Source organism: Neofelis nebulosa, chromosome 9, assembly GCF_028018385.1.
Source record: "Neofelis nebulosa isolate mNeoNeb1 chromosome 9, mNeoNeb1.pri, whole genome shotgun sequence".
Classification (NCBI taxonomy): Eukaryota; Metazoa; Chordata; class Mammalia; order Carnivora; family Felidae; genus Neofelis; species Neofelis nebulosa.
The window spans coordinates 25,734,905-25,805,921 of NC_080790.1; the positions used below are offsets into that span (position 1 = coordinate 25,734,905).

At 48.1% G+C, this 71,017-nt stretch overlaps 1 protein-coding gene and 1 long non-coding RNA gene across 3 annotated transcripts; one reads left to right on the top strand and one right to left on the bottom strand.

The window, feature by feature from the left end:
- Positions 1–1,355: 1,355 nt before the first annotated feature.
- LOC131484588 (xanthine dehydrogenase/oxidase) lies at positions 1,356–59,856 on the bottom strand. Of its 2 annotated transcripts, none has more exons than XM_058682968.1 (36): positions 59,728–59,856; positions 53,039–53,096; positions 51,121–51,217; positions 49,615–49,723; positions 46,272–46,398; positions 45,265–45,326; positions 42,100–42,168; positions 41,686–41,772; positions 40,412–40,553; positions 37,937–38,029; positions 37,180–37,331; positions 36,045–36,138; positions 34,578–34,687; positions 32,071–32,255; positions 30,075–30,249; positions 28,033–28,116; positions 26,405–26,574; positions 24,190–24,313; positions 22,451–22,570; positions 21,886–21,982; positions 20,806–20,930; positions 19,889–20,022; positions 19,383–19,470; positions 18,191–18,277; positions 14,019–14,210; positions 13,704–13,849; positions 12,841–12,922; positions 12,193–12,288; positions 10,779–10,907; positions 10,035–10,109; positions 8,485–8,537; positions 6,421–6,535; positions 5,328–5,393; positions 4,876–5,064; positions 3,405–3,581; positions 1,356–1,776 (listed from the first exon to the last, which is right to left on the bottom strand). In XM_058682968.1, exons 1-36 carry the CDS (start codon positions 59,767–59,769, stop codon positions 1,726–1,728), a joined length of 4,002 nt encoding a protein of 1,333 aa, XP_058538951.1. In that variant the 5' UTR covers positions 59,770–59,856; the 3' UTR covers positions 1,356–1,725. The 2 variants fall into 2 exon arrangements, with proteins under 2 accessions (XP_058538951.1, XP_058538950.1); XM_058682967.1 differs by having other exon boundaries at positions 41,686–41,775.
- LOC131484589 (uncharacterized) lies at positions 32,236–33,322 on the top strand. The gene is made up of 2 exons (XR_009248323.1): positions 32,236–32,312; positions 32,955–33,322. It is a non-coding gene; the product is annotated as an uncharacterized LOC131484589 (long non-coding RNA).
- Positions 59,857–71,017: the final 11,161 nt, after the last annotated feature.

The window sequence follows — 71,017 nt, forward strand, 5'->3', positions numbered from 1 at the left end:
ACATATAAAATAAAATAAAATAAAATGTTCCTCCCTTTTAACTGTGCTGTAACATGGCTGGCATATCTAGACTATTCTGAGGAAAGGAATTTTGTAAGAAAGTGTGTGTGTGTCGTGTGAGTGCATGTGTGTGAGTGTTTTGTGTGCCTGTGTTCTCTAGAAATGAAGCAAAGATATGGCAGATATTCCCATTTGGTGAGATCATGATGGTTAATAAGCATTTCTCACATGCCAACCAGTTGACCGTTTCATTTCTTAGTGGCATCAAGCGCTGGGCTCAACTGTATGGTTTCCCCTCTTCTCCTTCCATGGCCAGAGCCATGGCCCCATCTGGGACAATGTTGGGTGTTTGGAGCAGTGAAGGCGCAGGACGATGTCACATCGTTCACCCAGCACCATACAGCGATGAAATCACCTGTTGGAACAGCTAGAGGGATGCTTGCTCCTCTCCTGTGCTCTTCACCAACTTCAAGAACTTGGGAGAATCGAAGCAGAGTTCAATAAGCCCAGATGTCACATCACAGTAAGGGAGCCACGTCTCTGATAGCTGCAGAGCCCTTATGTAACTGGAGTTTTTGGGTCGTATATTTATAGACTTTCAGAGCCAGGGAAGGCCTTAGGGATTAGTCCAGTCCAGTTCTTTCCTTCTAGAGTAAGGAAAAGCACAGAAAAGAGAAGTGACAGACTGAGGTCACACAGATAGAGACGCAGCTGGGATGAGAACCCAGGCTTCTTGACTGTGATTCTTCGGGCTGATCTTGCTTTTGGTTGCATGATTTCTAAATGGAAATTACTCTGGCAATGAATGAAGATTTTTAATTTTTTATAAAGTTTATTGGTTTCGAGAGACAGAGAGAACATGCACATGGGAGAGGCAGAGACAGAGGAAGAGAGAGAGAGAGAGAGATCCCAATCAGGCTCTGTGCACTGTCAGCACAGAGCCTGGCACGGGGCTCGATCTCACATCATGACCTGAGCCGAAGTCAAGAATCAGATGTTTAACCAACTGAGCCACCCAGGAGCCCCTCGAGTGAAACATTTTAAGCCTGATTTCTTTTACTGTACAAAGGGGAAGAGAAAGAAACCTAGCACATTGTAGGTGCTCAGTAAATGGGTTGGTTGGCTTTGGATGCTATAGAATAATTTCCTTGCTGCCACTTAACAAGGTTAGATTAACCTTGAATTCGTTTCAGTGTCTATTCTCTTCAATGATCAAAGGTGGTTAGGGATTTGAATCTCACCCCACTGTCCCATTGCAAAGTTGACTATGGGTCAGCGGTTATAATGTGATGTTCATTGGTTTGAAGGGAAGACTCTGGTTTAGGATGGAAACTTCCGGAGGCTGGGGGGGCATCTTCTTTGAAGGACAGACACTGTCAGCACCTGAGGCTATACAGCCTTGCCTGTGAGCTGGGACAGAGCACATACACCTATTTGACATACATGATTAAAGCAGACATACAAAGACTCTCATTGCATATTAGCCACGTGGCCTCAGAGTTCTGAATTTGCTTATCATTATGTTTGCAAACCATATTTTTGATCAAAATCTTCAGCGAAAACAAAACAAAATCTTCCAATGCATTCCGTGTGCTTCCAGACATCATCCTGATGACTCACAGCACTGTCACCCCATGACATGTATAGATCATGTTCTGCAGGCATGTCTCATGCTCCATGGAAACTCCCGCGCAGCATAAGCAGACTGTGCTGGGGGCTTTCTCGTCAGACCCTCACAGACCAGGGCTTACAGCTTTCTGCAGTGCCAGTGACACACTAGGAAGGAATGATAGAAAACTCATCACCGGGGTCTTCCCATAGCACAGGACACGTTGCCCACTCAGATGCCCATGCCACCTCCCACCACTGCCAGCCACCATTCCAAGGCGAGCCATCCCTCTGCAGTCTCAGCTGTTGGGAGTGCCCCCAGGGCAGGGCCCCCTAACTGCCTAGTCATTCCTTTAGTTTTGCCAAGCACTTCCCATGTGGGAGGCACTCTAGTAGGCCCCGAAGCCACAGGAATGACCAAATATGGAAGTGATCCCTTCACATGTGCTACACACAGTCCCTGAAATCATGATTGGGTCATAGAATCAGTTACTCATGCAAACCTGCTGCAGGGATTTAACTCACTGGTGTGTTATAACAGAGCAAAGGGGCTTGGGTCAGAATCTGTGCTTTAGGTCCGAGGACCTGGAGGGCTTCATTAAATCAATGAGTTCTGCATCAGATTCTTTTCAAGGAGCTAACTTGGCCACCTGGGTAAGCTTATCGGGAGCCAGGCAGCACCTCGTCTCCCGGGGAAGGGGTTTGGGAAACTGTCAGCATGTGGCCATGGTGAGAAGGTTCTGGGCTGTGGGAAGGTTGCTGCAGAGTTGTGGGCATCCTCGCTGCCTGGAAACTCAACACGTGGTCTGGTGGTCTTACCCCATAGCTAAAGCTATTGGCAGATGACAGTGGCCTACCTGGGGACCCCTCGGTCTCCCTCACCCTTGGTGCTGAGGCCTGAAAAGGCAGATTGGCCTGCTTTCAAGACTCTCCCACAACCTCCCATCCCTGGAACCCTTTCGGTCCATGAGTACCCATTTCACCTCTAAACCAAAAAGGCCCAACAAATCTTCTATCAAATACCCAGGAGGAAATCCAACTTGGGTTATCAGGAAGAATCTGCCTCTGCTAACTCAACAGAGGCTGCTGTTGCAAAGGCAGTTGGAGGGTCCTGTGTGGGCGGAGCCCGCTTCAGCACAACTCAGAGGCAATGGGGAAGAATCTGTCCCTGCATGGTCCTCTGTGGCCAGGCGTTGCGCACTACAAGTATCATGGAAGTGCTTCCCATGGTCCAAAGACCACAGAATTCCTGCTACATGCTGCTACGTACACTAAGGTCATAACCAGCCACCACATAATATAATTAGCTGGTTTCCTAAAATACCACAAAGTCTCTGTGGGCTCCGTGTGTGCCAGCATCGGTATGGCACGTGGTCATCTCAGAACGAACGCGGTGCATCTAATCAATTCCTTAACTCCCCTTTTCGTCTCTGTCTCCACAGCACTCACACGGTGGCTTTCGCAAAGAAGGGTCCCCAAAGTGCTAGTGATGGACGCTAAAGACTAGGCTCTTCTGGACGTTTACCCATCACCCTCATCTTCAAGGGAAAAAATTAAATCTGTGGCTGACAGCTGTGCACCAAAGAGCCCTCTTTCCTCTAAGGAAGGCCAGCTACAAACTTCATTTCTTGCTCTTTTCCAGCAAGTTCAAGGGCGTGCCTCAACGGCACAAGGAAGGCAGCGAGGACCCAAGGCTGCCCAGTGGACAGACAGCCTGGCATCCCGCTCTCCTCTCTGCATGGGCCGCCTCTGCCCGGCCTCCCCCCAACGGAGTGGGTGCTCGAGGGGCCTCATACCAGCCTGGTGAACTGGTCCACGCAGGCGTTGCGGATCTTCTCCGGGGTGGCGGGGCTGTTTAGCTGGAAAAGCTTCTTTGTCTTACAATCCGGGTTCCCAGCTCGAGCTGCACGGATGGCATCCTTGATGGCGAAGAAGATGGAGGCTGCCAGGAAGAGGGGCGGTTCGCCGACAGCCTGGGCGGACAGAGCGCAGGACAGGGAGTCAGGCAACAGGACCCCAGCCTCTGTGCCAGGAGGGCTGGAGATGCCAGGAACCCCAGCCAGCCCCAGCGGGCCACGGCCAGCAAGGCAGGAAGGCTGCTCATAATTCTTCAGGGCTGAGAACAATCAATCTGGTAAATGACTCAACCTCCATGGCGTTCTCAACTCTTACTGTGTCACTTTTCTCTGATGACACCATGCAAAGAAAATGCACCATTCAAAGCTGTTTTAAATAATTACATTTTATGGACAAAGTGTCTGACCTGAATTTGGACCCTTTCCTCGCAGTTATAAGGCTGGGGGAATCCTCTACCTGCAACTCTGACACCCACATTTACAGGCACCTTAATTATACTTGTAGGCACCCTAATTATACTTACAATGTCATCTGGAATCTAGACATCACGACCAATAGGAATTAAACATTTACTAGCAGAGTTGGTTTTGTTCCCCCAAAGCACTGACCAGAAATTCCATGTATCAAAAGCACTAGAGATGCTTATTAAAAATGCATGTTGCAGGGTCCTACTCCAGCCCTCCTGAATCAAATTTCTAGGGACAGGTCTCACCAAAATGTATTTTTTTCATGAGCCTGCAGTGATCCCAAGGCATACTAAAGCGTGAGAGTCGATGGCGAGATCAAAAAGTGTCCCAGACCCAACCACGGTGAAGTAAATCATGAAAGGAACAAATGGGTATGTTTCACTGGTTACAAGTGATTATGTGTTTTCCTTCTTTGATTAGGACTGTATCAATCAGCTTATGGGATTTTCAACCATTTTTCATAATTACTGGGGACCGGGAGGAAATAAGGGATGACTCTAATCCTTGAGACGTGCAGATCAAGTTTCAAGTCAGGTGCCAGCCACTGAAGGAGGCACAAGGGATTGCACAGAAGTATTGCCCCATCTGCAGTGAATGTGCTATTTTTAAGGGATAACAGGGAGGGGTGTGTACCTGTGGGGTCCTCTTTAGGACCAAGCTCAAGATGCACACCTGAGACATAGATGTCGGTCAGGACTTGACCTACAGGACTGGATTAAAGGAATCTCTCCGAGTGCACCCAAAGGAGCTGGCTTTGACCACACAGAGCTGGTGTCATCCCAGTTTTCTTTTTCCCAGGCAGGGACTGCCCATCGCTCCACCATCCTCGCCAAAACTCGTGTCAAGCACCCTGGCCTCTTCCAGACAAGCCCCCTGCAGACCCACGCGGTAGGTGGGTCTTACCCCCATGTCCTCCCACAGTGCAGACCCAGGGCAACAGTACCTTGGACGCATAGATGGCCTTCTTGTTGGGACAGTCACGGAGCAGCGACACCCTGAACTCACTGGGGATGCTGCCAAACGCAGGGATCTTGTAGGTGCTGGGGCCACGGGTGTGCAGGCTCCCCTCCGGGGAGTAGTGCAGCTCCTCCAGGGTGAACAGGCCAAGGCCCTGGACAAACGCCCCTTCTACCTGCAGGCCAGACAGAGACCATGGCCACTCTGCCTACCACTCCCCAAGGACAGATACCGCTTCCCACAATAGGCGCCAAGCCCCACGGGGAGTGGGCGTGGAAAGAAGCTGAAAACAGCCCTCTGCAGACAGCCCAGCTGGCTCCTGCCCGGCCTGGGATCAGCTATCTGGGCCTTCGCCAGGCAGTGGTGTAGGCAGAGCGAAGGCATTAGCACTGAAGGTTGGCCAAGTCCATGACCACCCTGGTCACCCATGTGCCTTACCTGTCCAATATCAATGGCAGGGTTCAGACTGGTGCCGACATCCATGACAATGTCTGTGCGGAGGTTCTAAAGTGGATGGCAAAATACAAATAGTGTGAGAAGAAAGGAATGTGCAGAATGATAGATGGGGCGCAGTGACCCTTAAATTATTGTGTCAACCCAGATAGGACTTTCAGAAGCAGCGTGCCCCGGGCATGCTCAGGCAGGGTGATCCTATCCCTGTCAGTCTGCACTGGCATGGTCAATGCTGAAGTTTGAGTCTGTGGCCACTAGGCAGGGGAAGGGAGTGGCCACACTCTCTGGGCGATCAGAAGGAACTGTGCACACACACACAGGCACACACACCCATGAGCAGGAAGGCTGGTTCCCAGGCTCCTGGGACTCGGAACCTGAGTCTGGATAGATAGTGTAAGGAAGGGGACACCAAACTACATTCCACGGGCTGATTCTAGTCTGTGCCCTGTTTTTGTAGGACCTGTGAGCTAATTATGGTGTTTACATTTTCTTAAGATTTTGGAATGTTTTATTTATTTCTGAGAGAGAGAGAGACAGAGTACGATCAGGGCAGGGGTAGAGAGAGAGAGAGACACAGAGTCTGAAGCAGGCTCCAGGCTCTGAGCTATTAGCACAGAGCCGAATGTGGGGTCCAAATCCATCAACCATGACATCATGACCTCAGCCGAAGCCTGACGCTTAACCCACTGAGCCACCCAGGTGCCCCAATGGTGTTTATGGTATTAGATAACTGACAAAATTAAGAATATGTCGCGGCATGTGAAACCTATGTGAAATTCACATTCAGTGTGCACAAATTACATTGTATTGGAACACAGCCATGCCCATTTGTTTGCATACATCTCTGGCTGTTCTTGTGCTACAGTTATGGAATTGAGTAGTTGAGGCAGAGTCTTAGTGGCCCAGAAAGCCTCAAATATTTACTCTCTGGTCCTTCATCGGAAGTTTGCCAGGCTGTGACATCACACATTATTCTCCCAGCCAGAAAGTGTGTCTCTATTGGTTCTTGATGTTTGCAACTCACTTGTTTCTCTTCTCTTTCCCCTAACTTAGTACTAAGATTTTACAAACTTCTTACTTTATGATCCCCTGTTAAGCAGTCGATTTCCACTTCAGAGCAAGCCACCCCATAGCTGAAGTAGTGGAAGGGATTCCCAGAGTTTGTCTCAAAGCTGTAGCCAAGGTTGGGTGTTCTGGAGGAGAAAACAGAAAACACTGCATATGTATTAAGATTAACATGCCCCCCCCACCTACACACACACACACACACACACACACACACACACACATTGTCCCACAAAATCCTAAGACTCCACAGGTTTTACTTATTCATTCAGCTGCCCTTCAAATGAGTCCACATGTTTTTAATATTTTGGACCTGTTAATGAAACCCAGGTATTCCAGAGTTTCTTGCCTCATGTCTGCTAGGATCTGCCAATGGCCCTTATGTGACGCCTTCTGTACAGCCCAGGGGTGTATAGTATCCGTGTGCCCGCCTCTATGTGGTAGAAGCAGGTGACACATTTGCCCAAGTTCACGAAGGACACGAAAACCACACCCAAAGGAAGTGTTGGATTAGAGTTCAAGCTCTCAGAACCAAAGCCCCTGCCTGTGCCACCTCCTGGGCTGCTCACCTTTCTCCAGGGGAGAGTTAAGGTCAGCATCTCATGTCAGCCTGGGTGTACCTTTAACCCCTTGCCTGCATTTCTCCTTGGCTACTGGCCCCTTCTCGGTGTCAACAAATGATTCGGGGAAAGTGCTATTCATAAAAGCAGATGCTCTCTTCTACGTTTTTCTTCTTTGATCCTGAGTATCTTATACAATTCCAAGTTCACACGAGCCACACGTGTGTACGTGCATATTCTCCCACCTGGAATTCACAGTACTCTGCCTCTCCGTTTTTCTACGCATGACACAGAAATAACCTGAGCTGAAGGGATCGGAATCTGCATGAAAACAAAACCAACTCGGAGCTGAGGGAAAAGGCTTCTCCCAGGAGAACCCACCACCTCCTTTGACCTCTGAGGTCATCATCTTCACCTGGGTGTTCCTGTATCCTACCCAGTCTTACCAACTCTGACAACGGAACGAGAACATCCGAGAACATCTGCTCTAATCTCTGCCTATGCAGGTCAAATGTCACATAACCCAAGGAGCACTGGCAAAACGTGACTTTGCCTAAAATGCATACTGAACTATTTTTCCAAACCCACTGATCTGTGAAAGAAAGGTCCTAATTAAATTCTCCAGAGAAGGGGCGCCTGGGTGGCTTGGTCGGTTAAGCGTCTGACTTCGGCTCAGGTCATGATCTCACGGTCCGTGAGTTCAAGCCCCGCGTCAGGGTCTGTGCTGACAGCTCAGAGCCTGGAGCCTGTTTCAGATTCTGTGTCTCCCTCTCTCTCTGCCCCTCCCCTGTTCATGCTCTGTCTCTCTCTGTCTCAAAAATAAACGTTAAAAAAAAAAAATTTAAATAAATAAATAAATAAATAAATTCTCCAGAGAAAACTAGAACATTATGGGAGATAGCAAATTGGATCGCATCTTCTTCCAGCCTTTACATCAGCTGGGCGGGGTCTCTAGCTCTTCGTACTGCTACTGGAGTTCAAAGTAGCAGAAGGCGTGGGCTCTTTTCCAAGTCCCACGTCAAGTTCCCCTGAACTCTGCACTTTGTAACGAGACCACGTGTTCTAAATCTTCCTCTCTTTCTGTCCCAGGAAGGCCTCTGTAAAGAAAGCCAACGCACACAGCAGAGTAACTAACACACAAGGGTAACGCCACACAGCAGACAGCCCTGGGTCTAGGGGAATGCCGAGGAAGGGATGGTCCCACCACGTCGTAAATGAGGAAAAGGGCTCAGAGAGAATCCCTCATTTCTCCAAATGGAATGGTACACTTTAAGACCAGAACTAGAACACAGGTCTTCTCTTAATGGCAGCTCATGCTTTTGCCTCCTTGGCCCATAGGTTGGCAATGCCAGGTATTTCAGAGCATCTTTCAATTGAAATTGGCACAAGTCCACTGAAGCGTCTCGGTGGGACTGCTCTCTCCTGACCAAAGGCTGAGAGCATTTGGTGCGGGAGGGGACTTCAGAGGCTAGGATGACCACAGTTTGTGAGGTGGGTGACAGCAGCACTGTCCTTACTTATAAAACCCAGTAGCAGACAAGCTCACTGCGTCCAGGTAGGCAGCTGTGACCTGAAGAGAGGAAAGAGACAACAGGAAGGGCTTAGCATGGGTGCCAGAATCCCTGACCCAGCACTAAGATTTCATGAGCTTCCCCTCCTCCTCCGGAAGCTGACCAACTATTTGTACCGGTGGTCCTCGCTTCCACACCCTGCCTCACATTCTCACTGCACTGGGTGACCGCACTGTGCTCTCACCTGCACTAGGTCCCTGCCATTGGAAGCCTCGGGGGCTACAGTAGTCTCTTAACTGGTCTTCCCCCATCACGTAGCCTCCCCATGCTGCCAGGTAGCCCAACCCAACCACAGTGAGCATCTTAACATACCATACTGCCTACATCACTCCCCTACTCGACAACTTTGGCTGACTCCCCATTGTCCATAGAGCAAATGCTTCACATTAAGGACCCCAATCCTCTCTCTGGCTTTATGTTGTCCACGTGTCATCGCCATGCCAGCCAAACTCATGTATTTTAGTCCCTCCATGTTCCCACACCTCTGCACCTCCATTCGTGTGGTTCCTGCATTGTATCTGTCCCGATCCTTTTCTCCCCTCAATGACCAGCTCAAGTTTGCCTCTCCGGGTCTCCACGCTAAAATCCAAACTACCAAAATCAACCTACATTCATGGGGTATATGTGTGCGGTATCTGTGAGTGTGGAAGGGAAGTAGAGGTCACGTGCGGCACAATAAGGCGAGTGGGTCTGAGAAAAATAGCTATTTTCTTTGAGTCTATGGAGGGAGACTAGTACAATCTGAGGTGGGTCAGGTGTGGGCTCATTTTCTATGTTCCCACTGTGCTCACTTTCCCACCCCAACTCTACTCTGGGAGATAGTAAAGCAGGGCTGCCACTGAGATGTCTGCTTGTTGGAAGAGATGAAGCCCCCGCCTGACCCCAGAGAGAGACTTCCTTACCGCTTCCCTCTGAGGGTTCCCGACACACAGGCACCAAACCAGAAACCAGAGAACTGGACTCATTCTTGTGATGAGAAGAGTGGCTTGCCTGCCACTTGTAAAAAACCACAGGAAGGATATAAACTCTTGGGAAACGTCTTTTTCCCCACTCCTTCACAGATGGAGCCTCAGTGGACCCAGACTCCAGAGCTGAGGAAGGGGAAGTGCTGCGAAGCAGCCCTCAGAGAGCAGGTTTGAAGAAAACCAGACTCCTCAAGCCTCAGGACAAGCGGGGTATGGAACCAGGCCCGAGTCAGGCACCTTCAGCGGTCACCCTACCTTCTCAGGCTCAGGGCAGCCAAACCCCCAGTCGCCATGGGGTTGTCAAGATCCTGGCTCAGAAGTTTTCCTCCAGTGCCTTCCCTCCACTATGAAAACCCTAGAGAAAGGGGCCCAGCAAGGTGGAGCATTTACTTGTGCTGTGGAACCCTATGGAACACTCACCTTCTGTGCCTCTGGGACTAGATCGTGACCTATTCCTGCTGCGGCAGGGACAGAGAACCTGCCTTTAATTTCTCTCCTCTTCAAAAGCACGTTGGATCAGCTCAGACTTACCCAGTCTTCCCAGGAGCCACTGGGATTCTTTTTCTTGAAGGGTTCCAGCCTTTTCAGAATGGTCTGACAAGCTTCCTAAGAACACATGCCCACACACCAGACATATCAGTCTTCCGTATTTCCTGGCCCAGGCAAAACCCCAAGGGCTTCAGCAAGGCTACCTCCAAGTAATGCTGTGCCCAAGGTGCCACTCAAATAGTCTTGCCACCCTCTTAAGAATGACTGTGTGGCTTCCACTCCCAGGACCCTGCCACAGGAACTGGCATTGGCCCTTGCTGGGAGCACACCCGGTTCTTAGGCTACAGAAGATGAAATATTTGAGGGAACCCAAAGGAAGTGACTTCTCCCATCAAACTCCTCTGTTAATTACAGCCTCTATGTGGAAAGAGAAGTGAGTTGGTCCGACCCGGCCAGCTGCAAAATCGAATTCCAATTTCAGTCCATGGTCTTGTGGCCAGTTCTAACACTGGGGAGTATGTCTTTCCAGAACGCCCCCTGGGACCCTCCAAGTCTCCTCCCCATCCTACACTCATCCTTCTTGACTTTGACAGAAGTGATTGTGGCTTTTAGGTCTCTCTTTCAACATGGTGTTGGGAGGAACAGCATTCTCTTGGATAAGACAGCCAAAGGCATGGCCACAGCCAAAGAGCCTATAAGGACCATTCCAGCTTCCACCCCAGGGAGCGCTCTGGGCCCAAAGCCCTTGACTGGCCCTCAGCTCTGCTGGCTCCCCAGGCTCCTTACATAGACGGCCTGTCCGTTGAGGTCAGTGCTGACGGAGGCTGCTGTGGGAGACGTGTTAGGCACGGTGTTCGTGCTTGTCTCACTGATGTAAATCTTAGAGGTGGGGATTTTCAGTGCTCTGCTGGCCACCTGAGAAAAGAGACAACATCACTTTCTCAGGGAGGGCTTGGCATGGGGCTTGGCTGCCTTCTCCCCAAGACCGTTTAAGGTTCACCATTACAGGCAATATAATAATTTTATAAGCCATAAGCCCACTGAGACTGGGATGTTCTTATATCTGTCTCAATTGGAAGCAAAACTTTATGGAGTGATTTTGCTACAAAAAAAAAATTCATAAACCTAATGGTGAGTAGTTAATCTTTCTAAAGCTAACCTTGGCTTTTTAAAAAATCTACTCTGGCCAGTCCATGAGCTAAGCAGGTGTTCCAACTCTACTCCAGTTCCAATGTCCTAGCTCCTCTGTGTGGGGGAAGCCTTTATACACATAGCACAGCCTCTTACACAGTGTTAGGGAAGGTCACCAAAAATATGTGACCAACCAGGGGGCTCCTCGGGGCTCAGTTGGTTAAGCGTCTGACTCCTGGTTTCAGCACAGGTCATGATCTCACAGTTCATGAGTTCAAGCCCCGAGTCAGGCTCTGCACACTGACAGTGCAGAACTCTCTCTCCCTCTCTCTTAGTCCCTCCCCTGCTCATGCTCTATCTCTCTCAAAATAAATAAATAACCTTTTTTTTTTTAATGTGACCACCAGTTGACCCATGAGCTGGACTCAAAGGATCAGAGGCTCCTCACCACTTCCCCTGTCCTTGGAATGTGGGTTCTGCTTGCCTTTCTGGCTCTTGGATGCTGCTTCTAGGACACAGCCTGGAGATGATGATGTGGGATTGAGAACACCTGCACAGTACCTTGGCTAAACCCAGTTGAGGCCTCTCTCCCTACAAACTTTTAAGATTTGGTGGGCGGGGGTAGGGATCCTTTGTCTTGCTGCCACCCAAGGCAAGCCTCTCATGTAAGTTCCCTTTGCATCTTAGAACTGTGACCTGCCAACCTGGGCCTCTTTTTTCTGTCTGCCTCTGCCCTATGAGTCCAGGTGCCAGTTTCAGATTACTCCCAAGAAGCTCCCGAGCAACTTGTAAACCAACACAACCCCACGGCCCTAGAATGTGGGTAATGAAAGTGACCTGAGTGGTCACCCGGCCAACTGCATTGCACAGAGGAAGACACAGAGGCCGAGAGGGGAGAAGACTTGCCTGAGGTCACACGAAAATGGGCAGCAGAGCCGGGACTGACCACAGCTGAGGCCGGCTTCTGCTTCTCAGGTGTGCCGCCGCTCACTTGCTTATAGCATCCTCCTTCACATGGACGCCATGATGTCGGAGAGGACCCCCCCCCCCCCACTTGCAGGCTGCTCACCTGGACCATCTTGGTGTGAAGGCCTTGGCCCATCTCAGTGCCTCCATGGGTCAGCAGCACAGAGCCATCTGTATACACGTGAACCAGGGCTCCTCCCTACAGGAAGAGAAGGATTCCAAACACAAAATTGGGTCAATCCTAACTGAGCCAGATGCTTGGGGCCAATATTTCTGGAGCCCAGGAGAAAGAAAACCAGAAGCAGCATTTTGGATTACAGCCTCAGACTCAAATTAAAGCACCGTGAATCTTGTGATTTAATCATGTAGCCCTTCAACAGTTCCCGAAAAATTTCCACTCTCTCTCTTTCTGTGTGTCTTCCACAGAGGGAAGGAGGTTAAATGTCTTTGTGCTCATTCTTAGATGAAGCCATAGGATCAGAAAGGCAGAGTGGCTGTCTGTAGCCCTTCAGTCAGGAAGAAGGAGACCTGAGAGTTGACCCCAGATCTCTGAGTCCTGTGCTGCCCTCACTGACCTGTGACGTCCTGGACAAATAGGGATATGCAAGTTCAAGTCCATTTAAACAGCAGAGAGCCCCTTCACTCTGCTCTGGCACCAGCCACAACGGCCTTTCCCATGTGATAGTGCAGACAGGGAGGGAAATGGGGCCCCAGCCCAGTGGAGAGGCACAAAATTATACAAGGCAATTACCTGATTCAGAAAAGGAACAGAGAAGCTTATTCCAAACTTGGTAGGAATTATGGACAACCCTCTCTTCTTCCAACAATTCTCCCTGGAGAAAAAAAGGAAGATTCTCATAGAACATTTTCTATCATGGTTGTGTCAGCTCAGATGTAGTTTCATTCAACATCTTTGTAAAGTTGGAATAAGGCATCCTTGGAGCAGCCCACATGGTACTTATCATAACTGAGTTGTGCTCCAGTTGGGTAAACCAAATGAAAAAGGGGTGGGATTGTGTTCTTCAGCTGCGCTGAAGGAGGACCCATCCCTGAGGGTCTGCACTTGAAAGTATCAAAACTTCCTCCCAGAGTGGAGCTCAAACAGAGTCAGGGTGCTGTGACTGTACCAGGGAAGACAGTCACTTATGACACTCACTGATGATAGTGGTTAACACCTTCTCTGTGCTTTCTGTTTGGTTTTCTGGGTAACTTAGTGAGGAAAGAGGGCCGGTGTAATTACCCCCATTTTACAGATGTTGAAAATGGGGCCTAAGAAAATGGAGTGACTGTAAGGTCACAGTGATAGATTCATGTTAGAGGCCGCTGCATCACTGTGGTGTTCTTAGTCCTTGGCTGGTGTGCCCCAACAGCAGATGAGTGTAAAGGTGAACCATATCGATGGGCTATGATAGTGAGTGAACGCTGTATATGCCCATCTGACCCCAGGCTGAACAAATCATTTGAGTATCTTAAAGAGATGGCTGGGAGTGGGTCAGCAAACTTAGCACCCTCAAGCACCTTACTAGCTTGGTATTATGAGTATCGCAAATGTGCTGTAGAATATGAAACCCAAGAGAATGCCAGATATCAGACTCCTCCCCTCCCCGTGCTTACTCGTTGAACTTGTCAACCTCCCTCTTCCGGGCATGATACTGAGAGCTTGCTAGGCATTCCTCCCAGCACCTGGGCAAGGTGAACCCCTCAAGCTTCTGGTTGAAGTGGGTCAGGTCCCCTTCCTTATACATGTTTTTCCTTCGCACCTTTGCAAGGAGAGAGACACTGAGGCCTTGTTGGTGGCAAGAGATGAACGGATACAACCTAAAGTTAAGGTTCCAACCCCTCTCCTCTGCCCCCATGGGAGATGCCCAAGACACAAAGCCACTGTCCCCTCAAAGTAGGTTAACCTGTGCCACCAAATTCCCAGCTTACTTCCTCTGCCGGCAGCCCACAGGTCACTGCGACTTCACTCATCCAATGCTCGGCAATGAGCATTCCCTGGGGCCCCCCAAAGCCCCTGAAGGCTGTGTTGGAGGGCAGGTTGGTCTTGCACATCCGCCCAGTGCCCCGGATGTTGGGGATGTTATAACAGTTGTCCATGTGGAATAGAGCTCGTTCCATTATCTGCAGCAGAGGAAACCAAAATGGGAGAGAGCAGTGCACCGATTTCATTGGCTCCTCAAGAAAGGGATGTTGAGGGCTACACCCATCCTTGCCTTTCCAGCCCCACTGGTCACTGCTCCTATTCAGGCCCAAATTATTTCTTCTCTGGTACTGCAACAGACTCCTTACTGGGCTCCTGGCCTCTGTGTCTCTCCCTCCTCTAATCTCTGCCTCAAACTACAACATAAGGTCATTTTGTGTCAACTTCTTGCTTAAAAATGGCACTTAATCTCTTCAGAGTAAAGTTCATACATCTTTCAGCATGGAACACAAGACTCTTTATGACTTTTCCCCAATATATTTTTTTCCTCTCTTCTGACTACATGTTACTCTCACCTGACATGCCCGCCCTCCCCTGCACGTTTCCCATCTACTAACATCCTCATTCAGTTCCTCCCTGGGGAGGCCCTTCCCAGACTCCCCAGTTAGGACTGGTCATTTGCCTCTATAAAAAAAGGAAGATAGAAAAGAAGAAGAGAAAAGAAAAGAAAAGAAAAGAAAAGAAAAGAAAAGAAAAGAAAAGAAAAAAAGCGATTTTATGAATTATTTTTAATTTTTTTAATGTTTATTTTCTTGAGTGATAGAGAGACAGAGCACAAGTGGGGGAGGAGAAGAGAGAGGGAGACAGAATCTGAAGCAGGCTCCAGGCTCAGAGCTGTCAGCACAGAGCCTGATGCAGGGCTCGAACTCACGGACCACGAGATCATGTCCTGAGCCAAAGTCAGACGCTTAACCGACTGAGCCACCCAGGCACCCTTGAATTCTTTTTAAAGAAGTTTCTTTTCCCATTGAAGTTGTATGGCAAGTAGTTTAAAGAGTCAAATACTTCATGGGGTACATTTTTGAAACTTGCATGTCTGAAATGTCTTTCTTCTACTCTTACCCTTAACTAATGATTTGGATATATATAGGATTCTTGGTTGGAATTAGGTTTTCCAGTTTCCCTCAACATTCTGAAGGCATTTTGGTAGTGCATTCGAGCTCTCCAGTATTGACAAATCCAATCGATGTCTTTCCAGTTCTTGGAAATAGTTGTGTTTTTCTCCTCCCTGCAAGTTGTAAAATCTTTATCTCCAGGTTTCTCCAAGTTCACAGTGATATAACTTAGCATAGTTCTATTTTCCTTCATTGTGCTTGTTACTGGATGGGCTCTTTTAACCTTAAAGTGTATGCCCATTAGTTTGAGGAGATTTCTTTTTTTTTCTTCAATATATGAAGTTTATTGTCAAATTGGTTTCCATACAACACCCAGTGCTCATCCCAAAAGGTGCCCTCCTCAATACCCATCACCCATCCTCCCCTCCCTCCCACCCTCCATCAACCCTCAGTTTGTTCTCAGTTTTTAAGAGTCTCTTATGCTTTGGCTCTCTTCCACTCTAACCTCTTTTTTTTTTTTCCTTCCCCTCCCCCATGGGTTTCTGTTAAGTTTCTAAGGATCCACATAAGAATGAAACCATATGGTATCCGTCTTTCTCTGCATGGCTCATTTCACTTAGCATAACACTCTCCAGTTCCATAGTTTGGGGAGATTTCTTGAGTTACTTCTTGATAGTTGCCTCCTCTCTCTTGTTTCCATTCTTTCTCTCTGAAACTTCTATCGTTTGGGTCTCCTGGACTAGTCCTCGAATTTCATTGTATTTTCTTTCCAATTTTTCTGTATTTTTTTTCTTCTGTTTGGAGAGATTTGCTGAAGTGTCTTTCAACCCTTTTGCTTTCAGAGTTTTATCTCACCAGAGTTAGTTTTTATTCTCCAAATGCTTCATGTTTATGGCTTCCTATTCTTTCTTGAAGGTGTAATAACTCATCTTCCTGATGCGATCAATGGCAGCTTTTATTTGTTCGTTTCATTTTGGGTTTGGTTTACTTCCCCATGTATATTCTCTCTCTCAGACAGGCTGCTTTTCGTGCCCTTGATTATTTTAGTCTTAGTCATCCTAGATGTTTTGAGTATGTCTCAATTAATTCCGTTTTTGCTTTCCCTTAGCACTCTAACTTGTACTTCTATTTCATTTTGTGTTTTTTTTTAATTTTTTTTAAATGTTTATTGATTTTTGAGACAGAGAGAGACAGAGCATGAACAGGGGTGGGTCAGAGAGAGGGAGGAAGACACAGAATATGAGACAGGCTCCAGGCTCTGAGCTGTCAGCACAGAGCCTGATGCGGGGCTCGAACTCACAAACTGCGAGATCATGACCTGAGCCAAAGTCAGACGCTTAACCGACTGAGCCACCCACGCACCCCTCATTTTGTCTTTTGTTATCTGTCTCCCCACTGTACTGTGAACTTCCCGGGGCAGAAACAATGCCATCTATTCTTTATGTTGCCACCCTAGGCGCTCAATAAATGTTCGCTTGATTGGATTTAAAAGCTTCTAAGATCTTTGGGGACAAGCACTGTATCTTTTTCAATCTGATTTTTCCAAAACACCAAGAGGCCCAGGTTGCAAATGGTGAGAAGACTAAATGTGTTGCTTATTTTGAGCAGTTTTTACACTGCATCTGAAGTGTGAAGTTTTATAATGGAACCAGTTAGCCCCTAGCAAAGAGGAGTGGCATGGGGAGTGGGGGCTAACAGGAACTTCTGTTTGCCCTGAAATGTCTGACTGACTTTTATAAGAAAAGTCTACACGTTTGTACCTAGTATGGTTATAAAATTTGGATTTAAAAAAATTATAAAAAGTAATACCACAAAGGTAACTGCTAATTTCAAAATTAATAAAATTAACACAAAATTAACACAGATTAACAAAATTTCATGTCTACACACGACTAGTATGAGAACGTTCAAAGTAGCCTTACCCATAAAAGCTGAAAACAGGGAACAACTCAAAAGTCTCTTCAGTGGTGAGTAGAAAACAAAAAATGGCCTATCCATATAATGAAATATTATCAAGAGAAAAGAATGAAGGACTAAGGAATCTTAAAACATTATCCTGAGGGGCACCTGGCTGGCTCAGTCAGAGGAGCGTGCAACTCTTGATCCCGGGCTTGTGAGTTTGAGCCCCATGTTGGGTGCAGAGATCACTTAAATAAATAAAACTATAAATAAATAATCAATCCTGAGAAAAAAGCCTAACACAAAAGATTACACAGTGTAGAGTCTATTTATATGAATGGACTACAAGAGGAGAATCTATAAAGACAGAAAGTAGATTGGTGGATGTCGGGGCTGGGTAGGGGGTGAGACCGGGAGTGATGGAAAGAGATCACGTTCAGGGGATGGAAGTGTTCAAAAACTAAAGTATGATAATGGTTACATAATTCTTAAAATTTACTAAAAACCCTTAAATTGTATATTTCAGTGAAACTGTTACCAAAAAAAAAGAAGAAATTCATTACTTAAAATTCAAACATCACAAAAATATGTTACAAAGAAAATGACAGTGAGTGCCCCTCCCTTCATCCCATCCAATCACTGTTTAGTATGTGTTCTTTTGGAATTTTCCAGGCACATGATTATATCTATAATAGAGGTATATTCATCTTACAGACACATACATACAATGTCACCATAGTCTGCATAAAGTTTTGTAACTGACTTGGCTGGCTTGGCAAAATATCTGAAAAATAAGGAAGGATTTCCTTTTCTTTTTATTATTACTAGGATTTTTATTTATTTATTTATTTATTTATTTATTTTTTTGGATGCAGAACTCGATCTCAGACCGTGAGATCATGACCTGAGCTGAAATCCGATGATGCTTAACTGACTGAACTACCCCGGCACCCCAAAGGAAGAATTTCCGATCAGAAAAGTAATAGGATTATCTCTGTGCTTTAGAGCTTAACCAGGGGTGGAGAGCCTCAAGGTGGGGACCAACAGGGAGGCTACTGCAATAATCCCAGGTAGGAAGTGAGGAGGCCTATGCCTGTGGGGCTGTGGGGCCTGCCCGTGACCTCCCAGTCACCCCCCACCCAGAGGCATGGGCGCACCCTACTTACACTCTGGGAGAGATCCAGGGTGTTCCCCGCATTGCTGTAATGCTCCACCTTCAGAGCCACAACCCTCCCAGTCTTCATGAAGCCAACCTGATGAAAAGGAGAGAGTTCTCGATAGTCCCTTTCCTCTGCCTAACCTGAGTCATCCCCTCCCACTCATGCTACCCAGAGGAAGCAGAAAGAACAAGACATCATACCATGAAAACAAGGTCACCGGAGCTAACAGGTGAAGCAGAGAGGACCTGACATCTCTCCAGTGACGCTCCATGGGTCCTCAACCCTGGACACACCCTCTCCCCACGCTCCCCCTTCCTTCTACCTACACTGGCTCTGAATTTACGAGAGGGAGTGAGGAGGCAGAGAAGGGAGAGCCGGGAAGAGAAACAGAGAGATACTGGAGATATGCCTCACACATTTTGGCCAGCAAGCCACAGCAAGCAGGAATGTGCACAACAAGCAGGAATATGCTTTCACATCCCTGACCTTAGGTAGCCATCAGAACAAATTTTATAGGCCGTTTCATAAGTAAGGACCTGGGACTTTCTTCAGGCCTGCAAGAATTTGGGAAGAAGGGAAATATAATCCCTTCGGGGGAGTTCAATCAGGAAACAAAACGAGAAGAGGTCACAGGGGGAATGTTCAAAGCCACCTAATGGAGAGAAAGGGCTCCCAGACTGGGATCTGTCAGGTTGTACTAGTGTTTAGAGGGACAGGATGCTGGTCATCCACACAGACTCAGCAAAGGGACCGCCACCCCTGGTCTGGTGGAGCAGGTGCCCACCCTAACAACCTGGAAGCTTTATTTCTCACTGTAAATTATAAAGTAGTCATTCTGATCTTTGCATCTGGCTATGAACACATTAGGTCATTCTGCAGGAGGGATTTACCCCAGGGCTACTGAAAACTCATGCTTCCGAGCCTGAGAGGAGAAAGACTAGGTATGGGGCAGAGAAAATTCACAAAAGGTGTAAACACCATGCTGCGACCTCACTCGGGAAGTGGCCGGCCAGCATCGCCCTTCTATGTTGCTGTTGGCAGATTTAAATTTTTCTCATTGCTATTTCTTCTTTGAACTTCTACAGGTATTCGTGAAAAACATAAGAGAACATCCCAGGATCCCTGGATCTTCATCTCCAGGTTTCCCAGTGAGATGGCATTCCCCTTCCGCCCCGACATAGCTCCTGACAACTAGAACCTTGTATCTGGCCAAGAAGGGATGTCTGCCACCAGTTATCAGCATGTCCTCGTCACGATCCAGCATGCAGCGCACGGGGCGGCCCGTCCTAAGGGAGGCATCAGAGGGTTAGCACCCTGGGAGCTTCTGCAACAGCCTAGTCCTTGGGTCTCAGGAAGGAAGCAAGGGAGACTTCTTTTTCCACCTGGCACACAAGCAGACTGGAGCTGGGTTGCTTCACTGTCTAGAAATAAAGCTGCTGGACACATGGGGAATGTAAGGATATGATGTGTGCCCTTGCCTTGAGGGCCCTCACAGCCAGGCAGGGGAGGCTAAACATGGATCCATGCATCGAACACAAAGAAACACGTGGTGTTACCCTCACCCCAATGCCCAAGAGTTCTAAAAGCAGAAGGCTGTGAAAATTCAAAGCAAGAGAAATCTACTTCTAAAAGGGAGAAATCCGGAAAGCCTTCTTGGCAGAGGCAGCCTTATTCTCCTTCTCTGAGCTGGCTAGGGGGACTCACTTGTATGCAGCCAGAGCCACTGCCGTGGATACCACAGTGCTCCGGGTCTCTTTCCCTCCAAAGCCTCCTCCCATTCTCTTCACCCGGACCAAAATCCGGTTTGCCGGAACCCCCAACATGTTTGCAACAAAGCTCTGTGGACAAAAGAAAAATTACTTGCACTGAACACATCATCTGGACTTACCTCACCCTGACCTAGAGCCGCCCGCCATCCGCAAGCCTAATTAGTGCCGTCAATTCTGAAATTCCTTGATTCCGGAATCCCCCTTACCTCCCCAGGCAGCCCTTGACTCGAGGTGCTGGAGTCTAACACTCATTAGTCAGAGCAGACTGAATTCAGACACTTGTTTCTAGCAAGGGGGGTCAGCGGCTGGCCACAGCAGACTTTCAGAGCCAAAGTTCATTTCATCCAGCCAAGAACTGGTGAGTTGCGGGGGTAGGACCAGCTGCCCACAATGCTGGCCAGTACTGTCGCCTTACCAGCAATAGAGAAATGGGGAGCCGCCATATTTGAGCTGCCACAGATAATTTAGTGGTCTCTGTGGCTATCACTAAACCCATCACCCACGTTTTACAGGTGAGGAGCCTGAGATCGGATATGATTTGACCAAGGCCATATCTCACTGGAAAAATGAAAGCCAACTCTTATTAGGTGCTATCCAAGTAGTAAACATCTAGTCATTACAACACCCTACCAGGCCCATTTTATGGAAGAGGAAACCAAGAAAGGTTATGTCACAACTCAGTGACACAAGCTTGTTGGTTGATAGGGTCTGGCTCCAGGACCACTACCCTCAGATCCCCTTCTGGACCAGCCCAGATCTCCCTTTTCCCATGTCCTACCTCGCCAACTCCTAGTCAGCCAGAAGTTCCCCAGTGCCGTGCCCAGGCCCTGGAGCTGACCCACAGGACGGTACCTGGGTCTTCATGGTGTTCTGTGTAGACACAAAGAGCTCCATCTCCCCTGCCTCGCCTTTGGGGACAGCGATGGTGCAGTGAGTCTCCAGGTAGAAGTGCTCTTGGCCACCAATGTACAACTCGCCTGGGGAGGCAATGTGACCCTCATGGTGATCCGGAGTTTGCTGAAGGAGAGTGCACTCCCCTAGGGCCCTGGGCAGCAACCAGCTGCTCACACACAGGTACCCTCTAGGTTCCCAGCAGGGGTGAAAAGGGTCTCAAAGCCTTAGCCACCTGTGGGAGCCAAATCCCCCACCCCAACAAAGAAACCAGAATGATACCAAAATGCATCAGGCATGAAGCTATCTTTCACTGCAGATTTTCAAATTATTTTGTAAAATTTAGGGAATGGTAAGGAAGGAATTAACAGATTAACAGATGTGACTGAAAAGCTAAAAATGAGACCATCTTCTGGAACGGAAGGTATCGGGCCAGTTGGAGAGATGACTCACCAGTGGCTTAGGAATACACTATGGACAATGTAGGAAACAATACCCAAAGGGATGTCACCAGCAGACGGGTGCCCCGCTGCCCACAGGGAGGGCCAGGACCTGTAGCCACTAATTCCCCAGACAGCCTTCCCAGCTACCCAGAACCACATACACATATGTAACCTGGAGACAGGAGGTGGACATTAAGATGGCAGAGGGTCTAGGGGCACCTGGGTGGCTCAGTCAATGAAGCGTTACTTCAGCTCAAGTCACGATATCCTGGTTGGTGAGTTTGAGCTCCTCGTAGGGCTCTGTGCAGACAGCTCAGAGCCTGGAGGCCGCTTTCGAATCTGTGTCTCCCTCTCTCTCTACCCCTCCCCAGCCTATGCTCTGTCTCTCTCTCTCTCTCAAAAATAAATAAACATTTAAATTTAAAAAAAATGAGAGAGGGTCTTTCCCTGCCAATTGTCCACTATTTTGCTACAAACATCAGGAGGACTCTTCTGTTAAAAATTCACTCCCCTGCTCCAGGACTCAAGGTCCAGCTCTTGAATTTAATTCATAAACCAGGTCCAGCCCATACCCCAGGACTATATGGCATGGCCATACCTGAAACAATGTTGTCTGCTTCCGAAAACCCCTTCGTGAGGTTTCCTTTCTCTATCTTCAGCTCAGGCTCATAAAAGGAGTCTTTTGCTATAGCATCCTGAGGACCACAAAGACGATTCAGTGACCAGACTTTCAGGAGAAGGAAGGTCATTCCCACCAGAGGAAAGAGAGGTTATTGCAACCACCCTCCCTCTTCTCACACAGGCATCTGTACAAGGGTCCTACACAGACTTCAAGTAAGCTTGCATGTAGCCTGGGGCCATGTGCCTCCATTTCCTCAGAGATAGTTGGACACGCTTGGATCTTGAGGAAAAGTAGAGTCGCTCAAGGAACCAACAGGAGATGGCTTTGGAAACGAGGGACCTAGTCTGGCCTCTGGCAGACTGAGTCTGGGATCATGATGGGGAAGTTTTCCAAAGAACACACAATCCTGGGGCTGAAGGGTTTACCTCTCCCTGTCTAATCGAATCCCACCTGCTGCTGGAGCCCCCTCCAAAGTATCCCAGTAAAGGTGCCTCCAGGGACAGGGGGCTCACCCCTCCCCATGCAGTCCTTTCTCAGTTACCTCTATTGTGATAATGGCTGGAAGATCTTCATAGGTGATTCTCACCGCTTGAGCGGCTCTCTGGGCATGTTCTCGGGTGTCGGTGACCACAGCACCAATGATGTGCCCAATGCAAGTCACCTGGGAACCGAGCCAAACTGTTAAAGCATATAATGCACTCCTCATGAAGCAAATGATTTTGGATTGCCCAAAAGGTGAAGGAAGTCCTTGCCCCCACAGTTTCCTTAAGGGACAACCAGGAATGCCTCTGGGATCTTGGCATGTCTTTGTCCTACTGTTTGGGATTATGTGCTTCTTCACTGAGGATTTAGAAGTAGTGGAACTGGACTAGGACTTGGAGATCACGAGTATCAAGATGGCAAACTCGCTTTATCTCAGGGACCAATTTCATGATTTACCGCTGGCAGCTTGTTGAGAAGTTGCCCAGGATAGAAAGTGGTGATTGATTAGTCATGTCGCCGTGAGCAGAATGGATGGTATGGAAGCATGAAGTCTATTTGTTGACTCAGATGCACTCCAACACCCTTGTTCTTCAGCTGAAGAGACGCAGACCCAGAAGGCAAGATCATGGTCTTGCCTTGGCTCATTAATAGACCATGACTAAATCTCAGGCCCTGGCTTCCAGTTCCATTTTCTTTCTAGCACCCCTCTCCCTTTGAATTTCTGTTTCCAGATTTACACCAAAAGTTTCTCAAAGGCAGCAATCATGTCTTACACTTCATCCAAATGCCCAGAAGCAGTAGTTCCCAAATTCTGGTTCTCAGACTTGATAAATAAACCAGTTTTTGTTAGATTTTCAGAACAATGATTGTCATTTTCTCACCACTTAATGATTCCATTCCTTCAGAGGCATTTTTCTTCCAAAAATCCCCAAACATGAACCAAAAAAAAATTGTCCAACTCATCACTTTGCAATATGAGTTTCTGACAGTAGAAAGCCATACTGTCTCTGATAGTTGTCTCTTGAGGACCCAGTTGAGTTGTTAACTTAATTGATTGGGCTGTGGTGGTTTATCCGAGCTAATTCTCACTAACCATCATGTTAGCAGTAGTCTTAGAGGTTCTCAAAATTTGCAAAAGCAATTTGTTCTCTTGTTAAATGGAGTCCTTGTGTCTCATAGTTGTAGTTTTTTATTCTCTCTTTCTCTTGTACATTAATAATAAAGTGAATAAGCCCTGAGGCAACGCCAACTCATCTCCAATTTGCATTTGAACTGTATTAAAATTGTCAAGTGACTTCCACCCTGAAAGTTTCAAAACGTGTATGTGTGCGTGTGTGTGTATGTGTCAAAACTCCATATATGCTTGACAGCAATAGATGAATTTTCATATAAGTGAATTTTCAATACACATAGTGACAGTATTGTGATTTTTATTCTGGTAGTTTGTTTACCATATTTTTATTTTCTTTTCACAAAGAAGCTATTTATCCCCTGAAGAACCTAACTGGCAGTTTAAAAAACAATCACCAGTCTTGTTTTAATACCAGTTTGGCCTGGAGTCATCCTAACATGTGCAACTAGCCACCAACAATGAAATAAACAAGTAAACATAAGTGAAAGTTAAAAGTGCCACCAGACTGATTCCATCCCTGTACTGATCGCCCTGCACGATGAAGGCCACAGTATGTACCAATGTGTACTCTTTTTAAGATTAAGGATTTGGAGGAATGAGCGCAAACTAAAACTCAAGTGCCCATTCCGCTAACTTCATATCTAAAAACAAAATCCAACACATACCTTATCCTTTGCAAACACCATTTCATCATTACCAATTCCAGTTATATTACTCCCGGGAACATCATCAGCAGAGATAAAGCAGACAAACCCTGGCACCTTCTGAGCTTCTGAAGTATCTATGGACCTGCAAGAATGAGCACAGTGAGGGGCCCAGGTGGGAAACTGAAGCAGAAGACCCACCACCAACTGGATACCACTGTCCTCATGTTGATTTTTCCTCCACTCAAATTCCTTCCTTCTCCATCCTCTAGTCTATGCTATCTTTTCCAGATTCTATATTCTATCCTAGCCTACAGTCCATAGGCTATCCTACCCTATCCTATTCTGCAAATGCTCATGAAATACGTACCCTGTGAAGGCCACCATGCTGAGTGCTGTGGAGAACAGAAAATGAACAGGACAGGCCCACCCCCATGGACCTTCTACTATGGAACCACTTCGCAGTGAGTAGCATTTACTCTTGAGAGCTCCAGCTCACACCCACATCACAGCTAATACCCACACAGAATCAGCACTTTTGGGCCCTTGCTGCACCACTGATCGAATGTCCCTGAACATCGTCACACAGCCAAATTTGTCTCCCCACCTTCATGAAGCTACCCCAGAAGAGCAGGGCAGCCCGGCCATCATCAGGCCTGAGAGGGAGAACACCTGGAGACTGTTTCACTAATAACAGTCTCTACTATGTTCTGCTCACTCTGGCCCGGGCCCCCAAGGGGAGATAGAGCAGAGGCACCTCACAGAAAGGTATGGAAACCACTCTGAAGGGCCAAGCAACTTCCAACAGGCAAACCTCACCAGAGCCCAGAACGTCATCATCATTATCCTCCTTCTACATTTGGGGCAACTCAAGCTCAGGAAAATTGAGCAGCTTTTCCAAAGTCACCCAGCAGAGAGCAACGTAGGTGGGATTAGGACTGAGGTTAGGTTATGAAGAGCCAAAGCCAGGTCCTCGCTTCTTTCCAAGTGCACGCAGCCGGGAAAGTCCAGGTCACTGCCGTTACTACAGAGCCCCCCACCCTCCTCCATCCATTCACACATCGCTCAGGTGGAGCAAAGAACGTAGACAATGTGGATCATGGCCAGTGTGGTCAGTGTGGGCTCAAGACAAGGATAAAGCAAATGAATTTACCCCAGAGATGGCAACCACATCGTCTGAAACAGTTTTTTTCAGAGAGCTGGAAGACTTTACTTACCTGTTAAGTTTTCTCGGTGTCCAGGTTACCATTCCTGCAGCCTGTCTCCAGGCAGCTAGGAGCGGCAGAGGGAAAAACCAATGATGGGGAGACGGGATCCCTAATCCAAGCAGTGGCAGCGCCCAAGGGAGGGTTTCTCCTAGCTGCTCTGTTCAACAGGATATGTGTCTGATGCCCACCAGGAGATCAATGCAGTCTCTGGCCTGAACATCAAGAGGCAGCACAGCTCGGCTGCTAATGCTGCCTGGCTTCAAACTCCCGCTTCGCTGCTTACCAACTCTGTGACCTCGGGCAGGTAACTTACCACCCTTGTGCCTCAGCTTCCTCATCTGGAACATGGGGATCATAACAGGACCCGCCTGTAGGCTTGTTGTGAGAAGTAAAGCTGCCAATGTATGTAAAATGCTTTAAAGGCCGCAGCAAATATTAAGTGCCACATGAGTGTTGGGTATTAGTATTATTATAGAGGTGGCGATGCTTGTCATTTGGGCTCTCCAAATTCAACAGACGGGCACAGGTGGCTCTTCTCTGCTAGGTCCTTGCAGACTCTGTCACTGATCATCATGAAAACACCCGGCTATGAATAGAGAAACTGTGAGCTTAGGCATCCCAGGCCAAGGTCATAGCTGGTAAACACTGGAACAGAGACTCAATCCCGGGTCGGTCTGACTCTAAGGCCACGCTCTTCCCCTTAGTGCTGACTCAAGTTCTCCTGAAATACTGCATTGAAGTTTAGCCCAATATCAAAGTGCAGAGCTGACCTGCTCCTGTTAAAAGCTCCTCACTGCTTTTTGGCTCAAGTGCAATGTCCCGGTTCAGCATTCCGAGGCTCTCCTGTTCTGGCCCCTGCCTATGCCTCCAACAGCATCCCCTCACCCTGCCAGGCACCACTGAGTCCCTAACCTCTCCCGCTCCTCTCCAGGCTGGTTTTCAGGTGAGTTCCCAGTCCCTCTCTAGACTGGAAGGCCCTGGAGGAGCCTCCCAGCACCCTCCTCCCTCAGGATATTTACTCCACTCACTTGATCTTGGCGTGGGCCCGGGTGCTGGTGACCAACCGGAGGGACAGCTCATTCTCGTAGCGAGGGATGTCGTCACAGTACACAGCCTCCCCAGACGCTTGCATGGCCGCGGCCAGGTGGGGCAGGGGCCGACCCACCATGTCCTCCTTGCACTGACCCTTGGGCACCTCCTGGAACAACATGGTCATCAGTCAAGCTGAGCTGCATAAGACACTGTTTCCCTACAGGCCTGGGGAAACTGCAGGGAGCTTCAGGCCAAAGCAAACCTGAGTGAAGACGGAGGAGGCAGGAGGGACACAGGGCAAAGGAACAGACCGGCAGAGCAGAGGTGGTCACAGTGTCCCCATACGGGGGGAAAAATAAATAACTAAAGAAGAACCTCAATGCGCACTCATGGGGGGTGGAGTAAAAAGCTGGTGCTACGTGCATCCAATCAAACAGTATGCAACTATTAAGACATACTTTTGAAGACTTTAAATTAGAAGGCAAGAATGTTCACATTACATGTAAACACAGGACATAAACCATTGTGTGTGCGTATGATGATTTGAATTCTGTAGGAAAAATATGTATGTTATAAACATAGCATGTCAATGTCCATATATGCAAAGGAAAAAAAGGAAAGAAGTCAACAAAAATATCATGATTTTCTCTTGGAGGTGGGATCTTGGGTCATTTTTGTTTCTTCTTTATATCTTTCTGTACTTGCCAAAGTGTTCCAAAATGGATTTGTAACAAAATTCTGTTGTATGTGGTTTTTCAAAGACATAATAATAATGGCTAACATGTCACTGAGTATTTAATATATCCCAGGAGCTAATCTAAGCTATTTACTTTTACTAACACATTTAATCCTCAGAACCATCCTAGGAAACAGGTGCCATCATAGGGACACTTGCAGGTGGGCATAATTAACTTGCCCAAAAGCCACAGAGAGGAAGTGACTTGTCGAAGGTTACACAGTTACAAACTGGCAGAGTTTGAATTCAAGTCGTGGCAGTGGAGCCCAGAGTTCACACTCTGGACCACTAGCCTCTACTGCATGGTTCCACAAATTGTGGCCTCTGGGCCAAATCTGGCCCACTGCCTGCTTCTATAAATAAAGTTTTATTGGTACATACCACACACATTCATTTATGTATTACCTCTGGTTGCTTTTATGCTATAATGACAAAGTTGAGGAGCATCAACTGAAACTATAGGGCCCACAAAACCCAAAGTGTCTACAGAGAAAGTTGACCCTTTACTTAGTGCTTCTCAAAAACTTGCCATTGACAGAAAGTTGTTGTTTTATTGTTATGGCCAGGAGAACTCCTGGCTTTGCACACCAGCCCACAAAGGCACCAGAAAAGACAAAATCGGGACAACAGTTGTTTTTTTTTTTTATTCTTTAAGGAGCAGGTGAAGATGAGAGTAATCTCAAGAGAGACAAAATTTAGGTACGGAAGGAGGAAAAGAGCTTCATTGACATTAATACGATTCCCATTTTCTTCACCGGATATTTATGCAAAGCAGTAGGAGCTTTAAGCACCTACATACGACTCAAGTCAGTCATTCACCAAAGGTCAGCATCATCTGATGTGCCCTGCAAGGGCCTGTGATATCAGCCATACATCAGGTATACTCACTTGGAAGAGCTGGACGTTGGCTGGAGGGTCTTTCTGAAAGAGTAAGGTGGCACTGGCATGGGTGGGGTCCAGCTTGCCACACTTCTGTGGAGGTAAGTTAACAGTAGTGATCATGACTAGTTCTATCATTGATCCCCCCCTTCTTGTCCCCAAGTGGTAACACTAACAACTGTTCCCCTCACCTCCTCATCGTACACGCCTCGTGCCGGCTGGATCTATCTCAACATCAGAACGTGGGCTCTGAGAGCCCAGCATTTTATAACAGCCTCGGGCCCCTTCCCACCCCTGCAGCCTGCATGGTGAATGGTTTGTGCTTCCTCCAACACACCCAATGGTTTCCCTCCCTCCTGCATTTATTCACGCTGCTCTCTCTCTCTCCTTGCCTTGCTGGAAACCTTCTTCCTCCTCATTTCTATGGGAAATATTTAATGATATGGAAAATGCGCACAATATAATCTCAACAGAATCAGGGGAAATGGAAAACTCTATATGCAGCATGACCCTACATCTGTTTAGAAAATGATGTGTCCAGATCAAAAGATAGGAAGACAACAGGTATATAGAGAGAGGGATGGAAGGAGAGATAGAAAGAGAAAGAGAAAAGAGAGAATGACAGAAGATGGACAAATGAATGTAGGGAAAAGATCAGAGGAAAAAGCAAGACTAGTAGCAGTGGTTTCCTCTAGAATCTGAGAGAAAAGCATATTTAATTAAAAAGAAAAGTAATAAAAAAAGTATTTAATTTTTTATTTAAAAAGTTGAAATGTTGGGGCACCTGGGTGGCGCAGTCGGTTAAGCGTCCGACTTCAGCCAGGTCACGATCTCGCGGTCCGTGAGTTTGAGCCCTGCGTCAGGCTCTGGGCTGATGGCTCGGAGCCTGGAGCCTGTTTCCGATTCTGTGTCTCCCTCTCTCTCTGCCCCTCCCCCGTTCATGCTCTGTCTCTCTCTGTCCCAAAAATAAATAAAAAACATTGAAAAAAAAATTTAAAAAAAAAAAGTTGAAATGTTTTTTAATTTTCTATTTTAATTTTTAATATATTTCTATGTTTTTAAGTTTGCCACAGGAAATGTATTACTCTTATAATCAGAAAAAACTCAAGGTGCCTGGGTGGCTCAGTCAATTAAGCATCTGACCCTTGCTTTCAGCTCAGGTCATGATCTCACAGTTCTGAGGTCGAGCCCCACGTTGGGTTCTGTGCTGTCAGTGCAGAGCCCACTTGGGATTCTCTCTCTGCCCCTGCCCGCTCACGTGCACGCATGGACTCTCTGTCTCTATCTCTCAAAATAAATAAATAAATGCTTTTTAAAAAGAAAAAGAAGAAAGCTATTAGGGATGCTTTTTAAAGAGGGATTTCTGTCTGCGGTCCCCACATCTGTGGAAGCTTGTCTCCTTTGCACTCCCCACGCCATCTGCTCAGTTGTCACTCTAGGCTGGCCTTCAGTGATCACGTTCTCTCCCACACGAGGCTGCCCCCGGGGCCAAGTGCAATGTTATGCATAGACGGTGCAAAGTAAATGCTTACTGAACCAATATGGGGAGCTGGGCTTCCGCTCAGCCACACCCTTTCCAGAACGCACACCCTCCCCGTGACCACTGTCTCCTGACTGTAGCAGCACCCGTTACATTCTCATTCCACCCTCTACCTTCTCATCTCACTCCACGTTCCATTCTAACTACAGAACCACAGTTGAAACAGCTAGCCTGTCAAAAGGATCATCTGGTCTACCACCCAGATCAGCAGATTTCCCAACTGAGACTTAAAGAGAGTTGTGACCTATTCAAGTTTCAAGGGAGGGACCAGAACCCTAGTCGTTGACGCCCAGTTCAGTGTTCTGCCTCTCGGCCATCCCGTTGGTTCCCATCTCCATGTGGCTCCCTGGGCCGTGTGTCCTTGGAGCAAAGGCTCCTCTGTCCTTAGATGTCAGAAGGGAGAAGCCAACTTACCACCTGGTCCACCGTACCCCTCCCTCAGACTGGCTTCCGAAATTCCCAAACAAAAGTCCTGCAGAGAGTCTGTATCTTGCCCACACCCCACACTCACATCTTTCGAGTTCTGTATGCCCAGTTTCTGAAGCACTGTCAGGTAGAACTTGAAGAAGAAGCTGAGGGTGAGGGTACGCCGAAACTCCACCATGCCGCCAGGGGCGTCGGGGGCCAGGGACAACTCCTCCGCCAGGCCCGCACACACGTTCTGCAGCAGCTCCTCGTTCCAGAAACTGCCAGAGAGCAGAAGGTGGGAGAGCGCTCCTACTCAGCCATCAGAATCACTTGTGTGGGGTGGTAGGCACAGGGCCGTAGTCATATGAAACTTGGTTCAAAATTTGGCTTGGATACTTGTGTAACTTTAGGTAAGTTACTTGCTTGAGCCTTAGTTTCCTCATCTTTTTTAAAAACACTTTTTTCAATGTTTCTCTATTTTTGAGAGAGAGAGATGCAAGTCAAGCATGGGAGGGGCAGAGAGGGAGGGACACTGGGAACCTGAAGCAGGCTCCAGGCTCTGCACTGTCGGCACAGACCCGACGCGGGGCTCAAACTCATGAGCCCTGAGATCCCTGAGATCAAGACAAAGTCAGACACTTAACCGAGTGAGGCACCCGGGCACCCCTCAGTTTCCTAAAATTTAAAACTAGACACAATTTGGGTGCCTTGATGGCTCAGTCGTTTGAGCACCCAACTCTTCATTTCCGCTCAGGTCAGCCCCACTTCTTAAGATTCTCTCTCTCTCTGTCTCTCTCTGTCTCTCCCTCTGTCCCTCTCCCCTGCTCTTGCTCTCTCTCTCTCTCTCTCTCTCTGTCTCTCGCTAAAATATAAAAATAAATATAAATAAATATATACATACAGAAATAATACAAATAAAAATAGACACAATTTTACAACGACCACAAAATTATACTAAATCTATTCAGTCCTTATAACGCCCTAAGCAATGTACTCCGTGCTTTTTACGAAAGATCACTTTTCATTTCCATGTAAAAATGTAGCATGGAAAATCTGTATACTCCTTTACCGATGAGGAAACTGAGGCACGGGAAGATTCGGTAACTTGACTTCTCTGAGCCGTCTGGAAAGTGTTGGAGCCAGGCATCGGAACCAAAGAGCCAAACGCCAAACGCAAGCCTTATTTATCCATCTGGTTATTGGCAGTGATACACAGGCCAGCGCTGGGGAAGGGCTCGGGATAACTGCTGCCACACACTAGCCATAGTAGTAGGAGTAGCCCCAGTCAGAGTGCAGCGGGAGGGGCAGCAGCAATACCGTAGGAGGGATACTAGCAGTGGCCGGAACAGGAGCAGCAGAAGTAACAGCCGTGGTAGAAGCAAAAGCAGAAGGCGTAGAAGTCGTGGAAAGAGGAACAGTGGTGAGAGCCGTAGCAGCAGCACTGGCGACACTGTGACTAGTAGCGGGAGGAGCAGCAGAGGCACGACCGTGAGTCGTGGCGAGAGTCACGGTGGGGACACACACAACGGTGGCAGCAACAGCATTAACACAGTGGCAGCAGGAACGCTGTCGGCAGTACTCTCGGGAGGAGCCGCAGGAAGAGTAGAGCCGCAATACGAGCATCAGCGGTAGAGAGACTGCAGTGGTGGCATCGCTGGGAACAGCAGTGGAAGCCACAGCGGCAACACTAGTCCGAGGAGTGACGGTGGCAGAAACAGCAGCAGTGACAGCAGCGGGAAGAGTAGCAACAGAAGCAGCAGTACCAGTGTGAGTAGTGTCAGCCGCAGTAATTGCAGTAGAGGCCCAGCCGTGAGAGCAATGGCAACGGTGGCCGCTCGTGGCCGCAGCAACGGCGGGCCCAGCGGTACCAAGAGCAGGGGAGCCGTAGCAGGCAGGGTGGAACCAGCGCAGCAACAGCCATGCTACCAGGAATCGAGCTACGGGTAGCGGCAGTCAGGGTGGCAGCAGCGGTAACCCCGGTAAGGGCGGAAGTCATGGCTGTAGCGGCAGCAAGAGTAACGCCGCCGGCAGTCCCGGCAGCTAGCAGACTGCGGGAGTCGGAGCGGCACTGGCCGCTTCACTCTGCCGGCAGCTCTCACTTTGCTATCTGCTTCCGCGTGGTCTTGAGGGCTGAGACGGTTCTGTCGTGCATTCCGCCGTAGCAAAGGGCCAGCTCCTTCACCTGCGCGGTTCCCGGGTTGAACAGGACCCTCATGCCGCTGGTCACCTTGGCGATGTCATCTTCTCTCCGAGAGGCCTGCTTAAAGGCTGAGAAATACTCACCCTGCAAAACAAGAGAAAGGTTCCTGCTTCTCCCCTGCATTTGCTACAACTGCAGATGGTGAGGCTGAAGCACGGGGGTGAAAGGGCAGGTGAAGGGACAGGGCCATGGCAACCCCGCAAGGGGCTGCCGGTGGGACTCAAAGATGTGGGCAGCGCCGACTGTCCCGTGCTCAGCACGAGGCCCGGACAACACTCCCAGAAGCCGGGAAAGGGGAGAGATTTCCCCTGTCGGTCAGGAACACCCAAAGTCAAGGAAAAGGAGAGCAGGGTTCTCTCAACCAACAGCTGGGAGGAGGAAAGACATGTTCACAAAGGCTGCTCGGGGTCCCCCAGCCCACAGTCCTCCCATCCTGGCGCCCAGCTTCAGAGCCCACCCAGCCTCTCGGCTGTGCCCAAACCTCTGTTGGCTTAACTGCCTCTCGAGCAGATACAACGAGATGCCACCGGGAGTGTGAAACGCACCCTCACCCACGCCTGTGCACGTGCTCTCTCTAGCTTGTCTCTCCCACTGCTCTATTGTTCACGGTTAGAAACCTTGCTTCCTGAAAGAATGAACCACACTATGAAACACTAGCTGCCTTTGTGCTTTGAGCACACATTTCCCGCTGGGCTCCAGGCAGGCCCTGTCTGTCAGGATAGGAGGGCCGCGTGAGTCGCTTTCCAGGTAAGAACGCTCTCATATCAAGCCCTTTCTGGCCAGGTTCTGCTTGAGGTCTGAACCCACCTGGCACCACAAATTCTGATTAACGTCAAAGGCAGAGGCTTAAGGGAAGCGTTGTTGAGAAAGCCCAACGAGGCTCACTGTGGACGCCCACACTGGCCACAAGCTTCTGTTCGAAGAAGTCATCGGGCTTCCTCCTGACCATGACGCTAGTCCGGATTCCCGATGTCAAGCATGGCCCCGGGACCGTGAGCCTGGAGTCTGCGCTTGGTTCTGGAACAGGACTGTGCCAGTCCACGGTGACGTGTCCACTGGGGTGCCACGCCATGTCAGTGTCAGATTGGCAGCTGTCCTTTCTTGAGAAATCCTCCCTACTTCTGGGTATTAAAATCTCCTTTCTGTCATGACATGGTTTTTGTTTTTAAAGATTTTCTTCAGTGTATTTATTTATTTTTGAGAGAGAGACAGAATGAGCAGAGGAGGGACAGAGACAGAGAGAGAGGGACAGAGGATCTGAAGCGGGCTCTGTGCTGACAGCAGAGACCCCGATGTGGGGCTTGCACTCACGAACCGTGAGATCGTGACCTGAGCTGAAGTCAGAAGCTTAGCTGACTGAGCCACCCAGGCGCCCCTATGAAATGTTTTTGGCTAATGTCCCTATCTGGAAAAATAAAAACTGAACTCTTGTATGCCTGTTCCCTCCTCCCTTCTCCAACTCATAATTAAAAAGAGGAAAATTTCCTGATCTGTGAAATACAAAAAGTCTGGGAATCACTGCTCAAAATGGTCTATAAGGACAAGCTAGAAAATCAGTAAGAAACCACCTCAGGGACATCTTGGCTCTAATTTAATTAGCATTCTCATTAAGGGGGCCAAAATTAGCACGGGCGAACATGCCTCGTAACGCGCGCTCAAGCGCTACCTGGGTAAAACTCCTAATACTCTCCATCACAGCTGCTTTCTCAGCCTCACACAGATCACTTTTCTACACGGCCCATTATGGAATGTGTAGCTGGTGAGGGAGGAGAGAAAGGCACCTGGTGACGACACCATGGGCCCCCAAGAACAACAGCCAGGCAGCCAGAAGTGCCCAGACTTGCCTCAACAGGACAGAAAAACCTCCCATGAGCAGAAATGCAACCACGCCAACTCAGAGCAAGGTCAGCAAATAAACACCTCATCAACATGTGTGGGCCTGACCCACGGGCAGCCCCTCCACTCAGCGTGCAAGCCCCAGTCTCCTCTGACCTGGGGCAGAAGTGCTCAGTGGCTGGATGTGCTCTTGAAATCATGTTGCTAGCTACCAGATGGAGATCCCCACTGGTTTCTGGACATCGGCCTGGAACCTTAGGCATACCTGATTTCAATCCTCACAATAACCTCCCGGGTAGGTAACACTGTGTCCGTTTACAGACGAACAAGCTGAGGCTCAGAAATCTGAAACGATTTGCCCAGGATCACGTGCCATGAGTCCATGGAATGCCCTCTTCCCTGCCCTGAAGCTCTTCATTGCCCAGAGAACACTATGGCTGGTGAAAGGCAGTGTTCAGAGACTTTGTTAAAGTTGAGAGATGCTGAGCTTGGTCCCCGAGGCAGACTCTGGTCTCTTGTCTGGAGCCTCGCTGCGGTAAGAGTGGCATGGGACGCTCCTGAGCAGCTCACCTCCCTGCTGTAGGGGATCTCGATGGAAAGCAGTATCTCCTCCGGAGCTAGCAGGGTCTTTCTGTACGCGGGGAAGAAGGTGTGATCCATCCGAACCGTCCTCCTGGTGCCTGTACACAGGCCGGATGCAGAGCGGCCAGTGTGAGAAAGCAGAGAACGAGGCACCGGTAAATTCCCCATCCTGGTCTCTGGTACCCACAGTCAGAGGGCAGTGCTGGCACAATTAGGGCCAAGGTCCTCCATCTAAAATCCTTACGCAGGGATGTGCTGGTGAATGTTTAACAATGGACTATGTGTGGGCAGAGGGAGTCCAGATTTGCAGTACTTGCTAATTTCTACGGTATCAATACTACCACCATAGCCAATTTCAGGCTCCCGGAGTGACATCAGTGAACATGAAGTTGGAAAGAGGGTGGCAAAGAGTTGACACGACACGCCTGCTGTCCTCTGAAAGGACTGCCTACAATGGTTGGCCATGGCTGTCTTCTGGGAACTTGCATTTCAACAGATTCCCCGATAGGATGACTGACTGTGTCTAAACTGTTCATACAAACAGCGTGGTTTATGCTGAACATCTGCTTTCTGTCTGGGTGCCTGGGCTTTTGGTACCTGCCAAGAAGGGCTACGCAAACAACCCCCCAAAAAGCCCCAGCTGTTCAGTCTCTGACGAGCTTCCCCGGCAGACAACACTTCACATGCGTTATCACAATGCAGCTTGTGACTGAGGGAATGATGTGTGTCCTGTGTGATGCCACCGGGAGAAGTCTCTGGAAGCTTGTGCCTGGATTCCTCCAGACTGTGCCCCAGGTCCCTCTTCACTTTGCCAAGTTTACTTTGTGTCCTCCCACTTAATAAGTCATAGCCATGAGTATGACGATAGGCTGAGTCCTGGGAGTCCTCCCTGACTTCCTAGGAGTCATCAAAACTGGGGATGGTCTCGCGGACCCTCCAACAAGGACGGTGCATAGCAGCATATCATTACTTAGCATTTCCACTCTACAGATGTAACAGGTGGGAATAACTCTAAGGGCATGGGCAATAGTAAAATAAACTCAAATATTAGGACGTGATGAATTTTGAGCACTTATTACCTTTATTTTTAATGTAATTTATTTTATTGTAAGTTTCTACAATTCAATTTTTAATAATGGCCATGTCTATCAAACACTCACAGACTCCCTGAAAATCCAGCTGTGGGCTGTGGCGAGCCAGTGTATTCTGGCTCTAGCACACTACTAGGTAAGGCTTCTAGGTGACAGATCCTGTTGGGAATTCTTAATAAGGAAATGGTCTGGCTCTCCTGGCCCCCAATCTGGGTATATCTCCCTTGCAGTTCCCAGGGATCCAAACCTTAGGACGGCTGGGTCATTGAATTGTGGGCCCTGTCTCTCCAAAAAGTCACCTATCTTGTGAGCCTTCTCCCTTGTGGGGCCCTCTTTCCTGACTTCTGCATGACGTAACTCTTACCTGTGGACACGATGGTCAGCTTGGCCCCACTGGCCATGAACACAGGGTTGAGGTCAGAGATGGGGCTGGCGGTGATGATGTTCCCTCCGATGGACTAGAACAAGCAGAGAGTGTGCGTGAGAGCCCAGCCCACCCAGGAAAACCTTGCTCTCACAGCAGGCTGCAGAACACAGGGCAGGTGGGGGACACCTGCTCACTGAAGGCACAAGACCAGCGGAACTCAAGCATCCAGAACCACGTGCAAAACCTGAGATCCGAACACTTGGGATTGGATCTCAGCTCTAAAATTTACTCGTCAGTAATGTGGGTCAGCTCCTTGAAATCTGCTCAATTTCATCCAAACTTTTTCTGAAAGGGTTGAGGTGGTTTATCACATGATGCAAGCAAATACTTCCTGGAAGTAGATCCCCACCCAGCTGGAGAATTTAGTGGAGCTTTCTGAGCTTCTGTCTACTCAGCCACAATCAGAGGTGTCAGGTGCTTGGGGTAGGGTGAGGGAACGGGGTGGGGGCTGTTTCCTTTGGGTTTTGTTCTAATTGAAAACAACAAAATAGAATGGACGGGGCGGCTTTCCTTCCCCCCCCCCCCAACCCTACACCGTCAGCTGTTGTGAGCCGCCAATGGTCCTGGGTGTGTGAATGCCGCTAGCAAATGGGGAACCTGGGGGCTAGTCTGGAGTTTAGTTGTGAACAGTCAACAGCTGGACCCCTCCCTCCTCTCTGGGGGTGTCTACCTCTGGCTCTCCCCCCAACGATGAAAGGTAGTCCAAGACTACATTTGGCTCAATCTCTCACCCACTTGCTGATAGCTTCGGCCAAGTTCAGGAACAAGGTGGGCAGGAGGCTCCATCTTGCCAACCTCAGGGGTAAAGACTGAGGCACACAGCATGTGCTTCCAAGAGTGACCCGCAGGCCCCCTTCCCCAGAAGCACCTTTGGGGCTCCATCCCAGTCCCACTGAGTCGGAATCTCTGAGAGCAGTGCCCAGGAAACTGCATTTTTAACAAACACCCCACAAGTTCTAAGCACTAGAGTTTGGGGCGCACCAGATCTTCAGCAGAGGACAGACTAGCGCATCTGCCTTGTGACAAAAGGCCCCATGACCTCAGCCTTGAGGGCTCCTGAACAGGGACTCACCGCCACAGACTTGACCTGCTTCCCAGCAAACCAGCGCAGCTGCTCCAAAACACCTTTGAACACCTCTGTTTGGTGGGCAGGAAGGTTGGCGACTGCATCGAGCAGTGTCTTTTCCACAAAGCTCAAGGGACACGAGGCTCCGAAGGAGATACCTGGGAACACATGCGCAGAAAAACAGCGATTCCCTTCACAGTTCAGAAAACATTAGGACACACAGCCCCTACGATGCTTTACTGGTACCTGAGTGACGATGAACCAGCTCTCACATCCTTATAAGGATGAGGAAATTAACGCCCAGAGAGGTGAAGTGACTTGCCCCATGCCACCCAGCTAATACACCAGCCAGGACTCAACTACAGCCCTCTTGATCCTACAACCAGAATGCTCTCTTCTCTAAACCAGTGGTTCTCATCGCAATAAAATCAGATCTCTGAGGGAGAAGTCCTGTTTTTTTTTGAAAGTGCCCAAGATCTCCCAGCACTGACCCCCTCCCCCTGTGAGCGATTCTAATGTGGAGCCAGGATTGAGAATGACTGTGGAGAATCTCACAGCCCCCCTTGCCCACTGGCAGTCTGCCACAGATGCTCAGTGGAGGAAGGCAATGAAGGGGGTCCCTGCTCCCCACGCAAGGCAGCTCCAGGAGAAGCAGGTGGCAGCGGAGCCAAAGGAGAGGCTCTCCTGGCACCGGCCACCCCTCCCAAGGGACCCATCCCCAGCATCCCAGCCTTCCGTGGGCTCAGGGCAAACCCCCCCTTACCCTCAGGTCCATGCTCCACTGAATTCAGCTCAGGGATCCAGGCTGGGCAGACCATCTTAGGAAACAGCTTATTCTTAAATTTCATCTCAATGCCTCGAGAAAAACAAGAAACCCGAAGTTAACAGGCTTCTACCAGGCGGGCCTCGGCATTGTTCCCACCACGCACACAGGACCTATGACATATTCACGATCGCATCATGCTCTGTGGGTGTCTTAGGACTGGCAGGTGCAGGAGATAAGATGTGGGGTTCAGTGCGGTTTCCACACTATCAGCCGGCAAACTTGTCTTTCTCTCCCTCCCCCCAAAAATCCTAGTGGAATTCAGATGAGATGAAATTCTTTTTTGCCTTTTGATTTCTTTTATCACCCAGAAAAGCTTCCTTTTTTTTAAATTTAGCTTTCTGACTCTGTGCTTGGACCTTCAACACCTTCAGATTTTCTGCTCTTCAGTAAGGAGAGCCTGCTTGATCCTGTCATACACACTTCGCACACATGGAACCACCGTAGGCCCTGCTGACGTGTCTTTTAGTGTTAAATGAGATGAAATGTGAATTAACCTGTGTGTTGAGTGTGTGTCTGTGTGTGGGACAGGGGTGGGGGATAATAGATGAAGCCGCAGCATGCTAAAATATGTCAGGAACCCGTGTAAGCACTTTACATGCTTTAACTCATTAAATCCTCACAATAGCCTTGGGAGATACTGTGATTTTCAGTTTATAGGAAGAGAAACTGAGGCACAGGAAGGTGAGGCTCTTGCCCACATTACACAGCTAAGAACAGACAATTCTTAGAGTTGGGGTATAATAGTCCTAATAACACGAAAGTCTAGCATTCAGACAAAAAGGAAAATCGTCTGAGAGAGAAAACATCAAGTCTGCCTCCTGGTCCCCGACACCTGCCTGAGCAGGACTTTGCAGGACCACACGTCTCTACCGGCCTTCTGTCAAGTTAGAAAGGTCTGTGAGCAGACGCCCCTCTGTTCTGTTCCTGAGACCTGGTTAGCTCTGCCCCTCCAGCCCCTCCCACAGACCTACAGATGGGAAGGTTCAAAAAGAAATGTCTGCCCATCCTCCCCACCCTCTCGGGGGCTATTCAGAGTGTCTGGTGGGTGGCCCAGGCTTTGCGGAGTCTGGCCTGTTTGAATACCGGTTCCCAGGATAAAGACTGCAGACAGAGGCCATCCGTGGCCTGTCTTGACAAGGTTCTCTCTATGCCCAGCTTCCCCAGCACCCTACCCTGGCTGTCAGTGGTTACACTGCTGCGTGTATATATAAGGGAGAAGGGGTGAGACAGAGGGAGTGGTCGTAAGAAATTCCCTCTCACTTGGAGCTCATGAAATTTTTATAGATTCCCTTCTATTAGAATCTAACTGGGTCCAGGATGTTAGGTGACCCATGACAAGGAACATGTCACATGTCAAAGGAGATCAAAGATTCTTCCAGACAGTCGTCCTCCACTTTAACTCATGCTGCCCTGGACCTCAGGGCCACAGCTACGCAGACCCTCAGGACCACATCACCTGAGGCACATCTCACAGGCCACCCTGCCATCCCAGCGTGTCCACGTTACTGCAGCTGGGGTCTCTGTGCCACACCTGTGCTCACGGGGCCAGGGCCGCATCTGTACCCTGCTAGCTTAGAGCCAAGCCAGGCCCTCCTCTCTGTGTCCTCAGATCCAACAAAAACCCAGGACCCAGGGACTCTTTCCAGAACAACAGCCAGGAGTCTCCCACAGGATGGTTGTGGCGGCTTAAAAGTATGTCGATTGCCCCGAAACCAGAGGTCCTCTAAGACCTTGGCTATGCCACGATCCTCTCCTTGGAGCCTCCCTGGGCTTGGGAGCCAGCAAAGGAGAAAAGGGCCAAGCCAGCTCCAGGAACGGATGGACATTAGCAGCGACCTGGGCACCTCTGCTTCCATCCCTTCGAGCACTGGGGAAGAGAGCTACACATCCCCCAGCCACCCTGGCCCATTCACGTATTGTGAGCTTCACGTCCCAGGTGGTGGCAGGAACAGGGCCGGTGGCCACAGTCGTGGGCAACACAGACACAGGCACATTGGCACATCTCCCCTTTGCCTTTACCACATCACCCCCCAGAAAAAGTGGGGGACAAGAGAATGACATTTCTGGAACCCCTAGTATCTGTTACTGGCCTAGAACCTTGACTTCCACTGCTCCCCCCTCACTTCCACTGGGAGGTACTCCAGAGAATGAACGAAGACACTGATCTGGGTAGCCCAGCTCCTCCCACAGTTCCCGGCACATAGCTGGCACCCGACGTGTTTCCAGAGAGCAGTCAGGTAAGGATCTCATCCAATACTCAGAACAGCCCTTTGAGGAGGTGTTATTCCTCCCTGTATATAATGGGAACCAGGGCCAGGGGAGGAAAAGCAAGTTTCCTGAGGACACACAGCCAGCGTGGGGTTGCCCAGGCAGCCTGGCCCCCTGCAGGCTGCAGGCCGGGCCCGCTCTCACCGATCTCCGTGTTCCCCACCACCAGCTTGGCCTCGGGGTCCTGGGCTTTGAGGTCCAGCAGCTCCTGCAGGGTTGAGGCCTGGATCCAGGTCACTCGCTCGCCTTCAAAACGCAGCTGCTTCTGAGGAGTATCTTTCAGCCTCTGGAAAATGTAGTTTCTTGCCACACAGTCTCCTTCCTACGGCCATTCCCTGATGAATTTAGGTCCCCAAAGGGGTCTAGTCTTCTACTGATTCGTTCAATACTGAATTCAGAATGAGGATCCAGGTCCGGGGAGAAGGGAGGGGAACTTGCACGAACTGAGGCAGGGAGGACGTGGCACACACATGATCTCACTTAGGCTTTAGGAGACCTCCAGGGAGGAAGCATCGTTAGCCCAACCTTTCACAGGTGCGGGATGAACCTGAGGACCCAGGAGGTTATGGGACCTTCACCTGCCACCAGGTGACCTGAACTGTTCTGACCAAAAGCCCAGGTTCAGTGCAGTGCCCCCTGCCCCACCCCCGCTGTCCCCAGCAGGTGCAGTGGACAAGGTGTGGGGGGGACGAGGTAGCAAAGGAAGGGGTGTCAGGAGGAAACGCAGCAGAGGCTGGTTCTAGTGTGTGAGGGGTGACGTGGGGCTGGGCGAGAGAAACCCCAAATCAAACTGACAGTTTGTTCAAGGTTGCACGATCCAGAGAAAGGTGTGCCGGTGGCCTGCCCCAAAGCCCTTCCTTCTGTCCCATTGGACTCAACAGGCTGTCTTCATGTGCTCAACACCCCCAGGGAATCTGCACTCGGGAACTTAGAGAGAGGCACGATTCTTTCCTTGCCATGAATGTGGGAGCGAAGAAGCAGAATCGTCACGGTGGGAGGGTGGGTGTGAGAGTGTCCTTAAACCAGAGCAGCAAGCCATGCATTGTGCCCTCTGAGTACAGCTTTGCTTCTTTGTTGTTGGTTTGTAAAATAATGGACTGCTTGCAAGGAGGAGAATGGGTGCTAAGGGACTTACTTTTACATTCGACGTAGCCAGGTCAGCAGATGCTTCTGGAGCACCTGTTACTCTACACAGGGTCCTGGAGGGATCCACTCTCTGTGCTCAGAGTGACATGTGTGCGACAAGTGTGGGTCCCTTTGGGAGTATGTGACAGAGGGACTTGACCTCCAGTGTCAGAAGGAGAAAGGAAAACCCAAAGGACAAGGACACAAAGGTCCCCATTGGTATGAATAAAGTGGGTCTCCAGGGGCTCATGGCACACAGACTTAGCGGGGCCTCTCCACGGGGCATCACCTACCAGCAACTCTGGGGGGAAGATGGGCTCCTGGGTGGGATCCAGGGGCATGAACTCCTCCGGGTTGAATAGAGATGGCGAGAGAGTGATCTGCTGGGAAAGGGAACAGATGAGTGATACCTCATCTCCTCCTCTAAAACGCCTGTATGATCTACCCAATCCTTTGTCCAAGCGAGCTTGTTTGCACCTCCCCATCCCCACCCCAGCAGGCTTGGCGGGGGCCGTGCTGCTCCTGGGAGGCAGGAACAAGGAGGTCTCGCCAGAGGCCCCGGGGCTAATGTGCACATTCATCCCCCACTCAGGGTGGGCATCAACGTTTCCTCTTCTGGCCGCACTGCTGAGGTTGTGAAGAGAGTCCGCTGCTCCTTGGATCTGAGATTGGCCCCCAGGCTTCCAGAGAAAGGAGGCCCCACTCACCTTGTGGTCTGTCTTCTGGTTCATGCAACAGTTCAGGTCATTCCCATTTCCTCCACAGCACCCACCATCCTAGAAAGATGACAGATATTCACACAGAAATATTTGCAAAGAGTTTGCACAGAAGCTACAGACCCTGGATCATGAATATTCAACGAAATTGAGGCCTGCTGCTGTGCCAGCATCAGTAGAAACAGCCGCCAGCCGCTCCCATTCCACTGACCTCTGCGCAGACGGAAGACCTCTGCTCTAACCATTCTCCCTTTCTTGGTTGATGGAGACTAAGTCACTCATGACTAGACAAGTAAGATCTCTCCTGGAAGCACCAGGAAATTTTGAGAAAATGTCTCTATTAAAGCTAAGTCCTACTCTACCAAAACATATCTTTAGCTCCATTTTCTCCCTTTATTCTCTGGGCCCCCAAGAGCCTCTACTTCTACATCAGTCAAGCTCTGAGGGGGCCCGGATGGCCTCTTTCCAGGCTGGGGTCTTGTGGAGCTCCTTCAAAGCATGTCTGGGCCCAGTGTTGGGTTCAAAGAGGTGTCCAGCCAGTGTGCCAGATGACCTCACGAAAGCTAGACATACTTCCCTCCTCACTGTGATCCTATGCTTGAGGATGGGTACAGGTCTGATGACCCATCACCCTGGGGAAAGACTAGCTCAAGATCTTTCAGGGTGCCAGGGGCAGAACACAGGGTAGAGCTCCCAGAACGAAGGAAATGAGGGTGGGGAAGGGGTGGGTCCACCTGAGTGATCCATCCTGAGAAGATGGGAGTCTCAGCTCAGGACCTGGGAGACACTCTAGAATCATGGAATCATGCTCAGAGACAAAGGTGGGAGAAATTCCCAGACATTGCCCCGGGCACCCCTCCAAGGCAGCCAGTTCCTACAGCAGCAGGTCTGGGGTGGCCCTTCTGCACTTGAATCATGGGAAACACCATTCCGTGCTGCCAGTTCCCAAGGGATGAGTCACACCCCCACTAGTGGGCCCAGGAAAGTCCCCAAAGGGCCACGGAGGCTGAAAGTATGGCCTTTAAGAAAGTGCTGTTAGACCTGTCACCAACAGAGAACCCTGCCCTGGTCTCAGTCCCTGCACGTGCTGCCCCATGCACAGCCACCTTCTGCACTCACAGCCTTGCCTTGGACGTCACAGTGCTGTCTCCTCTGGACCCTCCCACCACGGCCTTGCCTTTTCCTCTGAAAGAAATAAATGTCCCTGTAGTGTCTCTTCTCAGCTGTCTTCCTGGAGAGGGGTGATGCAGGAGAATCATCAGGTCCTAACCAAAGCGAGAGAACCTGCATACAGCAAGCCATCGGCCTCGCTCACCCGGTGCTTGGCAGGGGAAGGATATATTTCACCAAAGTACCCTTTCCGGATGAAGTGTCAGCTCATTCTTCCTGACATTGTTCTTCTTGATAATCCATTGCCATGGCCATGACATAAATTACTGGGATGTACAATAATGTGTCACTCCCTCAATGTCTAATGTCAATGAGGTTGGATAAGGCTGGGTTTTTCTCCCCTGGAGAGATTTCTCCTTTTCTCAGCATACTAGACTACTAGGCTTGTGCTCGTTTTACTGTTCCTCCATTTCCTTCCCTGCTGCTAGATGGACAGTGCCATTTCTTGCTGTGAACAGTGTGCCTCCTTCCGGCAAATCCTCCTCACTTACCTAATGTGTGCTATGGGCATGAAAATGAGGTAGGCAGGTTTGTTAGAATGGTGGGTAAAGTCAGAGTTCAAAGGCTCTGAATAAGACCTTGGGGACAGGGGTCTCCAACGACTGGTGTGCATGAGCTTCTGAGCACACCCTGTGTGCGAGTCATTTGGGGAGCTCAGGCCACTCAGCTCTACACCGCCTGGCAGCTGGTCGAGGACCATTTCAACGATGATAAAACTCCAACCCTGAGAAGGGACATAACCATCTACTACACTCAAAAGCCCTTCACTTTTTCAGAAAGTAGGAGGGCTGATAAGATTGTAGCTCTTTGAGAAGCCTCTTAAGAAATAAATATGTGGGCGAGATTAACAATCCTTGGCTCTCAGGGAAGCTTGAGCAATTTATGTAGATCAAATATTGCGTGAGAGAAGAAATACTTAATATTTAAGATGTGCCAGGCACTGTTCTAAGGGCTTTACAAGAAGTACTTTCCACAAACACTATAAGAATTATTATAGGCATTATTATAATTTTGTAATATTATTATAATTATATATGTATTATTATAACGTTATAATATTGTATGTGCCATTATAATCCCCATTTGAGAAACAAGGAAATAGCCCAGGGTCATACATCGGGTAAGTGAAAGACTAGGATTTGAACCCAGGTCTGCAGACTCCAAGACTGGAGGAGTCTTTGGATCTTTTTCATTTAAATCCGCACCTCCTTGTTCTTTGTCATCAAACGCCTTCAGCAGAGTGGGCTGCCCTCCCTCCCATAGGCTCTGTGTCTCCACTCTTTGTGGTCATCTGGATACAATATCCTTTTCCTAATGTAGCACCCCGAAAGGTCAGTGAAAGGTATCTGACTCTGCCCCCAACCCAAAATTAAATTGAGATGAGATGGTTTGATTGGGGTCAGAGTCAACTCGACCCTGTTGGGGGGCCAGGTAGAAGCTGGGGAGAGAAGCCAAGAAGGGAGAGACCAGCCCTCTGTCCGCCACCCCTGGCAGATGGCAGGTGTGTGTCGTGTTTATGTAATCAGCGCCCGCACAGCCAGCCCCAGACTTCTCCCTCGGAGGTGTACGAACACTGCAGGGATTCACACACTGTCTGGAGACCTCATTAGCAGGTTTATAGGCCCCACAGAGTGCCAACCACGGAAAGCAGCTGGGAGAGGAAGGAGGAGAGGCGCAGCTGCGGGGTGGGCTGGGTTGTTACTTAACACCAGGGCTCAGCACCTGGGCCACAAGAGCACTGTCAGACCCAAATGCCCTGGAGGAAATTAGCCTTGGGCATCGTGCTTCTTCCAGGAACAAGCCTTCCCTGGAAGGGAAGTCCTCGTGCTACTGACGTGGACGGAACAAAGACAACAGAGTCCAATGCAGGTAGATCCACCAGCTGGCCATCCCCCCTTTTCCTCTTCCTCCAGGGGCCCTTGGACCCTGCCAACTGGGATTTTGGAGTGTCACTGCTTGAGGAGCTGTCCCAGAGCCCCCACTTACCCTGGCGAAGGTCCGGAAGCCCTGGAGGATGGGTCTATAGCCCGTGCAGCGACACAGGTTTCCTGTGGGCCAAGGGACAAAGCTGCATTGTCAGCACAGGCACCGGGGGCAGGTGAGGGGCTTGTGACTTTACTCCTGGCTCAGTTGAATACTCACTTTACATATTCTGTTGTTTCTGCCTGGAACACCCTGTCCTCCTCCTCGTATTTCTGACTTCAAAACATCTATCACTTCTTCCAGGAAGCCTTCCTACACTGCCCAGACCGAATCAGGTGTCTTCTGAGCGCTCCCCTGGTGTCTGGTCATGGCCTTCTCAATGAGTTTATCAAACTACATTATAATCTCTCTTCCCATTCAGACTGCAAACTCCGTGAGCATAGAGACCATCTTTCATCCCCTGGGACATCCCTGTGTCCCTTGTACCTTGTATAGTGCCTGACATATGATAGGACTCAATACAACTGATTGAGTCAATGATGAATTGAAATGGTGAAAGGACGCAAGTCTTCTCTGTTCAATTCAGAGGCACAGACACCATGCCCAGGGTTCTGGGCCCATTCACAAAAGACCAAGTGGGAAGCCAGTTCCTGCCCAAGGCTCAGAATCACAGCCACCTTCCTCATTAAATGGCCTTTGCAGGATCCTGTCTAATAAAAGCTGAGAAGAATGGAAGCCATGTGACTAGCCTCTGTGGAATTTTCCACATGATCTCCTCCTGTGCCAACCAGGCAGTGCCACCCCATCCGAGCGCTGAAGGACACCTCAGGAAGATGAACACTAAGGCAGGAGACCCAGGAGGTCTCCAGACCATGTGAGTGGTCTTCAAACTCAGAGAGGGCTAAGCTCCCAGCAGACCGTAGCCACCACGCTGGGGTACCTGAGCCTTTCCTCCAAAAGGCAGTGTCCCATCTCCCAACCCATTCCTGGCTGACACTCTGGCCCTTCCCTAACCTCCGCAAAGCCCCAGCTGCTATTCGACCCCTTAGGCTGTGCCTCCAGGCCCGTACCTTGGAAGGCATCCTCGATCTCCTCAATGGTGGGCTCAGGCTGGTTCCGGAGCAGCGTGTACATGCTCATGACGATGCCAGGGGTGCAGAACCCGCACTGGGAGCCATGGCTTTTGGCAATTCTCTCCTAAAAGGGACAGACCACGTAGACATATGCATTGGCACAAACGCTCTCAGGCTCTCTAGATGACCCAGCTGAAGCCAGTCCACGTCGACAGGTGGCGTGGGGTAGCAGTCACTGCACAAAGTCAGTCTTAGTGCCGACTGTGGCCTTGGCCAGGCTACCAACCCTCTCGGGAGCCACAGGCCCCTCATCTTTATCATGACGACCACCCTAGTACTTATCTCTGGGGCTGTGGTGAGGATTTAATGACATAATTCACATGACACCCTTGACATTATCATACTTGGCACATAACAGGTAGTCGACCAATGCTAGTTATTCACAGAAAAACCTCTTCAAAGAAAACTGACCAGTAGAACCGGAAGGACTTCTCACCCTCCATTCTCTGCATTGGACACAGGACGAAGCAGGCCCAGAGTTTTAAAAGACTTAGCCAAAATCGCACATGGTGAATGGAAGAGCTGTCATATTCTTTTAATGCACTAGCCTGCAATCCAAATCAATTAGCAGTTTAAAAACATTTTTTATGTTTATTCACTTTTCAGAGACCTGCAGAGACAGAGTGTGAGCAGGGGAGGGTCAGAGAGAGAGGGACACACAGAATCCGAAGCAGGCTCCAGGCTCTGAGCTGTCTGCACAGAGCCCGACACAGGGCTCGAACCCAAGAACTGTGAGATCATGACCTGAGCCGAAGTCAGAGGCTTAACCGACTGAGCCACCCTGGCGCCCCTCAATCAGCGTTTATTAAGAATGAGATGAACATGGGGTGCTGGGGTGGCTCAGTCAGTTAAGCCTCTGACTTCAGCTCAGGTCATGATCTCACGATTTGTGAGTCTGAGGACCCCATCAGACTCTGTGCTGACAGCTCGGAGCCTGGAGCCTGCCTCAGATTGTGTGTCTCTCTCTCTGCCCTGCCCCGCTCACACTGTGTCTCTGTCTCTCTTTCAAAAATAAGTAAACATTAAAAAAATATTAATAATAAAATAACAGATGAACACATTTTTTTCCAAACTGGAATATCACTACATTCTTAAGTGAAGGAAACCCTTGAAGTCCAGTGGGGACATACGAATTTGGAAATGTGTCATATAGAAGATTTTTATGCAAGATTTTTCATTCAAGGAGATTCTCCACATTACATTATTATTATTATCATCATCATTATTATTGTCTTTTCAGAGTCTCTCCTGGGACTTATGTTAAATAAAATTGCTAAAATATTGCATTTCCAGCGCCTGGCATATATGTTCATCCATTTTATAAATATTTACTCAGAGCTTAGTACGTGCTACACATGGTAAGGCACTGGAGACAGAGCAATGAAGAGAGACGAGGTCTCCAGTCTCATGAAGTTAGTAGGGAAACTGACAAAAGAGACAAGAAAATTCCAGGTGGAGGCCAATGCTATGTAGAGAATTAGTACAAGCTGACAGGACCCGGAGTGACCAGTGGCTTACTTGGAGGGGTCAGAAACAGCCACTCTGAAGACGTGACTTGGAAGTGGAATTTAATGACCTGATTTGGATCAGGGAAGAGTATATAGGATCTAATTATGTTTGTTAAGAATCATTCTAGCTCTGGCTACGTAATGGTTTCCAGGGGACAAGAGTAGAAACAGGAACCAGAACACAACAATGGTCCAGGCAAGAGGGAATGTGACTCGGACCAGGCAGTAATTGGGGAAACAGACAGAAGATGAAGAAGCCATTGTAGGCCCTGGGAGTCAAGTAGACACCACTTCTGGATGGATTGGGTGTGATACAGGAGAGAAGGAATCACAGGTGACTCCTAGGTCTTGTCTTGAGCAAGTGGGCAGATGCTTTTGCCATTGATTCAGAGGGAGGAAGACTGGGGAAGAAAGAAGTCAGGGGCCAAATAGGATTTGTCAAGTTTGAGATTATTCATTCACATAGTGGTGTCAAGTAGGCAGTTGGAAATATGAAACTAACCTCTGAGGAGAGGTCAAAGCTGAAGATATAAATGTGAGTGCTGTGCGCACGTAGATGGTATGAACTTGCCTAGGGGGAGTGTGCAGGGCAAGAGGAGAAGGGCCCAGGCCCCAGCCAGGAGGACATTGCAGTAATCAGGACCTCCACCGGCAGGGAGCCAGCACAGGGAACCAACTTGGAAGTAGGAAGAATTCGAACAAAGCATAGTGTCATAGGAACCACAAGAGAAAAGCCAGTGGAAAAGCAGGAGTGAAATCTGGCTCTACAACAACTTGGGGCCAAAATAAGTGCATTGGGAATAAGAACCTGTACCATTGGAAATGAGGGTTTTGGCTGATTATTCAGACATGATCCCTGTGTTTAAACTGTTCTTTCATCTGCTTTCAAAGAAATTTAAGCTCAAAATAAAATTTCACGTCTCCCCTAGAATGCAGCCAGCTTGCTCAGCCAGAGGCCCTGACCCCACATTCACGTAAAAGTGCCCAAGAAAGGCACGATCTGAGCAACATGTCTCCTCAAATGGCCAGTGGGCCTGCCTCTGGTACCTTCTGTGACTATAATGTCCAGAAGACCCCTGCATCAGTTTCCCCACACTCTGGGGACAAGGGCCTTCCCTTCCCACAGTGCTCTGCTATCATTTCTTTCCATGTTGCCCCAAAGCATTGGATTCTCTCCACAAAACCTCTCAGATTACTGTCCACTCTTTGTACCTAATTTCCATCCACTGCCAGGTGGCCTGATACCATCAGGAAAAAAGCCTCGGTCCGACATTCAGATGCCTCTATTCTCTTCTTAAGCCCATCCTAACCTCCATGTTAGTGACGATAGAGGCATTGTAGTTCACATCTGTATTTTCTGCAGGCAGGACATGAGAGGAGCCATGGAATTACCATTCGAGGGAGCAGGGAATAGGCAGCCTTCTTAATCAAGAGCACAGAGCTTTTGGAATCTTGAATATGAGATGACAGAGGTTCCCTAAGCACACTCGGGGGACTGGGTGGGGAGATCCATCGCCGCTCCCCACTCCGGGTCTGGCATGACCCGACTGCCCTGGCCACCAGATCTGGTTGACCTCGTGGTTCCCTTGGGGTCATGCAATGGTCCCAGGAGGGAGCTTTAGGCCTGAGGCCTCGTCTTTCCACCTCATCACCCCCAGAGGAGATGGAGAGGTGGCCAGGCCACAGCACCTCCCGGCCAGGCAGTGACACTCAGCCTCACATTCCAAAGCAAGTCTGTAGCCCTTGCCTGAGCTTCTGTTTCCTCCAGTTACCTGCACAGGATGCAGCCTCGACTTGGTGCTTCCTATTCCTTCCACAGTCGTCACGGCAACATGATGCAAAGAGCAGATGGGGGCCAGGCAGGCATTGGCAGAAAAGTGGCTGGAGCCCCAGATTAAGGTCATTTCATTGTCCACACAGGCCATCGGAGACTTTGAGACGCTTTGTGTCATTACTCCTCACTCTACGTTACATCCTGGCCTCTTCCACCGCTGTCCTCAAGCCTCCACCCAAACTCTGGGCTAGCAACAAAGGAAGCCCCCCACCCCCATGCCCCAGGGAGACACGAGCCCCTGCAGGGTCTAATGGAACATGCATCAGTGCATCCTAGGTCTCCGAGCTGGAGCACAGGCACCAGGGTCACCCGCAGTCACCTCTTAGCCCGACCCTGGAGGCTGAGTCAAGAGGAAGTTGCCACAGGTTCCAGGCCCAGCGCATGCTCCTCTCTCTGTAGGGCCCTTCTGAAGCCTCTCTGCAGTTTCAGAAGCTCCAGTCCCTTTTGCTCCCCAGCTCTCAGCTACCTCCTTTTCTCCCATGCTCTGTGGGGAACAGGGAGGGGCAGTCCCCGGGGAACATGAGACACCAGCCCTTTACACAGAGCTTCCTGATATCCATTTACTCAACATCAGTTACTGAGGGCCAGTCACATGCCAGACATTCTGTTGGGGGCTGAGGAAATGGAGGTGTGTACGATGCTCTTTAGAAGTCTGTGGTCAACTCAGGAAAATAGAAGCCAGCATAAAGATGCAATCTAAAGAGTTTATAGTAAGCGTTTCAGGAGGGCTGAGCACAGGGTACTGTGGGACCTGCACAGACAAGGGGTACCCAACCCAACCTTTGGAGGTCAAGGAAGGCTTCCCGGAGGAGGTAATATTTTACCCAGTCTGAAAGAGCTAGCAAGAGTTAGCCAAGTAGAGAAGGCCTAGAAAAAGGGCACTCTAAGACTTGGATAACAACTTATGCAAAGACCAGGAAATCAGCAGGAAGAGAGTGTTAGGAGTCCACAGTTGTCCCAAGGGTGGGATGCTGGTCCCACGAAGGGAGAAAGCTGGAGAGGCAAGGTGCGGCACACCTTCCTCTATGGGCCATGAGTGCTAAGCACAGTGATTGGACTTTATCCCATAGGCAGTTGAGACCAAGTAAAGCATTTCGTGGGATGGGAAATTAATCTGGATCTTAGAAAGGTCTCAGGAGAGCCTGGGTGGCTCAGTCAGTTAGCCTCTGACTTTGACTCAGGTTATAATCTTGTAGTTTGTGAGTTTGAGTCCCACGTCCGGCTCTGTGCTGACAGCTCAACCTGGAGCCTGCTTCGGATTCTGTGTCTCCCTCTCTCTCTGCCCCTCAACCTTCATGCTCTGTCTCTCTCTCTGTCTCAAAACTAAATAAACATCAAGAAAGGTCTCATGTGCATGCACACACACACATGCACACACTCAATCACAACCTGACCCCTGCATCACAGTCCTTGCATGGACAATCAGCCAGCTGGCAAAGGATACACGATCTTGTTCTGGAAACGATCATACTTGGAAAGCATCACCGTGCAAGCCCCGCAGCCCCCTTCTCCACAGCCCAGCTTGGTCCCACTCAGCCCCACTGGATGGTCAAGGGTTAAGGAACATGAACTCACAGAAGTGTCTTTGCTGGGCTGCTGGGAAGTGCATGTGCAGAGCCAGCTATCGCCCCACATAGGCTCAAGCCCCTCAACCCAAGGAGGCAGCAGACCCACACAACCTCTGCCTCCAGAAAAGGCTGCACTGCACTCCAGAAGGCAGAGAATGGGATCATCCCCAATGCACAGAAGAAAGGTATCAAGGTCCCATCAGACAGCCCCCAAGTATTCCCTGGGACTGGGGTCCCACTGCTCTCCGATCCTGGAGATTTTTCTTGACTGCAGGGTCTTCCTGGCATGCTCTTCTAGGCTCCCAACCCTGTGGTCTCACTGAGCCGGTGAATCTGGCACCTCAAAGGCTGAGCATGTGGGGTAGCCCTCACATCACCCCAGCTGGGTATTCAATAAAACCACTACCGCCTGAAAGAGACTTTGATCTATTCTGGGACCTACTGAGTCTCACCTCTTCACCTTGAACCTTTTGGGTTGATGAAGTCCAGGAACCAAAATGAGGGTTGGATGAGGAGCTTTTGAATATCCACCCATAGGCTATGTGAACATAAATTAAAAGGAAGATTCTTTGAGGTTGCAGACCACTATTGGAGCCATCTCTTACATACACTGGCAGAAATTGATAACTTTCAGTTTGCTAACATGCCTAAGGAATAGGCCAGACTTGCCCTCTCCAGATGGAAAATCCAGGACAAAGTACACGAGAGCCAGACACCATCTGATAAGAGGTGAGTGAACTAGAGGTAAGGCCATGGACTTCAGACTTTTTTCTGTGGGAACTGAAAAAATCCTTTGTTGTCCCAGGACATATCACCTGAATGAGCCACTGGACATCCCTGCCCCTGGGGTGAGAGGAGGTCAGGATGAGCATCATCCCGGCAACCAACCCTGAATAGTTTCCAGTATGGTCGGGAGGTTAAGAGCCTGGCTCTGGGCTTTAGCCTGGGCTCTGTTAGCATTTGCCCAGAACATGAGCAAGAAGCAGGACCTTCTCATGTGCCAGCCTCACTTCCTCCTCTGTCAAAGGAATGGCTATGGACATCAGTGACATCAGGTATGAAAATCACCTTGAACTCCACCTACATATAGTAAATGTTCTTTAAATGCCAGCTCCTATCATATTTTCTCTGTTGTTTCTGTTCTAGGGTCTCAGAGTACTTTCTTACCTTGAAAGACCACAAGGTATTAGATGTTACAGAACCCTGCCTTCACTGAGGGAAGAGGAGCATCCCAAGGGCCCCTCAGGGCTCCACTGTCCCTTGCCTCCTGGGGCCCACCATCTCCACAATGGATGGCACCTCTATACAGTTCCCCAGCTCAGGCATCCTTTCCCAAAGAACACCCTTTCCTCCGACCTTCCCTCCGCCTTCACAGAACTGGGAAGATTGCCAGGAAGCCCTCTATGGGTCCGCAGGGATCTCCTGAGGAAGGCCCCCTCCTCAAGGGGAATGGCGGTGAAGCTTAACCAGGGCTAATGAGGGCCATTCACAGCTCTTCATTTTACACGCCCTGGATTAAACTCTGGCATCACTTGAGTCTTACCTGGAAGAGATCTTAAGAAATATCAGGAAGAATCCTCTCAGTGGACAGCAGATAATTTTACTCCTGGAAGGTTCAGATGACTTCCCAGAGTCACACAGCTACTGAGTGACAGAGCTACAATACAGGGGCCCAGAGCCAGACTCTAGGGCTCTGTCCTCCACACTTCACGGCCTCCCACCCATCACTAGAAAGTGACATAAGGCCTAGAGAATGAGTCCCCATCGCCCCCTCCCCCTCCAAAGTCAGGATACATTTTCTTCTCAGGTAGGCCAAAAGGGTTGTTTCTGGGTCCGCATTCTTCTCCACCACCTATAAGAGTAAAAACAAAAAGAAAAGATATCCTAGGTATACTTAGCCACTGTCTTGCCCAAGAATCTGTGGAGTTAATAGGGATGTGCTAAATATATCATGAAAACCAAGGTCTTTTTCTTGATAATTCCACAAGAATGAACATACGAACTACAAGCCGTTCTGTGTACATGCGGATATTCTCCAATTCTAAAATTCTACCTTAGTGCTTTGCTCTGGACCTACCACAGAGGGCTTAGGTATTGCGCCTGCCATGTTGGGCTGGCCAAGGCAGAGCCCCCTTAAAGTCAAACATCGCATTTCCAGCTGTTAGGTCACACCTGTGAATGCCAGGGACAACTAAGAATGGCAGCATGCAGGTCTCTGGCTATGCCTCCCAGCATGTACATTCTCAGAAAGTAGAGAGCCGGTCTGTTGGCCTGTGTTCACAGGGAGTATTGTGTGTGTTGGGCTAGCACAGTCAATAACATCAACACATGTGAGATGTGGAGGAGATCTCAACCCAAAGGTCCACAAATGATATATTCAACAAGATGAAAATGTGGCCTACAAAGTGAGGTACCAGTTTTCAATGCAAATAGTCTAAGGAAATCCATGACAACCTGTTTCACTACTCACATTCATCATATGTTGTCAAGGGTAATAGGTTTGGGTGATTGGGATGATTAAAGAGAGAGAATTTGTGACAAGAATTTCTTTCCAGAGAATGGTACTGTGAGACTTACATCTTCTTAAGCTTGAGGAGAGGAGGTATCTCACGCCTCAAACTTTGTGAGGGGGCTTCCATAGCCCTATATGTGAAGCTAACATACAGCCCTTGTAGACAGGGGATATAGCGGTCTGCATATCTAAAAGCTAGAGATAGGCTTACAGAAGAAGAAATGGCAGCATTGGAATTGGTGAGCACTCTCCGAGTTTGGGAAAGCAGAGGATGTGGAGGGTTGCCTGAGGACCTAGTGTAGTCCATGCAGAAGAGGGAAAGTTGCTGTGGAGTTGTTTAAATCATCCCCAGAATGCTGACTGCAGAGGGTGGTGGGACCTCCAACAGAGTCTGTGTGGAGTAGTCCTCCCTAAACTGGAGACTGAGGAAGAGCTGCAGGCCAGAGGAAAGCACATGTCCGATGTCATGAGACTTGCAGTTGAATGCTCCCATGGTGGGAAGCCATCTTAACCAGCACTGATTAGATGAGAACTTTCTTGCTATCCTCACCTCTCTATCCTGAACTGAGACTGTGTATGGAAACTTAGAAATGACCACAGCACTGCTTTATTGATTAGGAGCAACCCAACAAGTCATAAAACTGACAGAATTTGCCCCTTGAAGAAAGTTTAAAGGAAAGTAGAAAAACAAATTAGCTTTCTTTTATTACACCCCACAGATCCGGTTTGTCCAAAGTCCTGGTTACAAAGTGCACACAAGGAGTTATTTCTTTTCTCTCAGAGAAGTCATAAACACACAAATAAAGATTCCTACCTCCTTTCCTGCAGGAAGAAGCCGCTTAGCTTACTACTACCCCCCAAATTGTAGCTTCTGCTTACCGTCCAATTCGGTTTTCATCACATCTGTCCCCTGTTCTGTGCCTTCCGTGCCTTCCCATATGTTCAAGATAACATCCAAGTTCTTTAGACTGTCTTCCAAGGCCTTTTTCCATTATGTTACTAACCTTCATTTCCAGCCTTTTCCTCTTCTACTTTCCTGACAATCTAGACTTTATACTCCAGTGAAACCTCTCCGGCAAAGACTTTTTATATCACTCCAGGCACACCTGGTCCCACCTTCCTTGAATTCCTACAGAGAATGGCTGTGCCACCTCACAGCACGGCCACAGGGTTGCTCCGGCAAATACCACAGAATCCTCTCTTGACAGGGCCAGTGGGCATTCTGAAGGACAAACGCTTCATGGGGATATGAGCTTAGGAAATGCTGGGTTCAGCAGATTGCTCTGATAAAATTTAAGCATCAAAACAAATAATAGCTCTAATGGGTTATAACCCATTAAATAAAACTAAAACTAATGAGTCCAAAGTGGTAACTAATAAATAAACAGACTGGAGAGAAAGAAAGTTCTTTCTGACAGAAGAGTTCCAACTAATGAATACAGTTAGCCTAATATTGCAATCAGCACAATAACTGACCAAGTCAAGAAACATCAATGGGAGCTAAAACTAGTGGGTGAAAGCTTGATGATCAAGATAGTTTCACAGACTCAGAGGATCTTCTCATGGATTATTGATTAACTCTAAAGAGTAAAAAAGTAATCTTACATTAGAGAAAACTGGTGGATGCCACCATAACCAAGTGATCAGAGTTTGCATCCCAAATAATGGAGGAGACTGACACCATGTGCCTCCTGATGCAACGCACTGAGAACCACTTATCGCTTCTCTGGAATTCCTGCCCAAAATGCAGACTCTGAATCTAATCATAAGAAAGCATGACACAAACTCAAAATGAGAGACATTCTAAGAAATAATGGTCTAGTCTCTTCATAAACTTCAGTGTCACAAAAGACAAAGAAAGCTAAGGAGCCATTCTGGCTCAAGGGAAACTAACAGACATGGCAACCAACTGCCAGAGTATGACCCTGGGTCCCGGGCTTGGGACCCTGCCGTGGTATGACCCTGGGACCCTAGGAGAAGTTAAAAATGACATTATTGGGGACGTTGGAATATGCTGCAGAGGGGTGGCAGATTAGATAATACTGTTATGTCAATACCACATTCCCTGATTTTTAGAGACACTGGCTCTATAAGAATATTCTTACGCTTGGTTTAAGAGGTAAAATGGCATTATATCAGAAATTTACCCTCAAATGGTTCAAGAAGAAAATTGTATACTCTATGTATTTATTCCTATAATTACATACATAAATAAATATATAAAATTAATTAGGTACTTATATACATCTATATATCTATATGCATATCTATAAATAGATACATAAAAATCTAATACGTGTGTGTACCATATAAACATCTCGACGTGTGTGTGTGCATGTGTGTATGTGTGTGTACATACAGAGAGAGAGAATGACAAAGTTAATGATAAAGTAAAATGTGACAAAATGTTAAGTTGGTGAATGTGAGTAGTCTGTAATATCTCTTTGTATTCTTCTTACAACGTTTTAGGCAAATTTAAGATGATTTCAAAGTGCAAAGTTTACAAACTAAACTTCTTCAGTAGAGGATTTCTAAGGGCTTTTAGTACTCATTCACTCATTCTGTCCTCATTAATTGGGCACCTGTTATGTGCCAACACTGTGCTAAGTGGTTTAAGAAGGCGGGGCGGGGTGAGGGAAATGGGTGATGAGCATTGAGGAGGGCACTTGTTGGGATGAGCACTGGGTGTTGTATGTAAGTGATGAATCGTGGGAATCTACCCCCAAAACCAAGAGCACACTGTATATACTGTATGTTAGCTAACTTGACCATAAATTATATTAAAAAATAGTAATAAAATAAGATTCGGGAAGGCATTAAAAAAAATAAACAAATACACCCTCTTCTAAAACAGAAAAGGTATATCTGAAAAGAGGATCTCATGGGGAGAGTTTTCTGTGAAACACATTTTGCAATATATTACTTTGCCGAATGAAAATCCTTCTCCTTAACTGGTTCACAAGCTCCTGAATGGCTGATGCCTGGTCTTAGAGATCATATTCCTCCAGTGTGTACATACCCCACAGGCTTAGTCCACAGAGGAGCTTGTAAATGGGGGTGAGTGAGTGAGTGAGTGGAGGCCACTGAGAGGCTCTCCGTAGCTGCCACCTGCTTCTTGTGAGGATCACTCGTGGACACCTTTGGCTGCGCCCCACGTGCCAAAGCTGCCAGATTCCTCCAGGTGCCTCAATCTCCACGAAACAGAGTCACTGCCTCTAGAATCCCGCCCACCAAAATGACTGTCACTACAATAACACCAAAATCCTAGGCAGTTCTTTCTTTCCCTCCAACTCTGACTCTACAACAGAGGATATGACACTGGTCATCAAGGCCCATCAGTGCCACAGAAAACACTTGAGGTATTTGATCAGTGGCATCTTTTTTTTTTTTTTTTTTTTTTTTAATTTTTTTTTTTCAACGCTTTTTATTTATTTTTGGGACAGAGAGAGACAGAGCATGAACGGGGGAGGGGCAGAGAGAGAGGGAGACACAGAATCGGAAACAGGCTCCAGGCTCCGAGCCATCAGCCCAGAGCCTGACGCGGGGCTCGAACTCACGGACCGCGAGATCGTGACCTGGCTGAAGTCGGACGCTTAACCGACTGCGCCACCCAGGCGCCCCGATCAGTGGCATCTTATACCCTGTCCAGAACCCGAGCTGGTGGAGACAGAGTCCTGGACGGTCTCACACAGGGAGAATAAGAGGCTTACATTTAAGAGTGAGTCACTAATTTCTGGGGTGCCTGAGTGGCTCAGTCGGTTAAGTGTCTGAATTTGCCTCAGGTCATGACCTTGCGGTTGGTGGGTTTGAGCCCCGCATCGCGCTCTGTGCTCACAGCCCAGAGCCTGGAGTCTGCTTCAGATTCTATGTGTGTGTGTGTCTCTCTCTCTGCCCTCCCCCGCTCATTCTCTCTCTCTCTCTCTCTCTCTCTCTCTCTCTCTCTCTCTCTCTACTTCAGGAATAAACATTAAAAATTTAAAAGAAAAAAAAGAGTGAGTCACCAATTCCAGCGGCTTCTCTGGTAAGTTCTCTGCATAATATCCAACACCAAAAGAGTTAGATATAGAAAGATCTTGGAAATAGAAATGGAAACAAACTTATTCACAGCTGCCTTGATCTGCCTGGGAATCCCTGCTTGGTCTTGTTTCCCAAGCAATGCTTTCACCTCATCACTTCTTATACTGCCTCTCCCCCTTTCTAGCAGATTCTCAAGAGGCCACAGGTTTATAACTTACAAACCTGAGTATGCATCACAGACACTGACAATAGGAAAAGCTTCCAGGGATAGTAGGGTTTGATGTGATGAGACCATCTAGAAACTTGAAATTGCTCTTCTAAAGTGAAACTAAAATACGTGGGACACAGCTTTACCAAGCCAGTTGGACCCTGAAATGTCCTTTTCAGATCCAGTGGGTCACAGCATACCATCCCTAAAGAAGAGCAGAATCTTGTCCTGTCACACACAAACTGATGGCATAACAAATAATAAAATCTGAGACTAAGACACAGCCTTGGAAGTCACTGAATCCAGGTGCTCACTCGCAAACATTGACCAGAAAAATTCCACAGAAGATGCTTTGTGCGGGTAACCCTTCCAGAAAGCCAACTCTACTATTTCTTGACACTCTCCAACGCAACCGCTGAGTGCAACAAAGTTGTTGGAAATGTCAGATGCCAAAGTCTCACAAGCGTCAACAGGGAAGTTTGCCCTGCCTCATGGCTAGCTGCCAAATGCCAGTCCTGAAAAGAAATCTACAGGGAGAGACACAAGAACCCGGAAGAAAACGGCTGACCTCATCCTCAGTGCCTCCCGGTGGCAACACTCAAACTGAATCCCACGGTCTTCAGAGCATGGATGTTGCCATGGCTCATGCAATTCCCTTGCTAGTCACGCAAACACATCCTGACAATTTAACCACTACCCGCCCTGTGAAGTACATTTTTGTTCTTGAAAATTACCTCAAACGTCACCCAATCTCTCAACTCAAAAATGCCAATACAGCAAAACAGATAAAACTACCCTTGTTTGGAGGGGGTTGGGCACCTTGGACACATGGCCATTTACAAGATAAAACTATGGCTGTCCTTTTACTGTCCCTCTCATTCCCTACTGGGTTTCCGGAGCAGGCCAGGGTACCCCAGCAGTGGTGGGGGGAAGGGGATGGGACTAGGCACGTGCTTACACCCCTCCACCCCTCACCTGCAGTGAAATTGGCAAAGATTCATAGCCTTGCTGTGCCTGGAAGACTGGTACCCACATCATAAGGCCCCCTCTGCTCCACAACCCCTACCTTCTCCACGTCCCTATGTAAAAATGGAGGTCACCCAAGGGGCAATTTTATCCAAGTAAGAGACTAGAAACATTTATTGCAATACTGGGGAGGGGGAGAGGGGAGAGAAACATGCCCCTTACCGGGAGGAAAAAAACAACAAAAAACTGTGGCTTGCCACAAGTTGTCAGTAAATGTCCTCACAAGTTAGCTGTCACATTTACGTATGTGAAATATCTGAATCAAAGGCTAAGAACATCTTCTATCCCGGTATTAGCAAGAAAACAAGTTCCTGCTCCTTCTCTCAGTAAAGACAACAACGAAAGCCTCAGGGTGTGTTGGAATAAACACAAAGACAGAGGCGTGGTGGGTGACCTCCAGTCTCACCCAGGAAGGACCCTGTGCCCTTTTCCAGCTTTGTGCCAGGGTCTCTGCTGCTGCAGAGTCACTGGCAACTCAGACCGCTCTTCTCGCCTGCCTCCCCCCCACTCCTCTGCCCCTGGAGTGTTTTGACTGTGTTCTAGCTCTGAGAAGGTTTTCTCTCCCCAGTGTTATTCCAAATGCAGCAAGGCTTTGGAGGGAGAGAGAGAAAGAGGGGAGAGAGAGAAAGAGAATAGGAAAGAGAGAACAGGCCTCTTCCAAAGGACAAACTTCCGTTCGGGGGAGCGGAGAAGCCAGACCAAAGGCCAGCTGGATCTTACCTTTTTGCCATTCACAAAGAAAACCAACTCATCCACTGTCATTGTTACAGGATGGGGTGTGGGCCCCCTGCCTCCAGATGCTTTGCTCCCAAGAGGCACCAGCAGGTATGGCCCCTTGACAACTTGGAAACTACACCTCCCAGTAAAATGAAACCTGGCCAGCCAATGGGAAGAAACCAGCCTAGAGCCTCAGGGCACAGGGTGTTCTTGGCAAAAGCTAGGTTTACATAATCAAGAAAAATGCAAACACTCCTACATGGTAAATCGCCCTCCCCACACCTGTGTCAAAGAGCACAGTGGAAGGACCATGAAGAAACCCAGAAACCGGGAAGGGGAGGGCCTTGCCGCCAGGTGACCTGCTGTCATTAGCACTGCCCTCATGGAGCCTGCTTCTTCTCCCCGCTGCTGCAGCCACAGAAGGAAGAAGGGCCATGTGCAGAGCCACGGTAGTAGAAATGACCCACACCCTCCACGTCCACACTTGTCATTTTACCATTCAGGTTTACAGCAACCCAGACTCAGCACTTAGACAAAGGACTCATTCTCCCACAGCCTGGAGGACCACAGGGGTCACAAGCCACGGAGCCCAGTGATCCAGAAGCAAAACCTAGCATTGGACCTCAGCATTGTTGTCTTCAGAACTCAGCTGGTTTCATCCTGTAAATGGGTATATGCATGACCCCAAGAGCTGAGTGCCTGAGAGGCAAATGATACGTTTTAGTAGTACTCGGTAAGTTTGCCAAGAACCCAAATATTTCCAACTATTGCACCTGTATTCTCAACAGCACAACAAAAATCATCCTGATAACAAACGATTTTTGAAGTTTTTCCTTTGTTTATTTCTCTCAGGGAAAGGCCTCTCATTGGCTCCCAGAGTAACTCCTAAGAATATTTCAAAATATCAACAATAAACCAATATCGATATCAATAAATTAAAACAGCCACACCATAGAGGCACAGGCCAACTTAACACAGAGCTGAAAGCCTTCTCCCATCCAGTATCAATTTCTGGTGTGAACACACCTGAACGTCGCCCACCTGGACAGCGCCATAGGCTCTCTGTGGTCAGCACCCACCTGTGCCTCCCAGCTCACACACATGCACACACACGAGTGTTCCCGCCCGTCTTCTTCAGTCCTCTAACAACGCACATGGCTACTCAGCCAGCCTCTCTGAAGGAGGTCACTTGAAGGAGGTCACTTCCCCTGAGCCCCTCGCAGGCTACCTGGAGAAGAAAGGAGGATCAGGCAGAAATAGTCGGTGTAGCAACAGCTCACTGAAACCGCAGACTGCCAGGACACTGTCAACACATGCCCTCTTGCTCCACAGACTTTATTTAAGCAGGAGACGAAATCTCACTTGTAGGGTGACCAAGCGTCCCTGTGTGGTCCCCACTACCCTGCTTTAAACACTGATACTGGGACCAACCTCTCAGTCCAGGACAAAGTGGGATGACCCGTCACCATAAAACAATGGTTCTTAACTGGGGGGTTGGGGGGAGGAGATATTCTCATGTCCTTACCATGACTGAGAGGTGCTACTGGCATCTAGTGGATAAGAAATTGGGGACTGGGGATGCTACTAAACACCCTGCAATGCAGAGGACAGCCGCCCCCCCCCCCCCACGCCACACACACACACACACACACACAACAGAGAATTATCTGGTCTTTAAATGTCAATAGAGGCAAGATTGAGAAGTGCTCCAAAAGGAAGAAGGAGGAAGGAGGTGGGGAGAGGTAGAAGGACTGAGTCTGGGTGGTATTTCATACTAGGGCAATACTCCCTGACCACACTCACATCTCTGTGGTTGACAGGCTTTTCCTCTATCCACTGATCCAACCAGTTTTGCAAGCCCTTTGCTTCCTCCTGGCTAGACTGCAGCCAAAGTCCTAGGAGACTCTCAATGTGAAGGTGGGGGGCAGAGGAAAGAGCTCAGTGTTGAGGGTTGGGTAATCAGGCTTAAATAATGGCTCTAGAACTGCTGTGTGACCTTTGGCAAAAATCACTCTCTTGGTCTCAATCTCATTTATGAAATGGGGGTGACTGCCTACTTTGTAAGAATCCCGTCTAGTAAGAATTAAATGAGACCCAGGTTAGGCAGCCGCCCTTCAGCCTGTTTCTCTATCTAGACGTGAAATTCCTCTGTTACTGTGAGCATTAAAAAAACAAAAGTGAAATAAATTTTTAATAAGGGCCTTTGTTGTCATTCAGGTTTTATTTCTGTACTAACTATAGTAACTGGTTTATCTCCGTAATACTGAGATTTGGCAAAACTTTGACTTTCTATGGTTGCTCATTATCCAACAGAAAACAAGGACCATTTCCTTCTCTGTAAGTTTTCAACATGTCACAAATTAGAAGAAAACAGTCCAAAGTAAGCATTTCCTCCCCCCACCGCCCCAAGCTGAAGATCTCCTGCATATGCTTTCAATGTTGGGATGAATTCTCAAATTTGGGCTGAATGAATGGGATCTCGGGGCTTGAAATAGGGCCACTACGGCTTACGCTATGTGAACTTACCCTGTTTTCCCTAAAGAATGCCTTGGTTTATAATAGATACTGTGTGGGCACGTGAAGTCTCAAAGTCCACAGAAAAGCCAAATGAGTCCCGAGGCCCCCTGAACAGAAGCATCTTCCCTTCTGGAACAACACTTGTGGGAAAGCACTAGAGTGAAGAATGAAAACACTGCCGAGAGAAGTCCTTATTTCTGGAACAGTGAGCTCCCTTGGGTCCAAGCACCCCCTGGAGGAAAAGCAATTCAGGAGAACTTTTGGAATATCCTCTGGAGGTCTGCTCAGGGCCAGACAACAGCTGTCGAGCCTCTATTACTTTGGAGGGGTTCTCGGGCAGGCAGGCCACACACATGTCCTGGCAGGTCCTGATGCCTGCAGAAGTCCTCCTGCCAGTCCTGAACCAGCCTGGGCTGCCTCACTCCATGGGGGGTCCTTTCTTTGCTTCACACCTGAATTTGCATTTTGATCTGTACCTTAGGGCATTTTCTCTTTTTGTTTTGTTTTTTTTCACTTTTGACAAACTTCACTTGAAAAGAAAAAAACAGGGGTACCTGGGTGGCTCAGTGGGTTAAGCGTCCAACTTCATCTCAGGTCATGATCTTGTGGTTGGTGGGTTCGAGCCCCGTGTCAGGCTCTATGCTAACAGCACAGAACCTGGAGCCTACTTCAGATTCTGTGTCTCCTCCTCTCTCTGCCCTTCCCATGCTCATGCTCTGTCTCTCTCTGTCTCTCAATAGCAAATAAATGATAAGAAAAAAAGAATCACTTGTCTTTCAAAATATTCCATTACTCGAGCTGGGTTTTTTTTTTTTGTTTTTTTGTTTTTGTTTGTTTGTTTGTTTGTTTTTTGCGGGGGGGAGGTGGGTTTCTTTTATGAAGTTTGTTTTTGTTTTTTGTTTCTTTCCTAAGACTGGTCTCCCTCTTAGATATGCTCATGCTGGATTCAAGATTTTGCTATGTTCCCGGAACATCGCTGTGCAGGACCTGCCTTCCCGTGTGCTCCCAGACATCTAGATTGTTATCCAGCCCTAATCACATTCTTGACACCTGAATAGCGTATTATGATTTCATTTGATCTTTATAGCAGCCCTGCAAGATGGGCAGGGAAGTTATTATTATCTCCTCTTTCCAGACAAAGAAGATGAGGGGCAAAGAGGTTGACTTGCCAATAATGCCACAGCACGCTTGTCTGTTACCCACTCCCCAGCAGAGAGATCATCTCTTGGACGGTTCTCCCCTAACGTGGAGCATACACGCAGGACTGTCAGCGTGGCATTCTCAGTGCAGCTGGAATCCAGCCTGCTGGTGGCTGAAGTGTCTTCCACGCCTGGGTGGTGAGCCCCGGGTGGGGGAGCAGAACTGCGTCACTGCTGTGTCGCCGGGACCTAGTGTACTGCCAGGTGTGCAAGAAGGATCAATAAATGCTTATTGGGTGAGCCCACGATGCAAGGCATAGGGTGTATTTTCAGAAATGTCTAAGCCCCTGACTTTTTTCTTGATTCATTAGATTTTTTTTTAGTATAGTTGGCACAGATTACATTGGTTTCAACCATATACGTAGGTATTAAATGCCTCTGTATATTGTGCTGTGCTCACCATAGTCGTAGCTCCCTTCTGTCACCATATGACACTATTACGATATCATTGACTACATTCCCTATGCTGTACTTTTCATCCGCATCACTTATTCGTTCCATAACTAGAAGCCCGCACTGCCCACACCCCTTCACCCATTTGCCCATCCCTCTACCGCCCTCCCCCTGGCAACCAGCAGGTCTCTGTATGGATAGATCTGATTCTGATTTGTGTTTGTTTGTTCACTTCTGTTGTTTCTTTAGATTCCCCATATAACTGAAGTCATATGGTATTTGGCTTTCTCAATCTGACTTTTCTCACTTAGCATAATGCCCACTAGGTCCCCCTGACTCTCATTGAATAACAGAACTTTCTTCCATGTTATTAGCAACATTCAGTTCCTTCCTAGCTCTTTTCCAACTAACCTTCTATTGTTGATATTAGGTAACCAGCTAGTATTCGTCAGCAACAAGTCATCCTTTATTACTTTGGAGGAAATCAACCCTTGATATTCTACACACATCTGGGAAGTAGATCCTTCTAGAATCAAGAAGTTGGTATTATCAAAAAAGGAACTGAGTCAAAACTAAAAGCTTCTGAATTTCACCCTAGGTCAGTTACTGCAGGCACACAAAAGCTCAAGGAATAGAAAAAGCCCAGAAGCAATTTAAACCCACTTTATCTGTCTGCATCTGTTATGTTTTTTGATAACGTCTTTTGTACTCAATAAACTCTGTAACCCTGGGGGCATTTGTGGTGAGGACAATATGGGCTTGTCTGGACAGAATGTAAGGTCTCTCTTTCCAATCTGAGAGCTCCAGCACAAAGCAGGAAGGAGAGTCCTTACTTGTAGCTCATGCAAAGGATCAACTCACATTTGCTATGTAGACAATATGGCCCAATGAGTAGCCATGTAGGAAAATTATTTTCACAATTTGTTTGCACCTCCTATTCCTCTCACCTGACTTGTTTTCCTTATTATCATCTGAAATACTATACAATGTACCTACTTACGTGTTTATTGTCTGCACCCTATTCTCTCTGCACCCAAGAGAATGTAAGTATGGCAGACATGTCTACCTTTTCACCAAATGTTCATGCCCTCCTTCTCTAATGAAGAGTTTCTGCTGGGAGGTCACTCACCATTTCCCATCCCCTTATATGCAAGGGAGCCCTATGACTGGGTTCTCACGAATATAATATGGGCGAATGTGGTGTTCACAATATCTAGGCTCCCAACCTCTCTCTCCCACTGTCTGATCACTAATGTCAATGCCCAGGGTGACCTTGGAAGCCACACACTGAAAATGGCAGAACTTCCTGTCAGCCTAAATACTTTAAAAAGTATAGTAATCTGAGGTGCCTGGGTGGCTGAGTTGGTTAGGCATCCAACTCTTGCTATCAGCTCAGGTCATAATCTCATGGTTTGTGGGTTTGAGCCCTGAGTCAGGCTCTGCGCTGATAGCATGAAGCCTACTTGGGATTCTCTCTCTCTCCTTCCCTCTCTCTACCTCTCCCACCACCCACCTCCTGCTTGTGCATACATGCTTGCTCTCTCTCTCTCTCTCTCAAAATAAACAAATAAACTTAAAAATAAATACAAAAATCTGAGTATTCCCTTCCACCACTCTTGTAGCTATTGGGAAGGAAGATTTTCCCCCTACTATTCAAAGTGATTCTAGATGGTCTAAGAATTAAATTGACAAGAGACAGTTAAACAAGAGAAAAAGAAAAACAAAGTTTAATTACCTGCACACAGAGGACCAATAACAAAATTGAAACCCAAGTAAATGATCAAGCCTGGCAGTATGTCTATTTTTTAGACAAAGAAACAAATGTGTTAGGAACTGATAGGACAAAGAAAACTTATGTTCAAGAGCTTCAGTTGGTAAGGAATTCTAAACAGAATTTGGACTGGGTAGTAAATTAATAAAAATAGCAAGGTTTATACAGTCTTCTTTGCCCTAAATTTCCCCTCTATGGTGACAAAGACGTCTTGGTACAGAGAGGATACCTTTCACAGGGATAATTTATTTCCTGCTTTCTGGAGACAAAGGCTGGGGCGGGGGTGCAGTCAGGATGTTCTTCTTGTTCTGGTTATTTCTTAAATAATTTTAATTCAATAAAATTAATATGCCAAAATGGTAAATTTGGGGGGCAGCTTGCCCTTGGCTCCCACATCATCTAGGTGACTTTATAGAAACAAGAAATAAGTCTGTATTGTGCTTACCCACTGAGATTTCTGGGATTGTCTGTTACAGCACCTAGTATTACATCTACTAATACAATATGTTTGCTAAGGGCAGAGATGTTTATCTGTTTTCTTCAGTAGAAAGCAGAGCCCCCTTGAGTGGAAAACACTACATGGACATGATAGACACAATATTTATTCAAAAAAATACTTGTTGAATAATGAATGAAGAACAAATGAATGAATAACAGCAAGGCCAGAACATGGTTTTAATTAAAGGCAAGTGAGCAGGGCTTGAATGTCTGACTTGGTCCACTTGCAAAGCTGCATGTGGAAGCAATGTCACCAAGGATCATGGGCTCCTGAACAAAAGACAACTTTGGTCTCATCCCCAGGTCCTTGGCCTTAAGTGTCCCCATCCCCACACTCTGTTTTAAGGATGGGCTTCAGAGCAGCCCTTTACACCGGGCAATAGTCACACTACCATTTCATTTATCAGGTTTTTTTTTTTGGGGGGGGGGTCACAACATAAAATTTTATTTTTTTATATCAAATTTATTGTCACATTGGTTTCCATACAACACACAGTGCTCATCCCAACAGGTGCCCTCCTCAATACCCATCACCCACCCTCCCCTCCCCCCCACCCCCCATCAACCCTCAGGTTGTTATCAGTTTTGAAGAGTCTCTTATGCTTTGGCTCTCTCTCACTCTAGCCTTTTTTTTTCCCCCCTCCACCATGGTCTTCTGTTAAGTTTCTCAGGATCCACATAAGAGTGAAACCATATGGTATCTGTCTTTCTCTGTATGGCTTATTTCACTTAGCATCACACTCTCCAGTTCCATCCACATTGCTACAAAAGGCCATATTTCATTCTTTCTCGTTGCCACACAGTATTCCATTGTGTATATAAACCACAATTTCTGTATCCATTCATCAGTTGATGGACATTTAGGCTCTTCCAATAATTTGGCTATTGTTGAAAGTGCTGCTGTAACATTGGTATACAAGTGCCCTTACGCATCAGCACTCCTGTATCCCTTGGGTAAATTCCTAGCAGTGCTATTGCTGGGTCATAGGGTAGGTCTATTTTTAATTTTTTGAGGAACCTCCACACCGTTTTCCAGAGCGGCTGCACCAGTTCGCATTCCCACCAGCAGTGCCAGAGGGTTCCCGTTTCTCCACATCTTCTCCAGCATCTATAGTCTCCTGATTTGTTCATTTTAACCACTCTGATTGGCGTTAGGTGGTATCTGAGTGTGGTTTTTATTTGTATTTCCCTGATAAGGAGCGACGTTGAACATCTTTTCATGTGCCTATTGGCCATCCGGATGTCTTCTTTAGAGAAGTGTCTATTCATGTCTTCTGCCCGTTTCTTCACTGGATTATTTGTTTTTCAGGTGTGGAGTTTGGTGAGCTCTTTATAGATTTTGGATACTAGCCCTTCGTCCAATATGTCATTTGCAAATATCTTTTCCCATTCCATTGGTTGCCTTTTAGTTTTGTTGATTGTTTCCTTTGCTGTGCAGAAGCTTTTTATCTTCATGAGGTCCCAATAGTTCATTTTTGCTTTTAATTCCCTTGCCTTTCCGGATGTGTCAAGTGAGAAATTGCTGCGGTTGGGGCACCTGGGTGGCTCAGTTGTTGAGCAACCGACTTCGGCTCAGGTCGTGATCTCACGGTTTGTGGGTTCGAGCCCTGTGTCGGGCTCTGTGCTGCCAGCTCAGAGCCTGGAACCTGTTTCGGATTCTGTGTCTCCCCCTCTCTCTGACCCTCCCCCACTCATACTCTGCCTCTCTCTGCCTCAGAAATAAATAAACATTAAAAAAAATTTAAAAAAACAAAGAAATTGCTGCGGCTGAGGTCAGAGAGGTTTTTTCCTGCTTTCCCCTCTAGGGTTTTGACGGTTTCCTGTCTCACATTCAGGTCTTTCATCCATTTTGAGTTTATTTTTGTGAATGGTGTAAGAAAGTGGTCTAGTTTCATCCTTCTGCATGTTGCTGTCCAGTTCTCCCAGCACCGTTTGTTAAAGAGACTGTTTTTTTTCCATTGGATATTCTTTCCTGCTTTGTCAAAGATTAGTTGGCCATATGTTTGTGGGTCTAGTTCTGGGGTTTCTTTTCTATTCCATTGGTCTATGTGTCTGTCATTTATCAGTTTTAATGTTACTCTGCTGTATCCTAGACACTGTACTGCGTATTGATCAACTATAGGGTCAGAGAGGCTTAAAGAGCACCTCATTGCACCTTATAGATAAGTCAGGATCCCTGAGCCAGCACTGTAGACCCAGAACTTACCTTCCTTCCTAAATATCAACACTCCCCAGTGCAGAGATGCAGAATTCAGTCTTATATACTGATATCCTCAAAGTATTTATCATATGAAAATTTGAGAGCTTCCTTCAGCCCTCCCCAACCCAGTTTTATTACAGTAGTCTGTCAGATGACAATTCAGGGTGCAGGCCTCTACAGGGAGATCACCTGCTGTTCCCATTCTAAATTTGTCATTGAATCAGAATGCTCCACAGGAACAAGTGGTGCTAATGCTGTTTTTTGATTTTTCTTTTAAAAAGGAAGGAACTCCTTCTCTTCTGGAAAAAAAAAAAAGTCCATTAAACCACTGTTAATATCCTAAAGCATACAACCCCAAAGTAGAACATAGTCCCCAAAGTAATCAGGGGCAGAAGGCGAGCTAGCCACCTCAGACTTGTTCTCTGGAACGTTTCATTTTCCCAGTGTTCAGGGAGAAGATGTGGAAACTGGAGTCACCTGCATGGAGGCTTCCATCCTCACACATCCTTCACTGCGGTCCTGTCCCTGCCTGGATGATGCTGTCTGCTGCGGATGGCACCAGTGCCACATTTTTGGAAGAGGTCTACCCCTTTTTCCAGAGCCATAAAAGCCAGCTGATCATTGCATCTGAGGGTTAATGTTTGAGATTTTAGCCATCTGTGAGTAATTCCCAAGTCTCAGGATATGATATCTGCTGGTTTTCTGAAGCATGGGTTTTAATCTCATGAGCTAGGCTGCCCCATCCATATCACAGCACACTGAGAAATTCTCACTGACAGATTTCAGGGGCTGCTTATACTGTTAGTTTTGTTTTAATACATTTCATGACAACTGGAGAAATTAGGACGTCCACATGGCCTTACTGATTTAACAACTTGAAGCTCTTTTAGGCGAGTATATGGCTCTTGCTATAAAGCCTGCAGTGGGAGGCCTCCAGTTCTGAGGCCAGTCTACAGGCCAAAGCTAAATCACTTCCACAGTGGGAGACATTTTGAAGAGGACAAAGATTTACGAGGTCGCGAATATGTGCCAGGTCCTGGGCTGGTCATTCTATATGGATCTCATTTACTTTGTACAACATCCCTATGACCTAGATATAATTTCTTGTTTTCTATATAAGGAAGCTGTCTGGGTTCAGAGGGGTTAAATAACTCATGTCTGGTAAGGGGGAACCAGGATTTAAACCAAGTCCCTCTGAGACTAGAACCCTCAGACAGCAACAGAGAGCAGAGACTAGGCTTTCCCAGTTCGACGCCTCTCCTAGAATGGTCCTTTCACCCATTACAGGGGTTAGAGGCAGGGGTGAAACTGCTTCCTTGACAAAGTTCTCACTTAGCACTGAGGAAGAACCAGCACTGAGAAACGGCCAAGAGAGAGTCAGAGTGGGGGCAGCAGAGGAGGAAGCAGCAGGAGTCTAGGGTCTGTGGGGCTGAGGCAGGTACCGGCCCCAAGGCCTTTCTTCTGAAAAACCACACAGAGATGGTTTATAGCTATTTTTACTCTCATAATCCCCATAACGTGCTCTGAGGACCGAGAACACCCAGTAAACAGAAAACAGGTATCTGATTACGATCATATGGGAAATTCTACAATCCCAAAGAAATGTAGAATATAAAAAAGTTATAGGGAGAGAGAAGAACCAGACTGTGGGAAGGGAATCCAATCTTAGCTTTCACCCATCTGACATTTTGACTCCTTGGAGACCTAGAAAAGGGCCCAGGTCTCAGCCTCACTCTGCCAGAAGTAGAAGTAGATAAAATGCAACTTTTGTACTACAGCCACCAGTCCCCCCAGAAGCCCAGACCCAGGGTGTGCAGAGAAGGTGGAGGCAGGGTGGACTTGGCCCCTTTTCTCTCAGGAGAACCAGATGTATTGATAGACTTAAGAACCTGTGGGCCTGAGGTTTCCTGTATGGAGGCTAAAACCTTTCCCCGCCATGTTCCAGGAAGCTGACTAGTCTAGAAGTCATAGACTTAAGACATAAGCAGATGAGAAGGAAGACAGAAGACCTAAAGGAAGGGAGAATAGGAGAGGATTCCAGGGATGGTGAACATAGAATGGCAACCACAGCTATTTCAGGGACACTTCATGGCCCCTTAGCAGATTTCCTATCCCTGTGATTCTTGGCTGCCCTTTCTCTCCAGTTGAGTAGCCAGACCAGAATACTTAATAGTCCTTAGTGACCTGGCATGTGTCATTTTTCAGTCTTGATCACTATCAGTGTCTTCCCTATACTGAATGTTCTCTATTCATTATTTCTATCTTATTATCACCATTATTCCGAGAATCTCACATGGAAGTAGGAACTGGAGTGACAAGAATCTTGTGAATGAATCATACAGCCCCAACAGCCCCATCTAGGGCGCCAATAAAGTAGCAACTCCAGGAAAGGCATGAAACACTTTGCCTGGAGCTAAATAGAAGTGCTTCCATGGTGGGTCTGTGAGCAGAGCTTGTGAATTTATCCCCCCATCCCACCAAAAGTACACACATGCGCGCATACACACACAAATATATACACATAAATATATAAAAAATGTAAATATAAATGTGTATATGTAAATATAAATGTGTATATGTAAATACACACACACACACACACACACACACACACACATTTCCCAAGCTTCCCTATGACTTTGGTATGAATAGACAGAGGCCCTACTCAACTGGTCTAGAGAATTTTGGCAACCAAGCATTGGGTTAGATGAAGCC

What these genes read in the sequence shown, in the direction of transcription:
- LOC131484588 (XM_058682967.1), bottom strand. Translation starts at nt 59,769, where the DNA reads ATGACAGTGGATGAGTTGGTTTTCTTTGTGAATGGCAAAAAG. An exon ending in CGGGCCCACGCCAAGATCAA is followed by an intron (nt 24,314 to 26,404) that starts GTGAGTGGAGTA and finishes TCATTCTTGCAG; the next exon opens with GTCCATAGATACTTCAGAAG. An exon ending in CTGCCATTGATATTGGACAG is followed by an intron (nt 5,065 to 5,327) that starts GTAAGGCACATG and finishes TCTGGCCTGCAG; the next exon opens with GTAGAAGGGGCGTTTGTCCA.